Source organism: Jaculus jaculus, chromosome 7, assembly GCF_020740685.1.
Source record: "Jaculus jaculus isolate mJacJac1 chromosome 7, mJacJac1.mat.Y.cur, whole genome shotgun sequence".
NCBI lineage: Eukaryota > Metazoa > Chordata > Mammalia > Rodentia > Dipodidae > Jaculus > Jaculus jaculus.
The window spans coordinates 71,623,874-71,695,433 of record NC_059108.1 but is presented as its reverse complement, the minus strand read 5'-3'; the positions used below and the strand labels follow the sequence as shown (position 1 = coordinate 71,695,433).

Here is a 71,560-nt window from a genome sequence, read left to right as displayed (position 1 = left end):
TAACCCATTAATTTGAGATATCTCCTATTAATAAACTCTATGAAATACACTTTTTAGTTATTAGTCTATGGATACAGGCAAAATATGACAACCATTTTGTGGATAATCTTTATCAATACCTCTAACACACTTGGAAATGCTTTCATTAAGAGTAACTAAGGCAAATTTTTATTTTTGTCTTGAGGCAGGCTAGCCTAGAATTCAGGTCAGTTGCCTCCTCCTTTTAAGTAACAGGACATTATAATCTTTTTTAAATACCTGGAAAACTATGAGCCACCACCTCAGAGAGAATTTTGTTGGTTTCAATAATCCTCTATGTAAGTTGAAGTTGACCTAGAAAATAAACACAGTAATTATATTTATGATACCATGTAACAAAGTATGGCTTTGTTTATATAAAATTTCAGCTCACCACAAAAAACCAAATGAAAACCTTGAAATAAATCAAATGCCAACAAAAATTTTAGGAGAGACTTGTTGCACTACTTGGATTAATAAAGAAACCAAAAGATGTCTATAAACAACATCTTATTTGTTCAAAGTCCAAACAAAAGAGAAAAGGTCAGGCACAGTTTAAATGAAAATTATGTGCTTATTCCTGTCTATGCTTCCCAAGTAGCTAGGATAATAGGTCTGTGCCATCAGGCCTAGCTCATTTTACTGTTTATAATACCTGTGTGAATAAATGATTTACAGTTATATAAAGATATATTTGTCAGGCTGGAGAGATGACTAAGCAGTTAAGGTGTTTGCCTGAAAAGCCAAAGGACCCAGGTTCAATTCCCCAGGACCCACATTAGCCAGATGCACAAGGGGCACGTGCATCTGGAGTTTGTTTGCAATGGCTGGAAGCCCTGATGTGCCCATTTTCTCTCTCTTTCTCTCTCTTTCTCTCTCTCTCTCTCCCTCTTTCTCTGTCACATAAATAAATAAATAAAAATAAAATATTATTTTTAAAAGATATATTTGTCATAGAGCAATTTGACAGACAATATTGGCAGGTAGTTAGCACCATAAGGCATGTCTTTCCCCTTGTGTCTTAGTATGTTCTGAGAGACAGTGTGGTTGCTTCCCACACCCAGTTGACATAACCCCAGGCCTCAGCTCCATGGGGGGAGGAAAGCACGTGGTTGGGACCCAGGCCTGTTGAAAAGCCCTTTCCAGCCAAGCACCTAGGGGCTTAGCTGGGGCATTTTCAGTTTCCCCTTCATTAGGCAGCCAGAGACCCACAGAGTTTGGCATGGTGAGGTCTAGGCCTATGCTGCAGAATGAGTGGTGCCCAGAGCAGGAGTCAGAGCTCCATCCTCCCACCTCCCACAGGCAGACTTGTGCCTTGTGGCACAGTGGCTTGTAGTGGGGGGGGGGGGGGGGAACTAGAAGATATTCAGGCCAGGGGTCTTTGTTTTCTGGCCTCCATGTGGCCATGAGGCCCCTCCCCCTCACTCAGCAGAATCCATTTACAAACTCCTGAAGAGTTCAACCTTGGGGTCACTGCAAAAGTTGTCATCTTTAAAAAAGACCCCCTCCTGGTGCTATACCACTTTGGCCTCAGGTGATAGCACATTTCAGTAGAGCTCCAATCCCAACAGGGTGGAACAGGCCTGGCTGAGAAGCCATGGCTGGTGTTGGAGTCAGGGTCACATTACTGGTACAAATCACCCAACCAAGAGCAGCTTGTGGAGAAAAAGAGGTTTGTTTTGGCTTACAGGCTCGAGGGGAGCTCCACAATGACAGGGGAAAATGATGGTCTGAGCAGATGGTGGACATCAGCCCCTGGCCCACATAAGGTGGACCATAGCAACAGGAGAGTGTGCCAAACACTGGCTTGGGGAAACCAGCTATAACACCCATAATCCTGCCCTGAACAATACACTCCCTTCAGGAAGCAGTAATTCCCAAATCTCCATCAGCTGGGAACCTAGCATTCAGAAAACCTAAGTTTATGGGGGACACCTGAATCAAACCGCCACAGCAGGTATCTGAGCCTGCCTGGCTAGTGCTATTCATTCCCTTTAGTTTAACCAGAGATGGAAAAGAAAGCAAGAGAAACCAAGCCAGTTTTCTCAAAATTGGAGAGAAGCAGAAGAAATACCCCAAGTCATGCTCACAGCCAAAATGTGCTTCCTATCTTCCCCCATAATATAATAAGTTCCTTCTCAAGTTTGTCCCTTCACTGAAGTCACCAACTATAATGGGGTGCTAAGGGTCCAGGAAAGTCCTTGCACCCCAAACCTTGGGTTCATTTCTAATTTTAGTTAAAGAATTGAATAAAAAAGAAAACTGAGAAGGATAATTATTAAATTATTATATTTGAGTGAAGTAGAGCCAAAGAAAGGCACTACATGGCTAGAGATCCCACATGGAGGGCCTGGGGGAAAAGTGTGGAAAGAACGTTCAAGGAGCTCCTGCCATGTGGGGAGCTGGAAGGAATAAAGAACCCATGTGGAGAGTAATTGCCAGGTGGCCCTCCTGGCTGCAAGTTCCCAAGTGATCAGAGAGAGAGAGACTGCTCTCCCCTTGCAAAGGTATTAATAACCTTATGGTGGTGGGCTGTCTTTTGGCCCAGGTGAACCAGAGGATCAGCTAGTTGGTTAGGGCTAGGGGCTGTCTAAGGAAGAGATTAGCCTTGGCACCAATTTCCAGGGGCTGAACTTGACCAAGCACAATGTTTAAATCCTTAATTCCTATAAAAGACCTTCCTTCCAGGAGGGGTCCTGATTGTGGACAAACAGTTCTAAGGAACTAAACAAGAGATAAGAAATCAGATCAGCTTGGATTTCTAGCAAATACAAACTTTCCTGCTCTTTTTACCTTCAGGGGTCCAATCATCCTAACTCCATCCCCCCCAAGCAGACCTTTTTCTCTGGTTTCCTGATTGACTGTTCCCTGGGTCCCCAAATCCCTGTTCCCCTGAGCCAGAGGGTGCACAGGCCACTGTAGGAGATGGCCTCTTGCTCCTGGCTGCCAGATTGCTGGCTCCTACTTCCCCAACTCATGGCCCCTTTGTGTAGAAGAGGGCACAAGGAGTTCCCATTTAAATCAAGAACAAGAGGTGATGCCTACCCTCACCACTGCTCTTCAACATAATACTAGAAGTCCCAACCCAAGAAATAAGAGAAAGAAATAAAAAGGATACAAACGGGAAAGGAAGAAGTCAAATTAGCCCTATTTGCAGATGACATGATCCTATACATAAATGACCTGAAAGTCTCCATCTCAAAATGTCTAAAGGTGATTAATTCCTTACACAAAGTGGCAGGATACAAAATCAACACACAAAAATCAGTAGCCTTTCTATATGCAAAGAACAAATGTACAGAGAAAGATATCAGTGAGGCTTTTCCATTTTCAATAGCCACAAGAAAATAATATGCCTTGGAATAACACTAACCAAGGATATGAAAGACTTATATAATGAAAACATAAAACACTCAAGAAAGAAATTGAGGACTTGAGACAATGGAAAGACTTCCCATGCTCCTGGATAGGAAGGATTAACATTGTGGAAATAGATAGTCTATCAAAAGCAATATACAGATTTAATGCAATACCAATAAACATTCCAGCATCACTCTTCACAGAGGTAGAAAAAAAAAAGATCTCAAAATTCATATGGAATGGCAGCAGGCCTCAGATATCCAAGTATATCCTCAGCAATCTCTGGAGGTATCACCATACATGATCTAAAGCTATACTACAAGCCATAGTAACAAAAACAGCATGGTACTGGCATAAAAATAGAAAGATAGATCAATGGAACAGAACTGAAGACCCGAACCTTAGGTCAAGTAGCCACAGCTACTTGATCTTTGACAAAGGTGTCAATAATGTAGACTGGAAAAAAGACAGCATCTTCAACAAGTGGTGCTGGACAAATTGTATAACCACATGTAGAAAAATGAAACTAGACCCACTAATATCACCAAACACAAAAATCAACTTCAGATGGATTAAAGACCTCAATATAAGACCTGAAACTCCTCAAGTACTGGGGGGGAGGGGGGAATAAGAGGACTTTCTGAATAATATCACAGTAGCCCAGGGAATTAAACATTCTCTCAACCAATGTGGGCTCATGAAGGTAAAAAGCTTTTGTACAGACAAACATACCATAAGCAGAGCCAATAGATTACCCATAGAATAGGAGAAAATCACCTTTAGAAAATTTTGAAAGAGGCCTAATATCTAGAATCTACAAAAAAAAAAAAAACTCAATAAAATGAACAATTAAAAAAATCAAACAACCAACTCAAAAAATGAGGTACAGAACTGAATAGGGAGTTCTCAGAGGAAGAAACACAATTGGCTAACGCACACTTAAGAAAATGTTCAACATCCCTAACCATCAGGGAAATGCAAAATAAAACAATGAGGAGATTCCACCTTAATCCAGTAAGGATGGAAATCATTAAAAAATCAAATGAGATTTCTGGGTAAGATAGTGGCATGGGAGCCATGACAAACCATCCTAGGGAGAGATTTACTTAAAACCACAGCAAAATACACTCTTCTTCTGAAAAGTGAAGGAGTATAGTGTGGGAAGCCACGCTGGCTTCGTCAGGCTTTGCTACGTCAGCTGGTTTACTGCTTTTGTATCCTAATCATCTGCGCATGAGCATATGACGTTATCCTAACATGGCTTCTCACCTATCCCGATTGGGTGATGCAAAGTCGCCTGATGAGACTTAAGCCAATCAGACGACACTTCACATCCATATGATCACAAGTATATAAGCTTGGTGCTCCGTAGGGTTGGGGTCCTTCTCTCTTTCAGCTTGGAGCTCCCAATAAAGTGTGCTTGAGAAGAATCCTGTTGTTGTCGTTCTTCCTGCTGGCGGGACGGGCGCAACAAGTGGTGCCAAAACCGGGGACTTGTCAACAAACGGCCAGTTGAGAGGACCCCTGAGGATACTTCCGAGGGAGGATTCAGAACTCAACACACGGAGTGGCGGTACCGGTAAGTTCCCCTGGATGTGCTATATGCTAAGTTTTGGCTTGTAACTGATCTGTAAGTCTGATATACATAAGTTAGTTGATTGTCTCAAACGTATAGAAGGTTGCAGAATGGGACACCACCACTCCACCTTTTTGGAGCCGCTACAGGAAGTATTAAAACAACGCAAACTTAAGATTTCAGATAAAACTCTTAAAGGGTTTTTGGAAGAAGTGGATATGATAGCGCCTTGGTTTGAGCTGACTGGGGGTTTAAATTTGACCTGCTGGGATAAGTTAGGTAGGGACATTGACCGCGAGGCAGAAATGCGAAAGTTGCGCACAGGTACACAGCCCTGATGGTGTTTGGTGCGATCATGTTTGGAGGACAAACGTTGTGAAGAGGTGATCAGGGAAGGTCAACGCATATTAGCACATCATCAAGATAGCATGTCAGAGTCTGAAGAAAATAAAAGGGGAAAACAAAAAAAAGGTTAAAATAAAAAGAGAACCTAGGTTTCAGACAGAACAGAATAAAAGTGAAACGCAAAAGGGAGGGCCAAATTCAGGTCCGAAGCTATATCCAGATTTGACGGAACTTGCAAATTTACATATAGAAAGTTCTAGTGAATCTGAGGGAGAAGAATTAACTCCAGAGTAAGAACAGAATTTTTGAGGAAGTAGAGGCCGAGTGTGGTTGGGAATGTTCTAGACCCAGAAAAGATGGCGTCTTTGCTCCTCTGCCAGCTTATGCCTCTACGAGCAAGAGGTGTAAACAACAAGATGGCCTACTTCCGCCCGGGGCGTGTGCTTCATCCAGATGTAGTTTGATAAAACCAGATACTTGGAGAAAGCTGGCTAGTGCTTATCCAGTTTTTCAGAACCCTGACACCAATGTTAGATATCATGAAGCTATAGGATATAAGGAGCTCAAGGATCTCACTGAAGCTACTAGAACTTATGGGATAAATGCTTCTTTCATTATAGCATTGTTAGAACGTCTTGCCAGCAATTGTATGACTCCAGCAAATTGGTTTGGAGTATCGAAGGCTTGTTTAAGCCTAGGACAATATTTAGACTGGAAATCCATATATACTGATGCTGCTCAAAGTCAAGCCAGAACTAATGTGGCAAATGGTCAGCCTGTATGGACTTTTGATATGCTTATGGGACAAGGACAATGGGCTAATAATCAGATTGCCTATCCTCCTCAAGTTTATCAGCAAAGAAATGCCATTGCTCTCAGAGCCTGGAGGGCATTGCCAAATAGAGGGGAAGTATCAGGCAACCTTACTAAAATTATTCAGGGAGCTACTGAACCATTTTCAGACTTTGTAGCTCGCATGATGGAAGCAGCTGGTCGTATTTTTGGTGATGCTGACCAAGCCATGCCACTTGTGGAACAACTAATTTATGAGCAATGCACTAAAGATTGTAGACGGGCAATTACGCCCTGGAAGGGGAAAGGACTTCAGGCTTGGATGAAAGCCTGCAGAGAAGTTGGCCGTCCACTATCTAATGCAGGGCTTGCTGCAGCAGTCTTGGCTGCCACTAGGGGGCACAGAGGAACTTCTTCATGCTTTAAATGTGGGAAGACTGGACATTTTAGAAAACAATGCCCTCAAAATAATTCTAGAGTGCAGGGTCAGGTGCGCTTGCCTGGCCTATGTCCTAAGTGTAAAAAGGGAAAACATTGGGCGAATGAGTGTCACTCTGTCAAAGATATCAATGGACGACCAATTAATCAGTCAACAGCTAATACAAAAAACGGGGTCAGGGGCCCCCGACCTCAGGGCCCTCAAATATATGGGGCACTTCAGAATCCATCTCTCCATCCTCCAGCACAATCAGAAGAGCCACTCCAGGTTCCGCAAGATTGGACATCTGTGCCACCACCAGACTCATATTAACACCACAGATGGGAGTGCAACCTGTGGAGTCAGATTTTCAAGGTCCATTACCCCCTAATACTGTTGGTTTACTGCTTGGTAGATCTTCCTCAGCATTAAGAGGATTGACTATTACTCCAGGAGTCATAGATTCTGACTATACAGGCACAATAAAAGTGCTTTGTTCATCCCAGAAAGGAATTATTGCCATTTCACCTGGGTCAGGATAGCTCAGTTACTGGTTATTCCTAGCCTCCATAAGCAGTTCCCTTCTGGTGAGAAAATTAGAGGGAACAAAGGACTCAGCTCTACAGGAGTTGAGTTGACATACTTATCCATGGAATTAGATGAGAGACCAATTCTACAACTTATTATTGAGGGGATACATTTTCAGGGATTGCTGGACACGGGAGCTGACCACAGTATTATTGCAACTAAGTATTGGCCCAAGAACTGGCCTAAACAATCATCTTCACAAACCTTGCAAGGTTTGGGGTATGCTCAAACTCCAGCTATTAGTTCTTGGGAACTTACATGGTCTACCTCTGAGGGACAAAAAGGGAAAGTTATTTCTTATATAGTACATATTCCTATTAAATTATGGGGAAGGGATACTTTGGCACAAATGAATTTAAAATTAACTAATGAGTATTCTCCTCAGAGTCAATCTATTATGAAAATGATGGGTCATATACCAGGTAGAGGACTAGGTAAAAAATTACAGGGGCAGGTAGATCCTCTTGTGGCCTCAGGTAATTCAGGCACACGAGGGTTGGGTTTTTCCTGGGGGCCACTGAGGATGCGATTCCCATTCCTTGGAAAATGGCTGAACCAGTTTGGGTACCTCAGTGCCCCCTGTCCTTAGAAAAACTCCTAGTAGCAAAAGAACTAAGACAAGAGCAATTGTCATTAGGTCACTTAGAAGCCTCTCACTCTCCTTGGAATACTCCTATCTTTGTTATTAAAAAGAAGTCTGGAAAATGGCGGCTACTTCATGATCTCCGAGCTGTAATTGCACAAATGCAAATTATGGGTCCGATTCAGCGAGGTCTCCCTTTGTTATCTAGCTTACCAAATGGCTGGCCTCTTATTATTATTGACATAAAAGACTGTTTCTTCTCCATTCCTTTGGCTTTGGAAGATTGTAAGCAATTTGCCTTTACTCTATCAGCTATCAATCATGAGGAACCTGATCAACGGTTTCAATGGAGAGTTCTCCCACAAGGGATGGCCAACAGTCCTACTATCTTCCAACATTATGTAAGCCTAGCAATAGTACCTACTAGAAAGAGATTCCCAAAATTGAGGATTTGCCACTATATGGACGATATCCTTTTAGTGGCTCCCGTGGAGGATATTCTGTCAAAAGCTTTTCTATCTCTCAAGAAGGATCTTGAAGCTTATGGTTTACATATAGCTAGTGAAAAGGTACAGGAAGGACAGGTAGGTAATTTCCTCGGAGCAACAATTACTAAACATATTATTAGACCTCAAAAATTACAAATTAGAATAGATGCATTGAGGACGTTGAATGATTTTCAAAAGTTGTTAGGGGATATAAATTGGATCAGACCATATCTAAAGATTCCTACCCATGAGTTGAGACCCCTATTTCAAATATTGGAAGGTGATTCACATATCTCTTCATTTAGAACTTTAACTCCAGCTGCACAAGTAGCTATTTTTAAAGTAGAGCAAGCGTTACAGTCTGCACAGTTATGCAGAATAGTCCCATGACAACCTATTTTATTGTGCATTCTTGCTACGCCAGAATCTCCTACAGGAGTCTTATGGCAACAAGGTCCCTTGCTTTGGATACATTCTCATTCTTCTCCTAAAAAATGCATAGAGCATTATCCTACTATGGTAGCCACCCTTGCTCTTCAAGGTATAAAGTCATCTTTGATGCACTTTGGTGTGGCACCTGATTCTTTGATTACCCCTTATAACTCTGAACAGGTACATATTTTAGCTGCTACTACTGATGATTGGGCCATATTGATGTGTTCCTTCTCTGGAAGATTGGATAATCATCTACCCAGAGATCCTTTATTGCATTTTGTCTCGCTACACCCCATTGTGTTCCCTAAGATTACCTCGCAGTCACCTATTGCTGATGCTTTAGATATCTATACTGATGGCTCTAAGACAGGCCTTGAAGCCTATGTTATTCAGGGACAACAACCAGTTACTGTACAATTTGAACCAAATACTCCTCAAATAGTGGAATGCCAAATTGTATGTCATGTGTTTGCACTTTTCAGTGAATCTTTTAATCTCATTTCTGATTCTCAGTATGTAGTTAATGCTATTAAAAATCTAGAAGTAGCAGGTCTTATTAAGGATTCTAGTCCTGTTGCTGTATATTTATCTAAATTGCAACGTTTAATTTGGTCCCGAACCAATCCATTTTTTATTCAACATATTAGAGCTCATTCTATGCTTTCTGGTCCCATGGCTGTTGGCAATGATCTTGCTGATAAAGCCACGCAGGTTTTTTTTCTCCTGTCCTTGGATAACTTGTCTAAGGCTCGGGATTTTCACAAATTGTATCATGTGTCCTCTGCAGTGCTGCGTAAAAAATTTAATATATCTCGGGCCATGGCACGTGATATAATTGTCAACTGTCCTGCCTGTGCCCCTTTCTTGCACTCTTATTGGCATTAATCCCTGGGGACTGCATTTGGGAGAGATTTGGCAAATGGATGTTACTCATATTCCATCTTTTGGCAAGTTGCAATATGTACATGTGTCTATCGATACCTGTTCAGGAATTATTTATGCTTCTCCCCTTGTTGGTGAACGTTCTCAGCATGTTATTACTCACTGTTTAGAGGCCTGGGCAGCTTGGGGTAAGCCCCGGGAGTTGAAGACAGACAATGGACCTGCTTATACTGCAAAAGGTTTTCACCAGTTTTGTGATGCTATGGGCGTCACTCATACCACTGGCCTTCCTTATAACCCGCAAGGGCAAGGCATTGTTGCACGAGCCCATCGTTCTATTAAAGAATGCTTACAAAAACAAAAAGGGGGAATAGGCCAAGGCCACACCCCCAAGAATAAATTATCTCTAGTACTTTTTACTTTGAATTTTCTGACAATTGATGCTGCGGGTCTAACGGCAGCTGATCGCCATATGACCCAATCCCCTCCTTGTTATGAAGATGAAAAATGGAAGGATGTACTTGAAAATGTCTGGAAAGGCCCGGATCCAGTTATAGCCAGATCCAGGGGAGCTGTTTGTGTTTTTCCACAGGGCCAAGCTGATCCTATCTGGGTGCAAGAGCGGTTGATTCGAATTGTACGTCATGAGAAGACAAGGAATGACAACCTTCTTACTACTACTGATGATCCTGAGTCTGTTCCTGCCGATGATGATAAAGGGAATTAAGATGCAATTTTGGGCTGTGGCCAGAACATGGCCTGTCCCTATGCCAGTTCATTCCTATTCTAGTGTCTTACCTACTTTATTTTCTACATCCTGCCAAGGGGAAATGCCTTGCATCAGGGATCCTATGCAAACACCAAAAATTTATAATCAAACCTCTTTTCAACTGAATGGCACTTTGTGTTTTTTCCAGGGTAATAAGAATCAGGCTCCCCCGTGTATTGTATTACAGAAACAAAATCTTAGTGCTTGGCAGGACCCATTAGAAAAGTCTAAAGTTGATATGAGTATAATAATTGCAGCTTTAACTCAGATAACTAAGAGAAAACAAAATGGGTCAGGAGAGGGAGGTAATGTTACAAATATTAACATTACCACATTATTGATACAGAGTGAAGTGACCGTCCCCTCTAGACAGTCAAATCTTAAGATAAATGCTAGTAATATAAAAAGTGTCCCCTGGTGTGAACCTAATTATGCATTTCCTCCGACTTTCACTCCATGTCAGAGTCCAGATAAAATCCAGAAACAGATCTTGCAGGGATTTCAAATGACCCCCCCATTAAGGCGTTACCAATTTAAGAGTAAAGGAAATGATACACTTAGTAATAGTGCTGGATGGCCATGGTATCAATGGCTTCTGTCCAATGAGATAGGTGCAATGGCGGATGTGTCAGCTTTAGCAGGATTATTGGGTACTAAACATGCATTATGGAATATTTCAGCAGTTCGAATCAATATGAATGATAGAATTTATATTAAGGATATAACCAAAAATCACCAATGGATTAATAGTAGCTTTAATCCAGCCTCAATTTGTGTACAATCTCCATTCTTTTTTCTAACAGCGAATGTTAGCACTAACATCTCTTCGATAGATTGTAGGAATATCACATGTTGGCTTGCAGAGTGCTGGAATGCCAGTGTCAATCTGGCTTTAATAGTAAAATTACCTACTTTTGTCCCCATTCCAGTAGAGGCGGATCCAACTACCTTTCCTTTAGTAGGACTTATTCGTCATAAAAGAGATTTTGGTATTACTGCAGCAATCATTTCAGCCATAGTCATTTCAGCTGCAGCAGCAACTACTGCTGCTCTTGCCATGACATCTCAGGCTCAAACTGTGGAAGTTGTTAATAACATAGTGGAAAAGACTTCTGCAGCACTAAAAACACAAGAAGCAATCAATAAGCACCTTTTCGCTGGTATTCATCTAGTTAATCAAAGACTAGATCTGGTGCAAAATCAAGTAGAGGAATTATATAAAATAATACAATTTGGCTGTGTTTCCCAGTATCAACATTTGTGTATTGCTCCTTTGCAATTTAATTTTACTGCTTCTTTTAATCAGAGTCGCAAGCTAGCTGAATTTTTGGCAGGAAACTGGATGCTTGAAGGAGAGCAGTTATCTCGGAAGTTACTATTCCAGATTGTACAGCTGAATGGAACTCATCTGGAGCCAATCTCCTTGGGAAATTTTACTTCTTGGCTATCTTCTGCATTTTCCTTCTTTAAGGAATGGGTGGGGGTGGCTATGTTCGGAGAAGCCCTTCTGTGTGGTATGGTGTTCTGTCTCTGGCTTATCTGTCAAATCAGACGACAACATAAGCAGGATAACATAAAGATTGTTCAGGCACTTATGGCTTTGGATCAAGGAGCATCTCCACAAGTGTGGCTGGCAAGCCTGCGAGATGGTTAGTTCCACCCTACCATTTGTAAGGCCTTTGTACACCAAGTGACCTTGTTGTCATTGCACCTTGGAAGGCTTACATCCCTGCATGAGCAGCCTTTGCACCCCGAAGGGATTTTTCCCATTGCACTCAGGAAGGTGCTTAAGCAGGCTTTTGGTCTTGGGCTTTACCCTCGATCGGACTGGCCATCATGAGGGCTGGTCCTGGATCGGGTATCCTGAGGTTCAAAACAATTTTTATAAGGGGGAACTGTGGGAAGCCATGCTGGCTTCGTCAGGCTTTGCTACGTCAGCTGGTTTACTGCTTTTGTATCCTAATCATCTGCGCATGAGCATATGACGTTATCCTAACATGGCTGCTCACCTATCCCGATTGGGTGATGCAAAGTCGCCTGATGAGACTTAAGCCAATCAGACGACACTTCACATCCATATTATCACAAGTATATAAGCTTGGCGCTCCGTAGGGTCGGGGTCCTTCTCTCTTTCAGCTTAGAGCTCCCAATAAAGTGTGCTTGAGAAGAATCCTGTTGTTGTCGTTCTTCCTGCTGGCGGGAGGGGTGCAACAGTATAGGTTATTCTTAGACACAGCAGAGAAGCAGAAGAGACCAAGACCCACCAGAAAGGAGGAAAATGTCCAGAATCCCACTGAGGCACTTTGATCAATGCACCCACCCAGCACCACCCCACCAGGTGTGCCAAGCAGGCAACAGCAGCAGAAACCAAAGAAGGCGATTTTCCAACCTCATCAGCCTCAACGCAAACTCAAGAAATCTGAAGAAAAGAGAGCTGAAATCAACTAAGGAGCTATGAAGAAATACAAGGACGATGTGGGACTATGTGAGCAACTCCAGGCTTCTGCACTCTCCATCCCCTAATCATCAGACCCATGAACCTCCAGCATTCAGCCCCTGGTGACAGCACATCCAGCACAGCTGATCAGAGCTCCAGCTCCACAGACACCATGGTTGTATCAAGGTGGGCACTCAGCATTGGTGACATTGGAAGCCACCCCAAAAGATAATGAGGCCAACTAACAAAATATAAAATAAAATAGGTACATAGGCCTGCATTGGAAGAGCTAATCTCTCTTCCCATATCAGGGTAGGTTATGGATTACATATTCTTAGGTGACTTTACCATTTTCAAGTAAACTGTATTTGGGGGTTGAATATTGTTGCCTTTGATGCTTTCAGATTTACAGGACTTTGGTCTTTTGCTTCTGTCATTATTGGAGGCAGGGTCTGATTCACATCCAGGCTGACCTGGAACATAACTGAGAACAGATATCTCTACCTCCAAACTGACAATATTATGGGTACAGAACAACAAACACCATTAGGGACTTTGGCTTTATAAGACTATCTGTTTGCTTTAATCCCCTCAATTGAATACACTGTGCTTGGTTTTTATTGAATGTGTATATTGCGCAGTTGAAGTTTAGAATTTGCCAGTAAATTGTTCCACCAAGTCCACTAGAATACTTGCTTACTAGGCAAATTCAACACCTAGGATTCCTTCTGTGGTTGGATTGGAATACAAGAGCGGTACCTAGTACCTTAAATTCATATTCTGAAAGAATAGAAAGGTGGATCGCCACTTCTAAGAACACTGCAGATAAGTAGAAAACCCAAGCATCAAATCAATTCAGGATGCAAAAGTCACTACATTATAATACAAGAAACACAAAGAATCAATACAATACAATCCCACCAAAAATTATAAATCCATCAGAAATAATAACCAATGAGACTGTTTTAGATGAAATCCCTGACAAAGATTTCAAAAAAAAAAACATGATTTCATTTGTATTCTGAAATATCAAAAAAGAAATGAAAGGAATCAAAGAAGAAAACAAAGAAATTACGGAAGAAAACAAACTACTGAAAGAGAACACAGGAAACCAGCTTAATGAAATAAAGAGGTCATTACAAGACATGAGTAAGGAAATAGAAATACTGAAGAAAACCACACTGAAATTCAAGATCTGAAGAACAGTCAGTGAAATAAAAACTCTGTGGAAAGTCTCACCAGCAGAGTGGATGAAGGAGAGAACAGAATATCTAAACTAGAAGACCAGGTGGCAGACCTAATACAGTCCAACAAAGAGAAAGACAAGCTAATAGGAAGGTATGAATGGGAATTTCAAGATATGTGGGATGCTATGAAAAGATCAAACATAAGAATTCTCGGAATAGTAGAAGGAGAATTTCAACCCAGAGGCTTAGTAGGCATTTTCAACAAAATCATAGAAGAAATTGCTCCCCAAATTGAGAAAGAAATGCCAATACTCATACAAGAAGCTTTAGAACACCAAACAAGCAAAACCTGGAAAGAACCTCTCCTCGTCATATTATAATTAAACTACTAAACATACAAACCAAAGAAGATATATTGAAAGCAGTTAGAGAGAAAAAGCAATTCACCAACAAAAGCAGTCCCATCAGGATAACAGCAGATGACTCAACACAAACTTTAAAAGCCACAAGGGCTTGGGATGCTGTATTCCAAGTTTGGAAAGATAACAACTGTCAACCACAATTACTTTATCCTGCAAAGCTATCTATCAAAATTGATAGAAAACTAAGAACATTCCACAACAGAAATGAAAAGTGATGAGAAAAATGGTGAGAATAAATACAAAGCTTTCAATAATTACTCTTAATATCAATGGCCTCAATGCACCAACCGAAAGACACAGGTTGCAGACTGGATTAAAAAGCAGGATCCTGCCATTTGTTGCCTCAAAGAAACTCATCTCTCTGAGGAGGTAATATGATGGAGAATGAAATTTCAAAGGGGAAAGTGGGGAGGGGACAGAGGGTATTACCATGGGATATTTTTTATAATCATGTGTTGCAGTCCAGTTCACATTGCTGGTAGAAATCACCCAACCAAGAGCAGCTCCTGGGAAAAAGAGATTTATTTTGGCTTACAGGCTCCAGGGGAGCTCCCCAATGACAGGGGAAAATGATGGCATGAGCAGAGGGTGACATCACCCCCTGGCCAACATAAGGTGGACCACAGCAACAGGAGGGTGTGCCAAACACTGGCAAGGGGAAACTGGCTTTAATACCCATAAGCTGGCCCCCAACAATACCCTCCCTCCAGGAGGCATTTATTCCCAAATCTCCATCAACTGGGAACCTAGCATTAAGAACACCTAAGTTGGGCTGGAGAGATGGCTTAGCGGTTAAGTGCTTGCCTGTGAAGCCTAAGGACCCCAGTTCGAGGCTCGGTTCCCCAGGTCCCACGTTAGCCAGATGCACAAGGGGGCGCACGCATCTGGAGTTCGTTTGCAGAGGCTGGAAGCCCTGGCGCGCCCATTCTCTCTGTCTCCCTCTATCTGTCTTTCTCTCTGTGTCTGTCGCTCTCAAATAAATAAATAAATAATTAAAAAAAAAAAAAAAGAACACCTAAGTTTATGGAGGACAACTGAATCAAACCACCACATTCCGCCCCTGGCCCCCATAAACTGATATCCATACATGATGTAAAATACAATGCATTCAGTCTGACTTTAAAAGTCTCCATAGTTTTTATCAATTCCAATGATGTTCATACATCCCCATAGTCCAAGATCTTTTAACTGAGCCATAATACAAAAAAAAACCTCAAAAAACTCATAATGGCACAGAATAAATATTCATACTGCAATAGATGGCATTGGGCATAGCAAAGAAACATTCAACCAATACAAGATTTAAACAACCAGGGCAAACATCAAACTCTGTAGCTTCAAGCCCAACAACTCTAGCCAGTGACAAATCTTCAAGTCTGATAATTCTAACCAACAACAAGACTCTGGCATTCCAATTCCACCCCTCCAGCTAGGCTACTCACAGTCCTGGAAAACTTCATGGGGGCTGGCAGCTCCCCTTGGCAGCCATCTCATGGTCCCGGCATCTCCACTAGGTCTCCACTATAAGCCACGTTCATCCTCATGGCTCCATGGGGTCTCTATGCAGGCAACCAGCAAACCTGCTTCACAGTGCCCATGGCCATTTCCAAAACACAAGACCATGTTGCAAACTCAATGACCCTCTTTCCTGCATTTCTTATACTCCACGATACCAGGTAGGGTGCCAATTTGTTAATCCAGGGGGGAATAAAGCAGACTTTGAAGAACAGGACACTCCTTGAGCACTCAGGCCCCTTCAAAAGAGTCAACATTCTTTCTGTTCCTCAGCACAGGTCAGCTAGCCCAGTCTCAAAGGTTGTAATCTCTCAGTTGCAGCTGACCAGGCAACAGTTCACCCAAAGATTTTTCTTTATGTGCCATATCCTTCTGCACACACCAGTTCATTTCTACGCAAAGCAACCCTGCACAACTTCTCAGGACACCTGCATAAGAGCAAGCTTCTCACACAACCTGCTAGCCTAGTCCAGGCAAAGCTCTTTCTCACCCTCATAAGCCAAACCTAACAGTCCAAAGTTCTTACTACATTCAGGTCTTGTAGCTCTGACCATAATAGTCCATCAAGCTGTACTTACAGCACTGCAAGGCATCTCTTAGGCCAAGGTTTCAACTCTTTCCACTTTCCTCTTGAAAATCAGATCCAAAAGGCCAAAGCCACACAGTCAGGTGTCTAGCAGCAATCCCACTCCTCGGTACCACTTTACTGTTGCAGTACGGTTCACATTGCTGGTAGAAATCACCCAACCAAGAGCAGCTTCTGGGAAAAAGAGATTTATTTTGGCTTACAGGCTCAAGAGGAGCTCCACGATGGCAGGGGAAAACGATGGCATGAGCAAAGGGTGGACATCACCCCCTGGCCAACATAAGGTGGACCACAGCAACAGGAGGGTATGCCAAACACTGGCAAGGGGAAACTGGCTTTAATACCCATAAGCCAGCCCCCAAAAATACCCTCCCTCCAGGAGGCATTAATTCCCAAATCTCCATCAGCTGGGAACTTAGAATTCAGAACACCTAAGTTTATGGGGGACACCTGAATCAAACCACCACATCATGGAAAATGTTAATAAAAATTGTGAAAAGAAAAAAAAAAGAAACTCATCTCTCAACAAAAGATAGACACTGTCTTAGGGTGAAAGCATGGAAAATGGTATGTCAAGCAAATGGGCCTAGGAAACAAGCAGGTGTTGCTATCCTAGTATCTGATAGAATAGACTTCAAACAAGCATTAGTGAAGAAAGATAAAGAAGGTCATTTTATACTGATTAAAGGGACACTCCAACAGGAGGACATTACAATTCTAAATGTATATGCACCTATAATGGGGTTTCCAATTTTGTCAGACAAATACTATTGGATTTAAGGTCACAGATAAAACCATCATCCTGGCAAAAAGTAAACAGATATCTGGATTAAATGATATCATGGAACAAATGGACCTAACAGATATGTACATAACATTCCATCCAAATGCTGTAGAATATACATTTTTCTCAGTAGCACATGGAACATTCTCTCAAATAGGCCACATATTAGGACACAAAGCAAATCTCAACAAATACAGGAAAAATGAAATAATCCCTTATAATCTATCGAGCACAATGGGATTAAACTGCAAATCAGTGACAAGAAAAACTACAGAGCAAACAGAAATTCATGGAGACTAAACAGTACACTACTGAATGAGGAATGGGTCATTGAAGAAATCAACAAATTCATACAATCAAATAATGATGAAAATACAACATACCAAAACCTTTGGGACACAATGAAGGCAGTCCTCGGAGGGAAATTTATAGCTCTAAATTCCTATATTAAGAAATTAGCTGGACATGATGGTGCATGCCTTACTCCCAGCACTTGAGAGGCAGAAGTAGGAGGTAAATTCAAGGTCATCCTAAAACTACATAGTGAATTCCAGGTCAGCCTGGACTAAAGTGAAAACTACCTATAAAACTAAAAAAAAAAAAAAAAGGAAGAAAAGAAAAGAAATGAGAAAGCTCACAAGTAAACAACTTAATACTTCACCTTAAGGTCCTGGAATAAGAAGAACAAGGCAAACCAAAAATGTGTGGGCAAGAATAAATAATAAATATTAGGGCATAAATTAATGAAATGGAAGCCAAAAAACAACCCAAAGAACCAATGAAATACAGAATTGTCCTTTGAAAGGCTAAACAAGATTGATAAACCCTGAGTAAATATAACCAGAAAAAAGAGAGAAGAGACACAAATTAATAAAATTAGAGATGATGGGCTGGAGAGATGGCTTAGCGGTTAAGCGCTTGCCTGTGAAGCCTAAGGACCCCGGTTCGAGGCTCGCTTCCCCAGGTCCCACGTTAGCCAGATGCACAAGGGGGCGCACGCGTCTGGAGTTTGTTTGCAGAGGCTGGAAGCCCTGGCGCGCCCATTCTCTCTCTGTCTCCCTCTATCTGTCTTTCTCTCTGTGTCTCTCGCTCTCAAATAAATAAATAAATAATTTTAATAAAAAAAAAATAAAATTAGAGATGAAAAAGGCACCATTACAACAGATACCAAAGAAATTCAAAAAATCATAAGGACATGCTTTAAGAATAGATAAGCTTCTAAGTTTGAAAATCTGAAAGAAATGGATTATTTCCTCATATGACCTACCAAAATTAAATCAAGATGAGATAAACCATTTAAATACACCCATAACAAGTACAGAGATCCAAGAAGTTATAAAAAGACTCTCAACTAAAAAAAAATCCAGGCCCAGATGGATTCATGGTGAATTTTACCAGGCCTTCATGGAAGAACTAACACCACTGCTTCTCAAATTTTTCCATAAAATAGAAAAGTAAAGAATTTTTCCAAGCTCCTTCTATGAAGCCAGCATCACCCAGACAAAGACAAAACAAAAAGAAAAGTACAGTGGCTGGTGAGATGGCTCAGTAGATAAGGTACTTCCTGCAAAGCCTAAGGACTCAAGTTTGATTCCCCACTACCCATGTAAGCCCCATGCACAGATGCACACAGGCACATGTGTCTAGAGTTTGTTAAAAGCAAAAAAAAGTACAGACCAGTCTCCCTCATTAACATAGATGCAAAAATTCTGAACAAAATATTGGCAAAGAGAATACAAGAATATATCAGAAAGATTATTCACCCTAATAAAGTTGGCTTTAACCCAGGGATGCAGGGACACTTCAACATACACAAACCGATAAATATAATAATATAAATGGTCTGAAGAACAAAAATCACATAATCATCTCAATAGATGCAGAAAAGGCATTTGACAAAACCCAATGGCCCTTCATGGTAAAAGTATTACAGAAACTGGGAATAGAAGGAACATATCTCAACATCTAAAAGCTATTTATGACAAACATACAGTAAACATAATACTAAATGGGGAAAATCTTGTAGCTTTTCCACTAAATTCAGGAACAAGACAAGGGTGTCCACTATCCCCACTTTTATTTAATATAGTACTGAAAGTCATAGCTATAGCAATAAGGCAAGAGACACTCATGAAAGGGATACATATAAAAAAAGAAGAGGGGCTGGAGAGATGGCTTAACGGTTAAGTGCTTGCCTGTGAAGCCTAAGGACCCCGGTTCGAGGCTTGGTTCCCCAGGTCCCACGTTAGCCAGATGCACAAGGGGGCACACGCATCTGGTTCATTTGCAGAGGCTGGAAGCCCTGGCGTGCGCATTCTCTCTCTCTCCCTCTATCTGTCTTTCTCTCTGTGTCTGTCACTCTCAAATAAATAAATTTTTTAAAAAAATTTTTAAAGGAAGAGATCAGATTATCATTATTTGCAGTTGATATGATTTTATACATAAAGGACCCTAAATACTCTACCAACAAACTGTTAACAGTGATAAACTCTTTTAGCAACATAGCAGGATACAAAATAAACACACAGAAATAAGTAGCTTTCCTATATACTAACAACAAACATGCTGAGAATGAAATCAGGGAATCTCTCCCATTCACAATTCCATCAAAAAGTAATAATAAGCCGGGCGTGGTGGCGCACGCCTTTAATCCCAGCACTTGGGAGGCAGAGGTAGGAGGATCTCCAAGAGTTCAAGGCCATCCTGAGACTACATAGTGAATTCCAGGTCAGCCTGAGCCAGAGTGAGACCCTACCTCGAAAAACCAAAAAAAAAAAAAAAAAAAAGTAATAATAATAATAAAGTACCTTGGAATAAACTTAACCAAGGAGGTGAAAGGTCTCTACAATGAGAACTTTAAAACACTCATGCAAGAAATTGCAGAAGACACAAGAAAATAAGAAGATATCCCATATTCTTGGATTGGAATAATCAGTATTGTGAATATGTCAATCTTACCAAAAGCAATCTACACATTTAATGCAATCCTCATTAAAATTCCAATGGCATTCTTCACAGAAATAGAAAAACCAATCCTAAAATTCATTTGGAAGCACAAAAATCTTGAATAACCATAACAACTATGAGTAACAAAAATAAGGCAGTGATATCACCATACCTAATTTTAAGCTATATTGCAAAGCCATAGTAACAAAAATATTATGGTATTGCCACAAAGATAGACATGTAGATTAATGGAATAGAATAGGGGACCCATATGTTAATCCAGGCAGCTACAGACATCTGATTTTTGACAAAAATGCCAAAAAAATTCATTGGAGAAAAGACAGTCTCTTCAACAAGTGGTACTGGGAAAATTGGATATCTATATATAGAAGGATAAAAATAGATTCTTGTCTTCTCCATGCATAAGAATCTAACCCAAGTGGATAAGAGACCTTAATATCAGACATAAAACTCTGAAATTGCTACAGGAAAAGGTAGTGGAAACCCTTCAACATACTGACATAGATAATGACTTTCTAAATATAACCCCAACCGTTCAGAAAATAAAACTAATCAACCACTGGGATCTCATGAAATTACAAGTCTTTTGTATAGCAAAGAACACTGTGAATAGAGCAAAGAGACAATCTACAGAATAGGAGAAAATCTTTGCCTACACATCTGACAAATGATTAATACCTAGGATATACAAATAACTCAAAAAAGTAAATAATAAGAAACCTAACAACCCAATTAAATAATGGGCTATAGAACTGAATAGAGAGTTGTCACTAGAAGAAATACAGATGGCATATAAGCATTTAAAAAGGTGTTCTACATCCTTAGCCATGAGGGAAATGTAAATTAAAACTACTTTGAGATTCCATCTCTCTCCTATCAGAATGGCTACCTTCAAAAAAAAAAATGACAATAAATGTTGACAAGGATGCAGAACAAGGGGAACCCTTATACACTGTTGGGGGCAATGTAATCTGTTACAGCCATTGTGGAAAACAGTGTGGAGGTGCTTGGGACGGCTACAAATAGATTTACCATATGATCCAGCTATACTACTTCTAGGTATATATCCTAATGACTCTTCTCACTACCTTAGAGGTGCTAGGCTCTGCCGGCAGGCAGGTAGTGCTGAAGGAAGGACAAAGCCTGCTGGTTCCTCCCAAGGGGTTAAGGAGGAAGATGAACATATGATGACTCAGACCTCTCCTAGCCACCAGAGAAAAACCACACTGAGTTGGGAGTCTTGTCAAAGCAGGAACTCACAGGAACTCTCTTTGTTGCTATGAGCAGTTGCCTATATAATGTTGGGGATGAAGGTGGGGATTTTAGGACGGGGGTGGGGGGGGAGAGGTAAGGGCCAATAGTAAACTGCAACTATTGAAATGGTAATTTCAACTCCTGCTCAGAAGTAGCAGGCCAGAAGCCATTAGGAGTCTTGCTGAGTCCTAGCTGGCCAGAGACAGGTCACCAAACTTTAGCTAGGCTCAGGAAGTTCTACTAGGCCTCACACCTGGACCTTTCAGGGCCCAAAATCTTCCCCTTTTGTTTTTGTAAGAGCATTACTTACCATGGCCCCTGTCTTAGGTTGTCCCCCTCTGGGGATCTTACCCATCATTGGGTACCATGTATTTAGCTCACTGAGAACCCACTCCATTGCCTATCTTAGGTTGTCTTAGTCAGTCTGAGATCTTACCTGTCATCAGTCACATGGAGGGCAGAGGAGGTGGCAGTGGGTTATCTGAGGAACTTAATTCCTGAGTTGCCAGCCTGTGATAATGTATCTCGACCTGATGAAGTTTTATTGCCTCTAGCTGCTAGTGAATAAATTGTGTAATTTTGTTAATTACACAAGGCCTGACAGTGAGGAGAAGGAGGAGGGGAAGGAGAAGGAGGGGGAGGGGCCCAAGTAGAGGTAGAAGGTAGGGTAAGAAGTCATGTAAGCCCGTCTGCAGTGGGTTGTCCTGGAGGTCCCATTGCCTCCTCTCCAAGTCTTCCTGGAGCCTCTTAATCTTGTCCTAGACGATTCCCAATTTATTGGCATAAAAGCAGCATTTTTCCTGTAAAAACAAACATATGCCTCCCTTTTCAGCCATTAGTAGGTCTAGTCCTCTCCTGTTTTGTAGAACTACCTCAGCCAGGGAATCTAGCTGTTTTTGGAGATAGGTCTCCCTCTACTATAATCAAAAGAAGTCATAGGGAGGGCCTCATTTCCAGGGATGATATCTACATCTGGGATTGAGGTGGCTAGGGCACAAAGGCCCATCCAATTGGTGGGCAGAAAGTCATAGGCCATCCTGCCTCCACAAACATAAACCATTCCAGAAGATGGGCAGCATTGAGCACTGGGCTCAGTTGTGTTAAAAGTACATAAGGAAGGATGAATGTATCCCACATCTACACTGGAATTATTAGGGGAAGGTGGGGCCCAAATGCCCAGAAGAAACATTGGGGAAAGCTGGACAGAGATGAGGAAGGTGGCTTAGCAATTTTTTAAGGTCATATGGGCAACTGTACTGTAATCAGCCAGGGAGGCCCAGATTGGAGGCAAAGCCTCCAATACACGCCTGGTACTGAAAACCTAATCAAAAGCCTATGGCTGGGGAGGTCATGAGCCCTAGGGATATAAAGCCTGCTCTTGTCTGGATAAATGCATATATTATTCTCACCAAATTGCCTTGAAAGCACCACACTTAATGTCCATATTCATATATTAATTCTACTCTCACTTCTGGTTAGAGAAGCTTCTCTTTTCAGATGGTGATGACCACTGGGATGACCCAAAAGGCAACATAGTGCCTAGATGAAGGTATGGAGGAGTGTCCCACTCTGAGAAATCAAGCTGGTGCTAAGCAGAATACCTTCTCCCTGTAGCCCAGCCAACTGAAAGCTGAAAAAAGCTGCACTGTATGCAGTCCTGTGGGAGACAGCAGTGAAAACCATGGACAATGGAAGCCTCAAGTTTGGCCAGATGGGCCAAATGACTGAACAAGTGCAATAGTGGCATGTCTGCTCCGGGGGAAACCAACTGCTCTCTAATTGGACTGAAGGCCCACTCTATGGGAGGGAATACATGCCTGGTATGAAAGCCTACAGCAGGGGAGGTCATGAGCCTTATGGATATAAAGCCTGCTCTTGTCTGGATAAATGCATATATTATTCTCAACAAATTGCCCTGAAAGCACTACACTTAATGTTCATATTCATATATAAATGCTGCTCTCACTTCTGGTTAGAGTAACTTTTCTCAGATGGCAATGACCACTGGGATGACCCAAAAGGCAACAGAGTGCTGAGAAGAAGAGATGGAGGAGTGTCCAGCACTGAAACATCTCACACCCTCCAAGGCTCAGTGTCCATTGCAGAAGAAGTGGCAGAAAGAATGAAAGAGCCAAAGGAAGGGTACCATTCCTTACATACAACTGTCCACACAGAAATTGGCCTTGATAGCCATGGCCTTACAGTGCCTAGTAATACCTACAGAAGACCCTCATAATAAGAGAAAAGTTATCAAAGGAAGAAAGAAAGAAAGAAAGAAAGAAAGAAAGAAAGAAAGAAAGAAAGAAAGAAAGAAAGGGAGAGAGGGAGGGAAGGAGGGAGGGAGGGAGGGAAGGAGGGAGGGAGGGAGGGAGGGAGGAAAGGTGGGAGGGAGGGAAGGAAGGGAAGGGGGGAAGGAGGGAGGGAGGAAAGGAGGGAGGGAGGGAGGGAGGGAGGAGAGGGAGGGAGGGAGGGAAGAAGGGAGGGAGGGAAGAAGGGAGAAAGAAGTACTGGGCTGGAGAGATGGCTCAGTACAAAGCCTAACAACCCAGGTTCATTTCCCCAGTACCCACACAAAGCCAGACGCACAAAGTGATGCATGCATATGGAGTACATTTGGCTATAGGCCCTGCAAACCCATTCTCTCTCTCTTTCTCTCCCTCTCTCTCTCTCTCACCTCTCATCCCTCTGTCTCTCTGTGCTTGCAAATGAAAAAATAAAATTTATTAAATTAAAAAATACAAATGGCCAATAAACATCTTAAAACATGTTCTACATCCTTATCCATCAGGGAAATGCATATTAAAACACTTTGAAATTCTATTTCACTCCTGTCAGAATGGATACCATCAAGAAATCAAATGATGGGACTGAAAAGTTAGAGGTGCTTGTGTGCAAAATCTGACAGCATGGGTTTGATTCCTCAGTACCCACGTAGAGTCAAATGTACAAAGCGGCACATGTGTATGGAGTTGACACATCCATTCTCACTCTCTCTTTCTCTTTCTCTCTCTCTTTCTCCCTTCCGTCTCCCCTTCCTTGCAAATAAAAAAATAAAAACATTATTTTGAAGAAATCACATGACAATAAATTCTGGCATGGGTGTGGGGAAAGAAGAAGCTTTCTCCATTGTTGGATGGGAATGTAAACTGGTCCAGCCATTGTGTAAATCAGTGTGGAGATTCCTGGGACAGCTAAAGGTAGATGTATGTTATGACCCAGCTATAGCACTCCTAGGCATATATCCTAAGGACTAGTCTCACTACCTTAGAGATACTTGCTCATCCATGTTTATTGTGGCTCTATTCACAATAGCTAGGTCTTGGAACCAGCCTAGATGCCCATCAACTGATGAATGGGTACTGAAGATGTGGTACATTTACACAATGGAATTTTATTCCACTGTAAAGAAAAATGAAATTTTTGGGAAAATGAATGGATCTGGAAAGATCATATTTTCCTGGGCAGTTGAGCAGAGAAGAACCTTGATTTGAGATCAGAAAAAAATCTAACTTAAACCATTAAACCTTGATGAGTCAGATAAATAAAACTAAAACAATAACAAATACTTTACAGGGTTGCTAGAAAAGTAATGAGATAGGTAAGAAGTATGGCAATAAACTATACGCACAAACTCTAAGGAAATGCTAATTCCATCCCATTTGCTCCCATGAGGATGTACATTAAGTCCTATTGTAAGTCTGTTATTTTCTCCTATCTGCTATCCTTTTTTAAAAAATTTATTTGAGAGAGAGAGAGAGAATAGGATCACCAGGGCCTCTAGCCACTGCAAACAAACTCCAGACTCATGTGTCACCTTGTACAACTGACTTACATGAGTCGAACCTGGGTCCTTTGGCTTTTCAGGTAAGCACCTTAACCACAAAGCCATCTCTCCAGCCCTCTGCTCTCCTTTTATCTCTTATTTACTCTGCCAGAAAATGTTGTTTCAAAGAAAGACAGCAATGCAGATTAATATTTTGCAAGTTGTAGGTAATCATGAGTTGTGTTGGTCAAGTTTTACCATACAGAGAAATTAAATGCAATGTAATAGCATGTGTAATGTGTAAAGCTGGGCATGGTGTCATATTCCTTTAATCCCAGCACTCAGGAAGCACAGAGAACATTACACATGATTAGGAAAGTGTGTGTGTGTGTGTGTGTGTGTGTGTGTGTGTGTGATGTTCATGGACATTCTCAAACATGAGTATATGCATTATTGAGTCTTTCTGCAAAATTCATTTCCTTCTATGAGACACAGTAATAACCTATATGCTTTCAATTCAGACCTGCATGCTTCTGGAGGCTCAATGTAATGATCTATGTTTCTTACCGTCCTTTAACAAGCTGTGCTAGCTGGAAAAGATAAGATTTCTCCCTGTTCTGTCCCCACACCTCTACTCCAGATAAGGTTCATGGTTGTGGACTCATCTGGACAGTCAGGATCTAAGAGCTCAGTCTTGACTTCAACTCTAGCAAAACAGTATAATTCTGGAGGAACTTCCATTCATAGACTTAGAGTGAGAGAAAAAGCCATGACCCCACAGTTCCTGTGGTAACCAGCCCTGCCCCTCCCTTGCCTGCTGAGAGCAATATATCCCAAGACCAGAAGATAAAACTGGCACCTGCCATGGGCAGCCTCTCCGAGAAGATGCATCTTCCTTCTGTCCCTCTGCTACTGTTCCTCCTATGCTCCAGAGCCAAAGCTGGTGAGTACTGGGCTCCTTCCCTCTGTATTCTGCAGGATCAGCTCCAAAACCAAGGAGATTTAACCTGACCTGTAGCTGACTTTTGAACCAGCTCCATGATGTCTCTTAAAGAGTCCCCAAAGAGAAGCCAGGACATGGTGGCACACACCGGTCAGCCCAGCACTCAGGAGGCAGAGGTAGAAGGATAGCTGTGAGTTTGAGGCCACCCTGAGACTACATAGTGAGTTCCAGGTTAGCCTGGGCTAGAGTGAAACCCTACCTCAAAAAACCAAAAAATTAAAAAACAAAAGAGTTCCCAAAGAGGTCTCCACTTGGAAAATTTCCACTCCTGATAGAAAGCCATGGTAGTTCCCAGGAGTAAGGAATCTTTCATTGACTGGGAGAAACTCTAGATCAAGTCAGGGGAAGAGGAAAACAAGTGCATTCTCTTTATCTTCTCTGCTTAGAATCAAAGTTTTCCTTGTGAATTAGTCATTCTGTGGCTGGGAGGAGGTCAAAATAGGAACCTAGACAGGACAGCCTAACCCATAAAAACACCGAGGAGGGATAGGCCAATGTCAGAGCACAAGTTCATGAAATTACAGGTGAAAATGCCCATGTCTAAGGCAGAACTGGCTCCTGTTCCTGAAGAAGGGAATGAGAGGTTGGGATAAAGGGGATAAAGGGGGGGATTATGGGTGAGAAAAGCAGGTGAAAGATAACAGAAAGCTGGGCATGGTGTCATATTCCTTTAATCCCAGCACTCAGGAAGCACAGGTAGGAGAATCATTGTGAGTTCAAGGCCATCCTGAGACTACATAGTGAATTCCAGGTCATTCTGGGCTAGAGTGAGACCCTACCCCCAGGGGACGGGGGGTGGGGTGAGAGGATAACTGAGAATAAGATTCAAGGAACGCTTCTTGCAACCTAACCCCACTATGCATTCATTGGAAAGAGCCCTGGGGTTTTCTCTTTCAGGGAATATCATCGGGGGCACAGAGTGCAAGCCACACTCCCATCCCTACATGGCCTATCTGGAAATTGTCACTTCCCAGGGTCACCTGGCAGCTTGTGGTGGCTTCCTGATTAGACGAGACTTTGTCCTGACAGCAGCTCACTGCGCAGGAAGGTGAGACAACAAGGCTCTATTTATCTCCAAACGGGAGGCAAACAATCTGGGGAGCAATATTGGACACACTCAGGTGGGGCCTGAAGAGGAATTCTCATCCTGGGCCGAATAACAAGGAGGAATGATTAATCAATCTCAGTAAATAGATGGCCTGAGCCTCAGTCACTGTGAGCACACACGAAGCTAGCTCCTTTCAAGCCCACTCCAACACCGAAGGCATGCATGGCTCACCTTTCACCCAGTTTTCTGGGCTGCTTCCACTATGCCCTTTTCAAGAAATCTAGTCTTTAGTTTCCAGAACCCATCCTTTTTTTTTCTTTTTTTTTTTTTGGAAGGGGTGGAGAGAGAGAGAGAATGGGTATGCCAGGGCCTTGAGCCATGCAAACAAACTCCAGACACATACACTGCCTTGTGCATCTGGCTTATGTGAGTGCTGAGGAATAGAACCTGGGTCCTTAGGCTTCACTGGCAAACACCTTAACCACTAAGCCCAGAGCCCAACTTTTTTTAAGGGAAGCAAAGAACAAGGTCTGCAGGGCAACACCACTCTGCTTTCTTCTGCTGTCTCTTGCATCTCCAGAAGACTGGTGACCTGAATTAGGAAGTGCTAACCCTAGCCAATGGGTCTTCCATGGCCTCCTTATTCCACAACAGTTCCTAGGAGTCCTTCACTGAAAATAGTGTGTGTTCCAGAGAATGACATTTCTTTAGCCTTTTCTTTCATTCCTGGTCCAGGATCCTTTAGGCCCCAACATGAGTATATCCAAGTTGCTCTCCTCATAAAAACCTAAACCCAGAAAGTAAAGCTAAGTACAGTCTAGCATCCCAGTGAGGAATTCCAGTCTCTTGTCTCAAAATAGGTACATTCAGCTGTCACTGCTTCTGCTCGTCCTTCCTCCTTTTGCACAATAGGCAGATAACCGTCATCCTAGGAGCCCATAACAGAACAGAGAAAGAAGACACTTGGCAGAAGCTGGAGGTTGAAAAACAATTCCCTCATCCAAAATATGATGACAACTTGATTCTCCATGATATAATGTTACTGAAGGTAACATCTTTCTTCGTTTTCCTCCTTCTTGGATTTTTCTTCAGGTTCTACTTCCCTGGCCTGCCTTTGGATGGTACTCCTTCTTCACTCCCACTATTGGACTTAGCTCTAAAGTGAGGCACTTTGACCAGTCCCTTCCTGATTGCCTCCAACTACTTCCTAACCCATTGCCCATATTAACAACCCCTCATTATTCTCACAGTTGAAAAGAAAAGCCAACCTGACCCTGGCTGTGGGTGCCCTCCCACTTCCATCCCAATTCAACTTCATTCCATCTGGGAGGATGTGCAGGGCAACTGGATGGGGAAGAACAAATGTGGATGAGCCTGGCTCCAACACACTGCAGGAGGTGAAGATGAGACTTTTGGAGCCCCAGGCCTGCAAACATTTCTCAAATTTTGACCACAATCTTCAGCTATGTGTGGGCAATCCCAGGAAGGCACAGAATGTATATAAGGTGATGCTCTAAATAGGTTATCCAAAACCCTACTCGGGAAACCACAGTTCTAGAAGAAAATAGGGGCAGAAGATTGTCAGTAGTGACAATATGTGGGATTACAAGGGTGAGAAAACTGAGTGTCCATCCTCCTATGGCCTGGTCTCTCCCATGGTCTCTGACCACCCATCCTAGTCTGCTACACAGGGTTTATGGGGTGATATTAATAAGGTGGGAGTGGCTGGGCTGCCCCAAGAAAAGAACATGTGACATTAGACCTAAATGTACTACACCCTTCAGACCTGAATTTGACTCCAATATGGAGCCCATAAACAGAGAGAAAGCATTTGTTGGCTCAATTCCTCCTCATTCATCCATTCTCTCTACCCAACAGGGAGACTCTGGAGGCCCCCTTCTATGTGCTGGGATAGCCCAGGGCATTGCATCCTACGTACATCGGACTGCAAAGCCTCCTGCTGTTTTCACCAGAATCTCCCATTACCGGCCCTGGATCAATAAGGTCTTAAAGAAGAATTAATCTTGGAGCCTGGGCCACACTGAAGGAAATCTAGAACTGGATATGAACAGTTTCTCTGTGTCATGTGTTCTTGGCCCCTATCTGGTTCATGCTAAAGTCGTGTTAGGTCCCTGAGTCTACACAAGTTTCCTACAGGTCAGACTCAATAAACCTCAATAAAGACCCAGATTCCAGACTGCAATGTGTGTCTCCTCTCTGCTGCTCATTTCTCCCTGTGCATAGCAACATAATTCACAGCCTACACAATTTGAGATTTGGAAGGGGTATGAGTGTGTCTGCTTCTGTGTCCATGTATCTGTGCATGTACTTACATGTGTGCAAGGAAAAGAAATGGACTAGACACAAAGACAGAGAAAGGGGTTCTGCACTGTAAAACAGATAGGAAATAGTGAAGAAACAAACAAGAGCTATGTGTGGTAGTGCACACCTGTAATCCCAGCACTTGAGAGGCAGTGGAAGGAGGATGGCTGTGAGTTTGAGGCCAGCATGGAACTAGAGTGAGACCCTACCTCGAAAAAACAAAACAAAAAACTAAATACAAAATAAAGAGAGAGAGAGAGAGTTTCCTGATAAAGCAGGATCCATAAGAAATTTATTCTATATTCTCCTTTATTTTAACCATTACATCTACACCAACTTTGGCCCAACTTTATAATATTCACAATCACTGAGAACATCTTGAATTGCACACAAGATGTGAGATCTTTAAATCACTCCTGGCCCCACCCCACCAGAAGCCAGTGGCAACACCCTCCTCCCCAACACCAATCAAAATATCTCCAGATTGAGATCAATGTCCCTAGTTAAGGATCACTGGCTCATATATATAACATAAAAAAGGAAGTTAGTATCACACAGGGTCTGCTTATAGTCCACCCATCTGTAAAACTTTAATGAACTGCAGAAGAGATTGTCTTTCATTTACTGCTACCAAACAAATCCCAGGAGCAATGAGTGGAGAGATAGCATCACAAGGTCTGCTTCAACAACACCTATCTATAAAGAGCTCTCTCCAAACCAGCAAGAAGCCCAAAGCCTACAGCTGCTCAGAAAACATTTGCCAGTGGAAGGAATGGCTATAAGGGACAAATAGCAGTATAGGTTCACATCAACTAGAACCTAAGGCTGGCAATACCCATGACTTCTGAAGGTGTGTTAATCTCTTGGCGGAGGGTGGGGGGGTTAAAGGTAGGGTCCTGCTATAGTTCAGGTTGACCTGGAATTCACTGTGTAGGCTCAGGGAAGCCTCAAACTCACAGCAATCCTTCTACCTCTGCTTCCCGAGTGCTGGGATTAAATGTGTGCCCCACCATGCCTGGCAGATTTTTCATCTTAACATTTTAATTATCAAAAAACTAGAATCCTAGAAATGGAACAGGATTTAAGTATTAAACTCATGTGGTTGAAATTTTTCAATTAACAGTTTATTTTCCAGAAATATTTAGTGATGTGCAAAAACTCAGTACAATACTTTTTAAAAAGCAATTAAAATATCTCTATAAAATATCTCTATAGTAGAATATCAATGTTAGTTGCATTTTTGTATACATTCTAAAAACACTGATAGTAATTATATCAACATAATTATGGAAGTTGTCTCTGGAGAATAGACAGAAATAGAAGGAAGGAAGGAAGGAAGGAAGGAAGGAAGGAAGGAAGGAAGGAAGGAAGAAAGAAGAAGAAGAAGAAGAAGAAGAAGAAAGAAAGAAAGAAAGAAAGAAAGAAAGAAAGAAAGAAAGAAAGAGAGACAGAGAGATTATAACTCTTCAGCACCTTCATGGTAGGCCATGAGAACTGGAGTGGAAAGAACAAATAATTTCCAAATAATCTATATTAGAACTCTAGCTTATCAAGTCCTCACTTGATTTTTAAGTCTCAAGCTGATCAGAAGTATGCTAAAGCCAAACTGACTGGGCTACTCACACCAAGTGTCCTTCCCAAGTCCCTGCAGCCAAATGTCCAAGCTCAGAGGGAAGATGGGCTGAGCCCATAGCCTACCTGCACTCCCGTCTCCTGCAGTGCTCCCCTGTTTTGCATCCTTGGTGGGCTGGACTGAAGGCTGCCTCTGCTCCTCCTGATCTCAGACCCGCAACACTCTGTGCTGCCTATAGCTGCCCTTGTATGCACCACTTGGACAGTGCCCCTGTCTCCCCCATACCAGCCAACTCCCTGATCTATCCTTGACTGTGGAACACAGTGACCCCCACTATCTTTCCAATGCCCTGCCCCACTCCCAGTGACTACTTAGAGGCATTCCATAGGTCCCAGTAGGGGAACACAGGAAAATCAGGCAATCATGTGCCAGGGGGAAACAGTGAGCCCTCCATAACCTGCCCATCTGGGCTCAGTAAGAGAGCAAGGGCACATGCTACCACCCTGGAGCCACAGACAAAACATAGCTGAGACCAGGTCAAATGGATTCCAGACCTCCCCCACCTTTGGTATTAAGCACCAGCCCAGAGCAGCTGGTGCACTTATGCCCTTAACAACCTGTGCATCCCAAAATACTAAGCCATAATTAGTCTGTTATATTCAAACATAAAAGGGAACATTCACTGAAGACACTACAAGGGAAAACTTTTGGTTCCTCCATAATTAAATAAGATTCCCACATCCCACACTGTGATGGACAGACCACAACACAAAAGAAATAACATGAAACATCAAAAGAGAACTCCAACAAGGTTGTCTAATCCTACAACGGAAGTATCCCATGAGATCATAGAGGAGACAATAGGAATGCAACCCCAAAATGAAGACAAAAGATATGTGACCCTGGCCAAGAAAATGGCAGAACTGGCTGCAAATCAGCAAAAAAACCATAATCACACAAACAAAATCCATGTAGCTGTCTTTACCAGGCTTGACCTAATAGACAAAACCCAAAGTGACCTCAAAAGAGAGTTAAGTGAACTAAAGGTGAGCAAAAAAAAAAAAAAAATAGAGGATCTCAATAACCAGCTGTTTAAGCTTAATGAGGACATAAGTAAATGCGAGAATGAATTCCAAAAAGCATTAAGAAAATCAAAATATGACCTGAAATTGGAACTTGATAAAGGGATGTATACTATACCAAAAAAAAAAAAAAAATCAAACAACCCATGTAAAAAGTTGGGCATATCGAGCCCTAGAGCAGAGACTGGCTAAGCAACTACATGAAGAAACTCACTTAGGAAACAACAAGCTAGCCGAGCTAATAAGGAAAGAGATTTTCTTCCCAGGTATGGACTCAATCATCAAGGACATCACCACCTGCTGTCAGGCCTGCCAACAGATAAATACCTCCTCTGGTAAGGTACCACACATGGAGGTAATACAGCCAGGTAGATAATGGGAAATAGATTTCACAGAAGTAAAGCCAGATCAGTATGGATATAAACACTTACTTCTGTCAAAACCTTTTCAGGGTGGGTAGAAGCTTTCCCTACCAAGTCTGAGACAGCCCAAATAGTGACTAAGAAATTGTTACAGGAGATAATTCTGCACTATGGGTTATGCCTCAGGATAAGATCAGATAATGGGCCTGACTTTGTCTCAAAAATCACTAGGGAATTGACCAAGACATTGGGGGTTAATTGGAAAATACATTGCACCTATCATCCCCAAAGTTCAGAACAGGTAGAAAAGATGAATTGGACCTTGAAGGAGACTTTAACGAAATTAACCCTAGAGACCAGTGAAGGATGGGTGGGACTCCTTCCCTTTGCCCTGTTAAGGGAAAGGTGTACCTCTTATGTAAAAGAAATTTAAAATTATGTATGGAACCCCTCCCCCCATCCTGCCCCAGATGGATTTTGAACAGATAAGTGACTTTACTAATGAAAGGCTTCTTTCTATCCAAGTCTTACAAAGAGTCCAGGAATCCATTGTTCCAGCAATCAAGGCTGCTTTTCAGACACACCCTGATTGCCCCCATCCCTTTCAGCTCAGTGACAGTTAAGATCAAGAGACACTGTATTGGGACATTGGAAGGGCCCCCACCAGGTCATCTTAACCACTCCAACAGCCATGAAAATGGAGGAGACAAAATAGAAGAGGATTAGACTTACTTTTTTTATGAAACAAGGGGACCTATGTATGGCTTTAGGTAAAACTTGTTGCTTTTATGCCAGTAAGTCAGGAATAATCTGAAATACACTGGATTTAGTTAGAGAAAATCTCAAGAAAGAGAGCTTCAGATGGGCCTCTAGTAATTGGTTTCAGTCTATGTCTAGTTGGTCTCCATGGCTAACTCCCCTTGTCTCTTCTATTGCTGGCCCCTGATACTACTGCTCTTAGGCCTTACCATAGGACCATGCATTATTAATGCTCTAAGTAGATATAAAAGAATAGACTAAATTCTGTTAAACTCATGGTATTGTGGACACAATACATCCCCTTAGGTGAAAGCACCCTAGACACTGTTCTTCAGAAGTCAAGGATTTGATTTAGTGTCATATCACAGGGGAAAATGAAAAATGGAATGTGAAAGGAATGGGATGATCCCTCTGTGCAATGCAGGTGTTTACTGTTACCTAAGGAATGGGACAATCCCTCTGTGGAATGTACCATGACCTTGCCTAAGTTCTGCCTATGTGATCCATGTAACCTTGAGACTCCTTGTAATAGCCCCCCTTTGTTTAACAGTGTGTAGTTTTGCGGTTTAATTCCCAATCCTGTTTTTACTATAAACATATGTGGTTATTTCCAATAAAAGCTGACACATCCTAACAGAACAGTTAAAGGCTGCATCCTGAGATCCTGAACTCAGATGCAGACCTGGTGCACCAGCTTTCTTCTTACCCAGTAAAACTTTTCCTCACAAAAAAAGGAGGGGAGAGAACTGAATAGGAAATTCTCAGACAAAGAAATAGAAGTGGCTGACACACACTTAAGAAAATGTTCAATATCCCTACCCATCAGGGAAATGCAAATCAAAACAACTATGAGATTCCACCTAACTCCAGTAAAGATGGCAATCATTAAAAAAATCAAACAAACCGGACATGGTGGCACATGCCTTTAATCTCAGCACTCGGGAGGAAGAGGTAGGAGGATTGCCGTGAGTTTGAGGCCACCCTGAAACCCTACCTCAAAAAAAAAAACATCAAACAACAAGCTGTGCATGGTGGCACACACCTTTAATCCCAGTACTTGAAAGGCAGAAGGAGGAAGATTGCTGTGAGTTCAAGGCCAGCCTGAGACTACATAGTAAATTCCAGGTCAGCCTAGGCTGACCCTACCTCAAAAAAAAAAATATCAAATGATAACAAATTTTGGCAAGGATGTGTATAAAGAGGAACCCTGGGCTGGAGAGATGGCTTAGCGGTTAAGCGCTTGCCTGTGAAGCCTAAGGACCCTGGTTCGAGGCTCGGTTCCCCAGGTCCCACGTTAGCCAGATGCACAAGGGGGCGCACGCATCTGGAGTTCATTTGCAGAGGCTGGAAGCCCTGGCGCGCCCATTCTCTCTCTCTCCTTCTATGTGTCTTTCTCTCTGTGTCTGTCACTCTCAAATAAATAAATTTAAAAAAATTAAAAAAAAAAAAGAGGAACCCTCACTCACTGTTGGTGGGAATGTAAACTTGTACAACCACTATGGAAATCAATATGAAGATTCCTGAAAAGGATGAACATAGAGCTGCCAACCTGACAAGAAGTACACACCAGTGCAATGGTGGCACATAGCCTTGGTGGGTAACTGTTGCAGTCAGGTTTTCATTGCTGGCAGAAATAACCCAACCAAGAGCAACTTTGGGAGAAAAGGGGTTTATTTTGGCTTATAGACTCAGGGGAGCTCCATGATGGCAGGGGGAAACAATGGCATGAGCAGAGGGTGGACATCATCCCTTGGCCAACATAAGGTGGACAATAGCAACAGGAGAGTGTGCCAAACACTGGCAAACCATAAGCCCGCCCCCAACAATATGCTGCCCCCAAGAGGCGTCAATTCCCTTATCTCCATCAACTGGGAACCCAGCATTCAGAACACTTAAGTTTATGGGGGACACCTGAATCAACCCATGACAGTAACCAATAGCTTTCTGATTGGCTAAGAAACCCACTCAGTGTAAAGGAACCCATATCTGGACTTGGGAACCAGGTCAGAATGTCACTGGGAGATGTTGCAGCAGGTAAAAGCACTTTCTTGCAAGGACTGCAGGCCCAGGTTCAATTTCCCAGTACCCATGTAAAGCCAGATGCAGAAAGTGGTACTAGCACCTGGAATTCATTTGCAGTGGCAAGAGGACCTGGTGAATCCATACTCACTCTTTCCTTCTCTCTCTCTCTCTCTCTAATTCCCAAATAATAAAGATATTAACAAAAAATTAATAAACTAAAAATGTTTCTGATACAATATAAGATGTCCCCTCTCCTTTCTTTCTTTTTGTGTTCCTGTTTAGGCACCAAGTGTCACATGAACCTTTTTCCCTGAAGAAACATGAGGACACATCTTCTCCTCTATAGGGCTTAGATGACAGACCAAAGAATTATTACACAAAAACCAGTTTTGGTAAACCAATTAGTTTAGTCGAATTGCTCACAGAGCAGGGTGAAGGGTTGCTTATAGAATCATGGGTGACTCAAATGCTCACCCTAGCATATGTGTCTGCTCCTGGAAGCTGCGTCTCTGGAGCTCACTGTACCGCAGGCAACTCAGGCCAGAGTCATCAGGACACTACCCAACTTGCAGGCTGCTGGTTAGGGCAGATTAGAGTCTTCTCCAAGCAGTTGTTTAACCTTTATAGAACTTGGGAAAGGGTCTTTCTTTGAAGTTTTAGTTCTCCCAGACTTGTTAACCTCTTGATGCCCTCTTCCCTTCAGCAGGCAATATTTCAATTTGGAGATGTTTGATATGTAAATATCACTGAGTCAGAAAACTGTTCCCTATTATAAGACAGGATGAAGGCCAGTCTTCTAAAACTCTTCTCCCACACGGAGTCCTTATTCCTCCTCTTGTCCTCATATAACATAATCTTGAGGCAAAGGAAAAGAGGAAATATACTATGCCTTCAACAATATGATAATAGGTGCACTCATTTGTGAGATATTTCAAAGTTATCACATTAATTTGTTGTTTTAGAGAGAGAGAGAGAGAGAGAGAATTTGCATGCCAGGGCCTCAGCTGCTACAATCGAACTCCAGACATTTGTGCCACCTAGTGTGCATGTGTGACTTTGAACTTGCCTCACCTTTGTGTGTCTGGCTTATGTAGGATCTGGAGAGTTGAACATGGGTCCTTAGGCTTCACAGGCAAGTGACTAAGCGCTAAGCCATCCCTTCCTCCCACATTAATTTTTATAATTGATAAGTTTAAACATAGAACCCAAAAGAACAAGAGGCTTTTTCTAAAATATATTCCTAGGGGCCCAGAAAATTAACTGGAATAAATTAACTGCAATAAAACCAATATATCAAAAAGACCTTCCCAGAAGATTGCAGAGCCAGTTCCCCAGGACAAAGATACAGGAGAAACATGTGGTCCTCCAGCCCAGTACCTGCAGAACCTCTCAGGAGAAGAGCAGTAAGGATGTCTGGAAGCTAGATACTACTGAGCCCTGCCATCCAGGGCCTAAAGCCAAACTTATCCCATGGAAGTGACTCCATCAAACATGCTCCATGTGGGCCTGTAATCAGAAAAGATAAAAGCAGCCAACAGCAAGATTGGATTCTGAGTTGGTGGAGGATGTTATGTTCCTTGCTCCTGCCTGGCTAGTCCTGAAAGCCAAAAGCGGGTGTTGGTATACGCCTCATGCCTCAACACAAGAGGTGTCACTCAACCCCTGGGAAAGGAATATCCATGCCTGCCTACCATAGGCTCTGGCCAAGATGAATACTAAGGGAAAGAAAAAGAAGTTGGCACTGCCCAAAATCAATATAGCACAGCACCTGAAGCTAAAAGGGGTGGGTGTGTGTGCTGTATGAAGATTCTAGGCATGCTCAGTTTTTCTTGAAAAAAAAAAAATAACTAGCCTTTTCTCTTCTCCTTATAAAATATCCCATGATATTCTAAACCATTGTAGGTCACCCTTCTGGGCACTAGATCTCTCAGCTTGCCCAGCTAGAGAGACATGGAGAAAAAAAAAATAGAAGAAGCTTACAGATCCCCTTACAGATTACATATCTGTGGCTAGAGCGTTGTTTCTGAGTCAGTGGTTTTGAGTAAATGACAAGAGATTTCTATCCTTACTCAATCTTTGAGTGCTTTCAACTTCCTTGGACAGTTGAAGTGGTTTTTGTCTTTATTTTTGCTACACAGATTAAGGACTATCAAATGCAACATAACAGTTGACAGCAATACGTTGAATTTATTTCCTCCAATAATTGCACTCCTGGGCAGCTAAGATCTATGCTGGTTTTCCTGAAGAAAATCTGCTGTGGTTTTTATATAGCACTTGATCTTATCTTTGCTGGGTCTGCTGACTCTTAAAAGAGCTTCCTGACTAACTGTTGGTTTTCCATTACCAAGCCCACCTCTGGACTGAGAAAAAATTATTTCGACTTTTTCTTCAAGCCTCTGTTCTCAAAGGGCTCTTCTGTCAGTTTCAGCAGTTACAGATGGTACAATCATACAGGGGGAAAGCCAAGTAAGGGACTACTTGCAAAGCAGGCAGAGTTCTGCAAACTAATGTGAGGTAGTGAGATGTTCCAGAGCTAGCAGAGAGGTAAGTTAGCATGGCCTCCTCAGCATAAAGGGGCCTAGGGAAGGAGAGGCTATTGGAACCTAGAAAGAGAGAAGTTCTGCCTTTACTATTGCAACCTACAGCAGCCAAATCAGGAGCCATGAGCTGTGACAGACAAAGGGCCCACAATGGAATAAATTCCACCTCACTCTCCTCCCACACAACCCCTGCCAGGGATCCCATTAGCCAATTCCAGCTATAAGCCAGAAGGCAGGGAAGCCTTCAAAACAGTGCACTTTCCATAGAATCTTTTAGTATATTCTCTCCTGTGGCTTTGAGTGAAAGTCCCAAAATAACCACACTATTCCTTTGTCCTCAATTGACTCTTCTTTTTCAAGGACACAATACAGAGAAATGCATTATTGAGAAGACTTAGCTATTCTCAAGGCCACACTAAAGTAGTTTTGGTGGAATCCAGGAGGCATGACTTAATGACTTACTTCCACTTTTCTAAATTTTTTGACAATTTCCATAATTACAGACAATAAACCATGATAATTCCTTCCACCACCCCTGCACTTTCTTCTTCACACCTCCACTTTCCATCATACCCCCCTTCTTTTTTGTATAAATCTTTTTATTTATTTGAGAGTGACAGACAGAGAGAGTACGAGGCAGACAGAGAGAGACAGAGAATGGGCGCGCCAGGGCCTCCAGCCACTGCAGACGAACTCCAGACGCATGCACCCCCTTGTGCATCTGGCTAACCTGGGACCTGGGGAACCGAGCCTCGAACCAGGGTCCTTAGGCTTCTCAGGCAAGGGCTTAACTGCTAAGCCATCTCTCCAGCCCATACCCCCCTTCTAAATTAATATCTCTTTTATTTTGATGTCATCATCATTTCCTCCTACTATGGCTTTGTGTAGATAGTGCCAGGCACTGTGAAGTCATGGATATCCAGGCCATTTTGTGTCTGGAAGAGTACACTGTAAGAGATTCTACCCTTCCTTTAGCTCTTACATTCTTTCTGCCACCTCTTCAGCACTGAACCCTGAGCCTGGGAAGGTGTGATAGAGATGTTTCAGTGCTGAGCACTCCTCTGTCACTTCTTCTCAGCAGTATGGTACCTTTTGAGGTCACCACCATCTAAAAAGAGAGGTTTCTATAACCAAAATGAGAGTAGCATTAATATATGAGTATGAACATTAAGAGAAGTGCTTACCAGACAGTTGAGTGAGCATAATATATACATTAGCCAGACACCAACAGGTGTTACACCCCTAAGGCTCATGACCTACCCCATCATAGGCTTTCAGTACCATGTATGTATTCCCTCCTGTGGAATGGGTCTCCAGTCCAATTAGAGAGTGGTTGGTTTCCCCCATAACATACATGCCACTATTGTTCTGGCTCATTTATGTTGTGTTGTGTTGTGTTGTGTTGTGTTGTGTTGTGTTGTGTTGTGTTGTGTTGTGTTGTGTTGTATTGGCTCATTTTGCCTGCATGGCCCAACTTAAGGCTTGCAGTGTCCACTCTCCACTGATGACTTCTCTCTCTCCCATGGAGTTGCATGCAGCATAGCTTTTCCCAGCTTTCTATCAGCTGATCTACAGGGAGGAGGTTTTCAGCTCAGCTCCAGCAAGATTGCTCAGCGACCTTGCAGCCCAATCAAGTGGGATCTTTAGAAATAGTGTCTTACCATCTATTCATGGTGGGAAACCAAGAGCCATGGCAATGGCCTATAATGTTTGGGGGACATCATCAACATCTCTGGCCAGCAACTCACTGGAAGGTATCCCAACCCTGGTACTGAAATTTTTCTGGTACTGGCTATGGCTTCTGGGTGCACCATTGTCCAAAAACATGTTTTAAGTCAAATCCCTCTATAGAGAGACTTCTAGTTCCTAGGTGACAAAGTCCACCAAGAAAATCATAAATATTGCATGAACCAGAGAGACATCTGCTGGTCATTCTGTTAGCAATTAACTTCTTCTGGCTCTTTAGGAGCTGTGAGGTAACCTCAATTCCTCCATCCCATCATAGGCAGGGATCCTCACCCATGTTGGAATACAAGGACTAGCAAGCGAAAACTCTCATGAGGAAACTACAACCACTGTTGTCTGGTTAAATGAATATATTATGCCCACAAACCTGCCCTCTAAAGACTTAGGGTTATGCCTGTATATTAATGTTGTTATCACTTTTGGCTAGAGAAGTTTCTCTTTCTAGATAGCGGTTTCCACTGGGGTGGCTCAAAACTCACTAAAATGATGAAAAGTAACAGTGGAGTGTTTAGCATTGAGATATTTCTCTCATAACCTCCAAAACGCAAGGACTATTATGGGAGAGGTGGTAGAAAGAATGTAAGAGCCAAAGGAAGGAGAGGAGTGCTTACAATGCTGTCTTCCAGACACAAAGCGGTCACAGGGGCTGACACTAGCTATAGTAGAAAGAAAAACAATGATGACATCAAAATAGAAGAGATAATAGTTGGAAAGAAGAAATTGAGTGGAGTGGGTATTTGGAAGGGGAAAATGGGGATGGTAGGAGGGGATTATGATCATGATATGTTGTTTATGTTTATGGAAGCTGTTGATAAAAAGTTTTTAAGCTCAACTAATGTACGTAGGAGAGTAAGGCATTTGATATCACTTCTGCATTGTGTATCTCCCTCTGTGTTCATCATTCTATAAATACTTTCTCTAGTCTCTCCCTGCTGTAGTTCCACCTGAGAAAACTGATGGCCTTCAGTCCTCCTATGGTACTTGTTCTGATCTTCACCTGAGAGAATTGATGACTTGAGTCCCCCACTGTACTTATCTGATCTTCAGGAGATGTGCTTCCACCCTTTGCCAATGAGACTTCAAAATCTTGCGCCTAAGCTCTGAGCCAGTTCCAATACTAGAGAACCCAAAATATAATCGTGGACTTCTGCTATATTGGACTTTGAAGAAGCCAAGTGAGAAATGGACTTAGCCTAACTCCATCCCATGGTGTGTCGATGAGGCCCTTGAATCCATATGCTGGTCAGTCACTGGCTTGATCTTGCAAACATGTTTGGGGTGTATGTACTTCAAAGATAAGAGAACTCTTATAATTCCCTTATTTATAAAATATAAAACACTGTGGTACAAAAGACTGAATGGAAACCTGTATAAGTGTGCCCCCACAACTCCCAGCCAAGACAGTAACTTAGAAATAACACGACATAAGTAAAATGGCATATCAGTAGCACTCTCAAAGACCTAAATAATGAAGAAGATGGCCCCCTGGAAAACAAAATATACCATCACAGATGACAATGGGCTGCCATCAACTTCACCAGCTGGCAGCCTCCAGTACAGTACACTTTGCATGCTGTATCGTTACTTGAAGAGATCAACACAACCTTGAGCATTTGGTGTATGAATTTTCATCATGAAAATCTCTTTCTGTTCTCATTAGGGGATGAATCAGAGTATTCACCTGGAACAGAAAGATATTCTTTTCTTTTTGCCTTTTCTTTTTTTTTTTTTTTTCTTTTTTCCTTTTTTTTCTTTTTCAGGGTACAGTCTTGCTCTAGCCCAGGCTGACTTAGAATTCACTATGTAGTCTCAGGATGCCCTCAAACTCATGGTGATCCTCCTTATCTCTGCCTCCTGAGTGCTGGGACTAAAGCCACCTGCCAGCATGTCCAGCTCAGAAAGATAATCTTATCTCAACTTTGTTATTCCCTATTCTAATCCAAAACAGTCTAATAGGACCTTTATGAGTGAACATTTCACAAAGCCTCAGACTGGTCTGCTGTAGTGATGGTGAACAGCAGCGGTACTTTGTAGACCTCTTTTGGATTTTGCAGATAGCATATAGCATACTTGAGAATACTGCCCTAGACCATTTATTGAATGTTTCAGAAAGGTAGTCAGATTTTTTAGAGGATCTCCCGAGACAAGAGCAAGTCCTACGACAGGTTCAGACTGCTATATGAACATCCCTGACACTTGGTCTGATGACCCAGCAGATACCATAATAGATAAAGGTACGTATGATGTGAAGTGACTAATATTCCCTGATAGGTGAATTATGATCCAGATCTCAGGCTGGACAGATGGCTCTATGGTTCAAGGCACTATGCACACCATGGATCTCTAACATTCTGTAGTGTGGCCATGCCATACACCGCAGAAAACTACTCCCCATAGGAACATGGCTCCTACCATGTTACCAGGCTGCTAGTTCACAATGTCTGACCTCAGGACATAAGTTATTATATGATCAAAGCTATCTATTATAAGTTAAATAATATCAGCATGACCAAATCACATGAAGGCACTCCTACTAATCTACCAGAAGAGTTTCATTATTCTGTTCCCCACAACTTTTGTTGTCACTTAATTAAAGGTCCTAGTCAGCTTTCACTAAGGCAAGAGTTTCATTACATCTAAAATTATGGCTATTAGTAGTCATGTGATTTTTTGATCTGAAGACAACAGGGACATTACCATGTGACCCTGATTATCGTGAAAAGATAGAGCTATTGCCACATAACAATGCAATCACAATAGAAGTGTGACTCCTTCTTGGTGGTTCTATAACTACAATATGTAATTGCAACAATCTTGCCCCAATAAAGACACAGTAACATCAGAGACAAAGGTCTGCAGTATTCTGTCAGATAAACAATTTAAACTAAGGTCTTGTCAAGAAAGTAGAGGTAGAATTGGTGCCAGAGAGGGAGATAATGACTATTAATAATAACTTTAGAACTAACTGCAACAATATGAATTATAGCTTTCCTTGTAAAGGTATTTTAGATGCTTTTAACAATTCAATTATATTTTGAAACAAATTACTCTTTATAATATGGGTGGACTTTATCCAATCCATTGAAAACCTTAAAAACAAGGACCAGGTCCCCTGAAGTAGATAAACTTCTCAAGAGTGCAACAAGAAATTTGCTTGAGGGCTGGAGAGATGGCTTAGCGGTTAAGCGCTTGCCTGTGAAGCCTAAGGACCCCGGTTCGAGGCTCGGTTCCCCAGGTCCCACGTTAGCCAGATGCACAAGGGGGCACACGTGTCTGGAGTTCGTTTGCAGAGGCAGGAAGCCCTGGCGCGCCCATTCTCTCTCTCCCTCTATCTGTCTTTCTCTCTGTGTCTGTCACTCTCAAATAAATAAATAAATAAATAAATAAATTTAAAAAAAAAAAAGAAATTTGCTTGAATTTCCAGCTTGAAACTCTATGGAATTTGGACTCATAACTGCAGCATCAACTCTTACCTCAATATCCACTCTGCTGGCTTGCTATCCCTATGGATTTTGAACCTTCTGGCTCTCAGAATATTGTAAGATTTTGAACCTGCTGGCTTCCACAACATTGTAAGAACTCAACCCCTCTTTCTCTCACTCTCACTCTCCCTCTCCTATTTTCTTTCCTTTTATGTATCTTATTACATGTATAAATATATGCATACATAGATATAACATATAGGATATAATCTACCCCACTCATTCTGTCTCTGGAGAATCCTAATTGACCTCCTTTATAAGACTTTTTATTATAAAGTGAAATAACCATTACCTTAAAGAACCAGTGTCAAGATGATTATAATGATTTGATTTAGGTGTCTCCCATAAGCTTAGGTGTTCTGAATGCTAGGTTCCCAGCTGATGGAGATTTGGGAATTAATGCCTCTTGGCAATGTATTGTTGCGAGGAGGGCTTATGGGTATTATAGCCAGTTTCCTCATGCCAGTGTTTGGCATACTCTCCTGTTGCTATTGTCAACCTTATGTTGGCCAAGGGGTGCTGTCCACCCTCTGCTCATGCCATCATTTCTCCCTGCCATCATGGAGCTTCCCCTTGAGTCTATAAGCCAAAATAAACCTTTTGTCCCACAAGCTTCTCTTAGTCTGGTTGATTTCTGCCAGCAATGCGAACCTCACTGCAACAGTAAAGTGGCACCTAGAGTGGGGTTGCTGCTAGACACCTGACTGTGTGGCTTTGGCCTTTTGGAGCTGATTTTCAAGAGGAAAGTGGAAGGATTTGAAACCTCAGCCTAAGAGATGCCTTGCAGTACTATAAGTACAGCTTGATGGACTATTCTGGTCAGAATTAAAAGACACGAATATAGTAAGAACTATGGACTGTGAGGCTAGGCTTAGGAAAGAGCTTTGTTTGGACTGGGGTAGAAACAGTTTTTGTGAGAGGCTTGCTATTATGTCCATGTCCTGAAAACTTGTACTGGGTTACTTTGTGTAGAAACAGACTGGTGTGTGCAGAGGGATATGGAACAGAAAGAAATCTTTGGGCCAAAACTTCTGGCTCTTCAGCTGCAATTGTACAAGAGATTACAACTATTACAATTTGGCCAGCTGAACCACATTGAGACAACAGAAAGAATGCAGTGTTTTGAAAGGGCCTGAATGCTCAAGAAGTGTCCTATTCTTCAAAGTCAGCTTTATTCCTTCCTGTAATAACAAATTGGCACCCCACCTCATATTGTGGAGTATAAGAAATACAGAAAAGAGGGTCATTGAAATTGAAACACAGTCTTGTGTTTTGGAAATGGCCAGGAGCAGTGTATAGCAGGTTTGCTGGATTGCCTACATAGAAACCCAATGGAGCCATGAGGATGAACTGTGGGTTGCCGTGGAGACCCAGTGGAGATGCCAAGACCACGAGATGGCTGCTGAGGAAAGCTGCCACCCTGGATGAAGTATTCCAGGACTGTGAGTAGTCTAGCTGGAGGGGAAGAATTGGAACTCCAGAGTTTTGTTGCTTCTTAGGATTATTGTACTTGGAGATACAAAGTTAGATGTTTGCCCGGGTTGTTTTAAATCTTGTATTGGGGCTGGAGAGATGGCTTAGCGGTTAAGCGCTTGCCTGTGAAGCCTAAGGACCCCGGTTCGAGGCTCAGTTCCCCATCCCACATTAGCCAGATGCACAAGGGGGCACACGTGTCTGGAGTTCGTTTGCAGAGGCTGGAAGCCCTGGCGCACCCATTCTCTCTCTCTCCCTCTACCTGTCTTTCTCTCTGTGTCTGTCGCTCTCAAATAAATAAATTTTAAAAAAAATTAAATCTTGTATTGGTTGAATATTTCTTTGCTATGACCAATGCCATCTTTTGCAGTGTGAATATTTATGCTGTGGCCTTATGAGTTTGGGGGGAATTTCTTGTATTATGGCTCAGTTAAAAGAAAATATTGGGGCCAGAGGGATGGCTTAGCAGTTAAGGCATTTGCCTGCAAAGCCAAGTGACCCACGTTCAATTGTGCATTAGCCAGATGCACAAGGGGGCACACATATCTGGAGTTCTTTTGCAGTGGCTGGAGGCCCTGGCATGCCCATTCTTCCTCCCTCTCTTTCTCTCTCTCTCTCTCTCTCTCTCTCTCTCTCTCTCTCTCTCTCCTTCTCTGTTAAATAAATAAATGAATAAATAAATTTGAAAAAAGTTTATAAAAAACAAATCTTGGATTTTTGGGATATTTGAACATCATTAGGGTTGATAAAAATATGAGGATTTTAAAAGGTGGACTGAATGCTTTGCATTTTACATCATGGGTGGTTATCAGTTTATGGGGGCCAGGACAGAATGTGGTGGCTTGATTCAGGTGTCTCCCATAAACTTAGCTGTTCTGAATGCTAGGTTCCCAACTGATGGAAATTTGGGAATTAACACCTCTTGGAGGCAGTGTGTTGTTGGGGATGTTCTTATGGGTGTTATAGCCAGTTTCCCCATGCCAGTGTTTGTCACACTCTCCTATTTCTATTGTCCACCCTCTGCTCATGCCATAGTTTTCTCCTGCCATCATGGAGCATCCCCTCGAGTCTGTAAGCCAAAATAAACCTTTTTCCCACAAGCTGCTCTTGGTCAGGTGATTTCTGCCAGCAATGTGAACCTGACTACAAAAATGATGAAAGCAGTGTGGAGCGTTCATGGTCAGACCACTTCAAAAGAAGGACACTGATTATACAAAAATGATGAAAGCAGTGTGGAGCGTTCGTGGTCAGACCACTTCGAAAGCAGGACACTGATGAGTGCTGGTGGCGTCCTGCCAATGTTGCTCTGCTGCAAGCAGTAGTGCCAAAAAGCAAAGCAAGCCTGTCAGGAATTTTTTCCTATTACACCCACTACTCTCTCCTTCAAGTCTTTATTCTAAGAGCATGTTCAGCTAGCACACACAGCAGACAAGAAAGGTTGCAAAGGGAAGACCTTGAAAGCAACCTCAACCCAAAACATTTGAAAATTGGTAGGAAAATCACTTTCAACGTCCTCCTAGTGGGAGAATGCTTAGCCATGTCCTGACCTTCTTCCAAAAATCCCAAGTGAGTTAATTGCCCACATAGGCAATTTCCTCATCGACACACTCTGTTTTCTTCTCATCTTTTCTTCTCTATTTCATTTTTCCACTTTCCCATTAATGCTCCTAGGAATCATATTACAGATAAACAACTTGCAGTTAAGTCTTTGTACCAGGCAAGCCTCTAGGAAAGCCCAATCTAAGATACTCCTTGGTATCAAGTTATTAAAACTACTGTAAGCATAGTGTGGTATTGGTGCAAAAGCAGTCAGTTAGAACAATGGGTCAGGATAGAGTTCAGAAACAGAGACATTTATACATAAACACTTAGTTTGCAGCAAGAGAGAAACTGCACGGGAGTGGGAAAGGACAATAATTCAATAAATATTGCTGGGCCATGTCAGCATACCTGAGGAAAATTAAATCTGACCTTCTACTCATTTAAAAAAATATCTTTTAGGTCATGCACATATGGAAGGCAAAATGAAATTTTCAGACAATAGATCAAGAAAATACCTTTGTTACTTTCAAGTTTAGGAAGATTTCTTCAAGGCATGTGAACAATACTTAATTTTTTTTTATTTATTTTTTTGTTTGTTTGTTTGTTTTTGTTTTTCGAGGTAAGGTCTCACTCTGGTCCAGGCTGACCTGGAATTAACTCTGTCATCTCAGGGTGACCTTGAACTCATGGCAATCCTCCTACCTCTGCCTCCCGAGTGCTGGGATTAAAGGCGTGCGCCACCACACCCGGCTCAACAATACTTAATTTAAGGCAAGTTTCTCAACTTTACACTTTTGACATTTTGAGCTAGATAAAATTTTTTATATGGGACTCTCCTATGCAGAGGTGATTAAGAAGTATCTCTACTGCTAAATGGCAGCAGACATCTCTTACCACCTAAATGTGACAAATATGTATGTTACCAAGACATCATCAAATGTCCTCTTAGGGAATAGTTGAAAGATTTAATAAGGGATGAAATAGAGTGCCCAGTTAAATTTGAACTTTAGATCAGCAACAAGAAAAACTGCATATAAATGCATGTTCACGTGTTTATATTTAGAAAAAGAGGAATAGTAAGAAATCCTTTTTTCACTGGGCCTGATGACAGAGGCCTACAATCCCAGCTACTTGAGAGGCCATAGCAGAAAGACTGCAATTTCAAGGCTTACCTGGACAACTGTGTGTGATCCTGCCTCAAAATGTAAAATGCTGGGCTGGAGAGATGGCTTAGCAGTTAAGTGCTTGCCTGTGAAGCCTAAGGACCCCAGTTCGAGGCTCGATTCCCCAGGACCCACATTAGCCAGATGCACAAGGGGACACATGCATCTGGAGTTCGTTTGCAGTGGCTGGAGGCCCTGGTGTGCCCATTCTCTCTCACTCTCTCTCTCTCTGCCTCTTTCTCTGTCTGTCACTTTCAAATAAATAAATAAACATAAAAAAATGTAAAAGGCTTAATTTAAAAAAGAGGAATGGATAATGAAGGTGTGGTACATTTATACAACGGAGCTCTATTCAGCAGTAAAGAAAAATGAAATTATGAAATTTGCAGGGAAATGGATGGGCCTGGAAAGGATTATAATTAGTGACATAACCCAGGCCCAGAAAGCCAAGGACTGCACGTTCTATCTTATATATGGATCGTAGCTACAAATGTTTGGACTTGAATGTGAGTTGGAATAAAATTCGGTAGCAAAGGCCAGTAAGCTAGAAAGAGGATATAAGGGAGGGAGGATTAAAAGGATGATATTGTAAATATGTTAGTGGAAAAACTGATTAGTCGGGGTGAAAAGGCCTAAGTGAGGTCAAGGGAAGTGCCTGAGTAAAAGAAGGGTGGGGGAGGGTTAATCAAAATCTAAGAGGGTATGAGTAAGTCATACAAACAGTTGCTTTTTTAGACAATAGTGCATTGAGAAGCCATATGTTGTCATTAGAATATTTTCAGTGCCAGAGATGGGATATCTTCCAGTGAGTTGTTGGCCAGACAAGTTCCTGATGCCCCCAAAACATTACAGGCCATTGCTGAAGCTCTTGGTTTCCAACCAGGAATAGATGGCAAGACCCTGTTGTTGAAGACTCCACATTCTTGGGCTGCAAGGTCACTGAAAAATCTTGCTGGAGCTGAGCTGAGCTGAAAACCTCCTCCCTGTAGATCAGCTGACAGAAAGCTGGAAAAAGTTATGCTGCATGCACCTCCATGGGAGAGAAAGAAGTCATCACTGGAGATATACAACAGTGGACACTACAAGCCTTAATTTAAGCCAGCCAGGCCAAATGATCCAGTGGGTGGAATAGTAGCATGTCTGTTATTGGGGAAACCAACCACTCTCTAATTGGACTGGAGACCTGCTCCATGGGATGTAATACATGCCTGATACTAAAAGACTATGATGGAAGAAGTCATGAGCCCTAGGGGTATTATGCCTGCTGGTGTCTAGCTAAATGCGTATACTATGCTCACCAAACTGCCTGGTAAGCACTTTTCTTAATGTTCATACCCATACATTAATGCTACTCTCACTTTTGGTTAGAGAACCTTCTCTTTGCAGATTGTGGTGACCTCTGGTATGACTCAAAAGGCACCATAGTGCTGAGAAGTGACAGAGGAGTGCTCAGCACTGAAACATCTCTATCACACCTTCCCAGGCTCAGTGTACATTGCTGAAAAGGAGGCAGGAAGAATTTAAGAGCCCAAAGAAGGGCAGGACTCCTTATAATGCACTCTTCCAGACACAAAATGGCCCGAGAGACTGATTGATAGGGGAAGGAGATATGATGGAAAGTGGAATTGTGAAGGGGAAAGTGGTAGGGGAGGGAATTATCAGGGTTTATTGTCTATAATTATGGAAGTTGTCAATAATTAGAAAATTATTTTGTAAGTAAAGAGGGCTGTGGATATAAGTCATATGCAAGGACCTAGGTTCAATACATAAGATAAAAATTTTCATTGTAAGCAGAGCATGGTGGTGCATGCCTTTAATCCCAGCACCTGGGAGGCAGAGGTAGTGTAAAACCCCATGGAAAAATCCCAAAGCTAAAACAGCCCCAGTTGCAAAAACTCTGTCTCAGTTTCCCGGAACCCAGGAGGTCACCACCCTGCCTGTGGTTGCTTCAGACTTAGCCAAGCAACACAGGTGGATTCCACCAATCAGAAAGTCCCTTAAGCAAGACCCCCTCCCTAACCCCTTGAGCAAGACCCCCTTCCCTAGCTTTGTGGTTGAACTCCACCAATCAGAATCCTCCAGTCCCTTAAGCAAACTCCCTTAAGCAAACCTTGCTCAACTACCTAGTTCCCAAATCCCTTCTCCGTTCCTGGAACCCAACTATGCCCCCGATAACCCTGAAATAGCCTAACATTGACCAATGATAAGATTGTAACCATGCATCTGCTTCTGTACACCAGCTTCTGCCCTCCCTAACCCTATAAAAAGAACCCTCTACCTTGCCCAGTGCGCTCAGTCTCTCGAACAACTAGAGTGCCCGCAGGCGCCTATGTGAACAATAAAGCTGCCTTTTGCCTTTGCATCCAGTGGCTGGGTCTTGGTTCTTGGGCACGGGTCTCCGGCCTCGGAAGATACCCTCCGGGAATCTTTCAGTAGGAGGATCCCTGTGAGTTTGAGGCCAGCCTGAGACTACATAGAGAATTCCAGATCAGCCTGTGCTAGAGTGAGACCCTACCTCAAGAAAACAAACAAAAATAATAATAATGGAAAACCACAAAGTAGGAAATGTTTGTGTTATATATATCCAGCTCTCACCTCAAAGGGAATAAAAGAATATTTACTCTGAGCTCATATTAGTGACTGTGACCCAAGAACACAGATTCAGGTAGTCCTAAAGTTCCACCATGGCAGTGGTTGCATTTTGAGCTTTTATAGTCCCAGAACAAGAGATAGTCATAAATCAAAGCATTTACCAACACATTGATGGGGACATCAAGCAGCAGTTTCAGCAAGGTGAGAAAAACTCTGCTATAGGTTTCAGATGTTTTCTTTTTTTATTTTTTTCTTTTTTGGCTTTTTGAGGTAGGGTCTCACTCTAGCCCAAGCTGATCTGGAATTCATTATGTAGTCTCAGGGTGGCCTTGAACTCACAGCGATCCTCCTACCTCTGCCTCCCGAGTGCTGGGATTAAAGGCGTGCGCCACCACACGGGGCTAGGTTTCAAATGCTTTCAGATGGCTTTTTTTTTTTTTTTTGGTGGATGAAAAGCTAGTGGCTTCCTACAGATACATTCTGAAGGCTTTAACTGATAGTCAAAAAGATGTCAGATATCAAAGGTCGAAGGTGGGCAATGAATGGCTTGTCATGGAACTAAAGATGGCCCAAAATAATGTCTCTGGATCTGCAACATTCCAACTCTCATCAACTTCTAATCAGTGAACCAATCAGCTTTGTAGAATCTTTAACAGAAGGTGTGGCTTTTTTCTTGGAACTTCAGTTCACATATGCTAACAAAGGACTCACTCACCAGAATGGCTCAAATTGGAAATACTAATAATATCAAGTACTAACAAAAAAGTAGGAACTCTTATCCACTACTAAAAAAGTGTTAATTAGTGCGCGGGCGCGCGCCCGGGAGGGTGCGGGTGGGGAAGGATTGCACCCGAGGTGCGCCCGCCTCTGCCCCTGGCACCGCCCCTGCCAGCGCGCCCATGCGGCCGGCCGCCCAGCCATGATCAAGGGGATCCTCATCTTCAACAACCACAGGAAGCCATGGCTGTCCAAGTTCTACCAGCCTTACAGTGTAGATAAGCAGCAGCAAATCATCAGGGAGACTTTGCATTTGGTGTTTAAGAGAGATGAGAATGTTTGTAATTTCCTAGAAGGAGGATCATTAATTGGAGGATTTGACAACAAACTGATTTATAGACATTATGCAACACTGTATTTTGTCTTCTGTGTGGATTCCTCAGGAAGTGAACTTGGCATTTTAGATCTAATTCAAGGGTTTGTGGAAACATTAGACAAATGTTTTGAAAATGTCTGTGAACTGGATTTAATATTCCATGTAGACAAGGTTCACAATATTCTTGCAGAAATGGTGATGGGAGGAATGGTCTTGGAGTCCAACATGAACGAGACAGTTACACAGACTGATGCACAGAAGAAGCTGGAGAAATCTGAGGCTGGCTTAGCAGGAGCTCCAGCCCGTGCCGTATCAGCTGTAAAGAATATGAATCTTCCTGAGATCCCAAGAAATATTAGCATTGGTGACATCAGTATAAAAGTGCCAAACCTGCCCTCTTTTAAATAAAATATTTAAAAGGCCACTCCCAGGTAAAATCCAGGGGCGGGGAGTCATCTAAGTTTACCCTACAGTTGTTTACCAAAAATAGAAGAGAGTCTTAACTTTGCTCTTGGATTTAAGTCAAAGTACCGCATAGAAGTTGTATAAAATCAGTATGGAAGTTCAATGTTACTTTTCTTGCTCAGAGGTTTTAAAGAAATTGAGTAGTTCCAGTGTGATTCCCTCCCCTTTTCTAAACTGCATTACTGTGCCCACATAAAGGCATGCCTCTATGTATTGGCTGTCACAGTATTTCGAAAAGTGAGATATTTATTTAATTATGTACAACCCAAAATGTCAGTGTTTTGAATGGATCACAAGTGCAGCATTCTTAAATTCTTTCTGCTGTTTGTAGCAATTGTTATTTTAAAAACCATGAAAACATTAAATAAACTCCAAGGTAACTGGACTCTTAAAAAAAAGTGTTGGGCTGGAGAGATGGCTTAGCGGTTAAGCGCTTGCCTGTGAAGCTAAGGACCCCGGTTCGAGGCTCGGTTCCCCAGGTCCCACGTTAGCCAGATGCACAAGGGGGCGCATGCGTCTGGAGTTCGTTTGCAGAGGCTGGAGGCCCTGGCGCGCCCATTCTCTCTCTCTCCCTCTATCTGTCTTTCTCTCTGTGTCTGTCATTCTCAAATAAATAAATAAATAATTTAAAAAAAAAGTGTTAATTAAACATTTTGACAATATCAGCTGAGACACTCAAGATGCACATACCCTGTGACATCAATTCCACACTTAGGAATACACCCAGAATAAATTTCTACATTATGAAGTATGAATAAGAACGTTCATAACATGGGCTGGAAAGATAATTCAGCAGTTAAGGCACTTGCTTGCAAAGCCTAACAGCCCTGGTAAAGTTCCCCAGTACCCATATAAAGCCAGATGCACAAAGTGGCACATACATCTACAGTTCGTTTACAGTGGATGGAGGCCTGGTGCATCAATTCTCATAAATTCATTCTCTCTCTTTCTCTTTTTCTCTGCCTACAAATAAATAAATATATTTGAAAATAAAGACTGTTTATTTCATGATGTGTGGAAGCAACCAAAAATGCAACAATAGTACAATAAATAAATAAAATTGTAATGAGGTCATATAACAGGATACTACCAAGCAATAAAAATTAGCCACTGTTAAGCTGGGTATGGTGGTGCACACCTTTAATCCCAGCACTTGGGAGGCAGACATAGGAGGATCACCATGAGCTTGAGGCCACCCTGAAACTACATAGTGAATTCCTTGTCAGCCTGGGCTAGAGTGAGACTCTACCTTGAAAAATAAATTAGCCACTGTTATCCAAAGCCTAGGGTTGGGCTGGAGAGATTGCTCAGTGCTTAAGGTGCTTGCCAGGGAAGCCTAAGGACCCAGGTTTGATTCCCCAGTACCCATGTAAGTCATATGCACAAGGTGGCACATGCATTTGGAGTTCATATGTAGTGGCTACAGTCCTGGTGTGTCCATTCTCTCTCTTCTCCCTCTCTCTCTCTCTCTCTCCTTACAGATATATATATATATATATATATGTTGTTTTCTTGTTTTTTGTTTTTCGAGGTAGGGTCTCACTCTAGCTGAGGCTGACCTGGAATTCACTATGGAGTCTCAGGGTGGCCTCAAACTCACAGTGATCCTCCTACCTCTGCCTCTGAGTGCTGGGATTAAAGGCATGTGCCAATAAGTCCTGCTCATCAATAAAATATTTTTTTAAAAAAAGAGAGAGAAGATGACCTTGGGCTGGAGAGATAGCTTAGTGGTTAGGGCACTTGCCTGCTAAACCTAAGGACTCAAGTTTGACTCTCCAGGTCCCATGTAAACCAGACACACAAAGTGATGCAAGCTTCAAGGTCACACATGCGCATAAGGGGACACATGCATCTGGAATTCACTTGCAGTGGCCGGAGGCCCTGGTAATTCTCCCCCTGCCCCACCCAGACACATAAAAGAAAAGAAGACCTTGCCAGGAGTGGTGGTGCATACCTTTAATCCCAGTACTCAGGGGCCAGAGGTAAGTAGATCAACATGAGTTTGATGTCACCCTGAGATTACATAGTGAATTCTAGGTCAGCCTGTACTACAGTGAGACACTTCCTTGATTTAAAAAAGAAGAAAAAGAAGACGACCTTTGGGGCTGGAAAGATTGCTCAATGGTTAAGGCACTTAAGCCTGACGACCCAAGTTCAATTCCCCAGTACCTGCATAAAGCCAAATGCACAAAGTGCATGTGTGCATGTGTCTGAAGTTCATGTTCAGTAGCTAGATGCCCTGGTGCACCATTCTGTCTCTTCTCTCTCCCTCCCTCTCTCTTCCCCAGTCTCTCTCTCCTAGGCCCGATGCTACATGCCTTTAATCCCAGCACTTCGGTGACCAAGATAGGAGGATCTTTGTGAGTTCAAAGCCAGCCTGAGACCACATAATGAACTCCAGGTCACCTTGGGCTGGAACAAGGCCCTACCTTGGGCAGAAAAAATGGGGAAAATCTTTTGTACCAGTCTACTTACATAAACTTTCAGGAACAGAAAAAAGTAAAAAATTATGCTAAGAATTTTAAAGTCTATTGCATTTGGTGAGGATGGAAGTGCTAGAAATTGGAAGGAGAAACATGGTTGGTAGAGGGAAGGTCCAGATTGCTGATGATGACTTACTTTCTGGTTGGTGAACACTGTTCACCTTTTGGTGAGTCCAAATCCAATAAATACAACCAGCAAGTTTATTACTTATGACAAGCAAGGAGAGCACTGGAGTTAATTTGCTAAGCAGTGTTCACCCCCAAAAGAAAGAAAGCAAAGCACTTTTATTGGGGAAACTTATACATCTTCCATAGGAAGACTCATCATCACACAGAGAGCCTACATTCTTGAGCATGCTCAGTTCAAGATCATAATCACATGGTCAAAAAGTCAGATATGAATGCATCTGGGCAGAGAAGTTTTTTAAATGTTTTATTTATTTATTTATTTATTTATTTATTTATTTATTTATTTGAAAGCAAGAGAGAGAGAGGCAGATGGAACAAGAGAATGGATGCACCAGGACCTCCAGCCACTGTAAACCAACCCCAGACACATGCTCCACCTTGCGCATCTGGCTTATGGGGTCTTTGGACTCTGCAGGCAAGCACCTTAACCACTAAACCATCTCTCCAGCTGGGCAGATAGTTTAGTAAACTAGTTTTATAATGAGCAAGTTTATTGCAGGTCACCAAAAAGAATGACTGAGAGTGGCTCAGTGATTTGGACTGGCTCCTTTGAAGTTTCTCCAAAGAGCCTTAGCTAAAACAAAAATAAAAAATACCTATGACAGGAAAGATGGTTTAGCTGTTAAGCGCTTGTCTGTGAAGCCTAACGACCCCCGTTTGAGGCTCTATTCCCCAGGACCCACGTTAGCCAGGTGCACAAGGGGGCGCAGGCATCTGGAGTTCGTTTGCAGTACCTAGAAGCCCTGAGGGGCCCATACTTTCTCTCTCTCTCTCTCCCTCTCCCTCACTATTATTTATTAGAATAAGTTTATAGCAAATAAGTCTTACCCAATAGGAAAACATATAAGAGTATAACATTTAAGAAATTAATTGTTGTAAACAGGTGTCCTATGTAACAAAACAAAGAACGAGTTTTGATTTTTTTATGTTACATTCAGATAGAGCCTACAAAAACAAACAAAACTAGTTAAAATATCTTGACCTTGTTAACATTGATATTGATATGGGAAACTAAAGCTTACAGAACTGGCACCAGACATGGAGTGGAGAATCAATCTATTTTTACATCAGTGTGAGCCCAGGGGAATCTCTTCCAAAGCCTGAGAAAATGGTTAATTAATAGAAAGATATCTGTAGCTGTGTTGTGGAGTTAAGAAAAAACATAAGATAATTTTAGTACTGGTCAGAAAATGTAATACAAACTATGGCCTTGAAACAGTACAAAAACTACAGTGTCAGTACAAAAGACCATGTAGCATGGAACATAATTAGCATGAAAATTTATAGTTCAAGACATAACTTTGTGCCAGAGGCCTTTGATTTTTCTTTTATCATAATATGAGGTATGACATTATAAATAAATTTATCACCTTATTATAGAGAATTTTTTGACTATGTAAACAATTAAGGCAAGAGAAATACAGAGAAACAGCTTTTCAGAAGGTAGGCACATCTTGTTTTTTAAATGTGTAATAGTTATAAGTATAGATAGAACATATCAAGTAAGATAGGATAAAGTTTTGGCATTTGTATTTGGTAACATATTTGATTAGTTTAGATACCTGTGTGGATACCAATTACCCCACAAACTGGAAGCAGAACAGCAGCATTGAAGATCATTTTTCTAGAGCAGGGAACATGTCTTAAGTATCAATATATCTATAAGCAATGAACTTAAGATACAAGAAATGACCTATGGAGCCAGCTGTCTAGCTAGACTAGAAAAATCAGTGAACCCTGGGTTCAAATGAACCTGCCTTAGTAAATAAAGCAAACAACAATTGAGCAAGACATTCAAAGTCAACCTCTATTGCCAAACACAAGGACCCACATCCACAAACATACAATAAATTAAAACAAATAAATAACAAAAATGTCAGATGCAAAATTGGTGCAAGCATCTGTCATTTGTTTGCAGTGGCAAAAATTCCTGTCACAACAATATGTGTGTGTGCATGCACACACACACACACAAACACAAACACATGCACAAATTATTTTTAAAAGGGTCTAGAGAAATGGCTCAATAGATTTTTTTTTTTAAAGCTAACTTGCTACACAAGCCTGAGAACTCAAGTTTTGAACACCAGCAGCCAGTACCCACATAAAAAGCCAGATGCTGTGGCAAATGTTTGTAATCCCTATCACACCTAAGGACAAGAAGGGAAGCAAAGACAGGCTCATATGCTGAAAGCCTAGGGGCTAGATACAGTGAAAAATGTGATACTCTACCTCAAAGGGTATGGAAGGCATGGACAAGCACCCACAAGTTATCCTCTAACCGCCATGTTTGTTCACAATGTCATACATGAACTCATATACACAGGTAACAAACAGACCCAAAAATTAATTGTTTAATTTATTTTATTAATTTTGTTTGTTTTTATGAGGGAGGGTATACATAAGGCACATGTTTAACACAGAGGAGAGAGAAGGAAAGCCAAGAGAAAGCATCGCAACCGCAACACTATATTCTGAGTAAACACCTGTGAAGGGGGTCTCTGGTATGGGATTCAGAGACCACTTTCTGCTCACAAAGTGGAGTACTTATCAGGCCTTTAGGAAGAAGGAAGAGAGGTGGATACTCCTGATTCCATTGGGAGGAAGGAAGTGGAGGTGGCTGTTCCTGATCTCATTAGGAGGAAGTAGAGGTAGCTGTTCCTGATCTCATTAGCAGGCAGGAAGTGGAGGTGTCTGTTCCTGGGCCATTAGGAGGAAGGAGTTGCAGGTGGCTGTTCCTGATCCCTTTAGGAGGAAGGAAGTTGAGGTGGCCACTCCTGATCTGATTAGAGGAAGAAAGTGGAGGTGGTTGCTCTTGATCTCGTTAGGAGGAAGTAAGGGAGGTAGTGGTTCCTGATCCCATTAGAAGGAAGGAAGTGAAGGTGGCTGCTTCTGACCCACTAGGAGAAAGGAAGTGGAGGTGTCTGTTCCCAATCCCATTAGAGAGAAGGAAGTGGAGTTCTCTGCTCCTGATCCATTGTGAGGAAAGAAGTTGAAGTGGGTGTTCCCGATCTCATCAGGACAAAAGAAGTGGACGTGGCTGCTCCTGATTCCATTAGGAGGAAGGAAGTGGAAGTGGATGTTCCTGTTTCCATTAGGTAGAGAGAAGTACAGTTGGCTGTTCCTGATCCTTTAGGAGGAAAGAAGTGGTGTTGTCTACTCCCAATCCATTAGAAGGAAGTGGAGGTGGCTGATCTTGATCTCAATAGGAGGAAGGAAATAGAGATGGCTGCTCTTGATCTCATTAAAGGAAGGAAGTGGGGGTGGCTGTTCCTGATCCTTTAGGAGGAAGGAAGGGGAGCTGTCTGCTCATGATCCATTAGGAGGAAGGAAGTGGGGGTGGCTGTTCCTGATCCACTAAGAGGAAGGAGGTGGAGATGGCTGTTCCTGATCCCATTAGAAAAAAAGGAAGTGGAAGTGACTGCTCCTGATATCACAAGTAGGAAGGAAGTGGAGGTGTCTGCTTCTGATCTCATTAGAAAAAAGGAAGTGGTGGAGACTGCTCCTGAACTCATTAGGAGGAAGGAAGTGGAGGTGGCTGCTCCTAATCCTATTAGCAGGAAGGAAGTAGAGGTGGTTGTTCCTTGTGGGTTCCTGGGCCCTCAGGCTGGCCACAGTCCCCCAAGGAGTCCAGGCAACCATGGAGATCAAGTTTGTGCACGTGTGATGAGAGAAAGAATTACTCTCGGGAAACAGTTTTGGTGAACAGCTCGGTTTATTGTCAGGGAAATGGGTTTATAAGAAGTTGAGGGTGAGGGCTGGAGAGATGGCTTAGCGGTTAAGCGCCTGCCTGTGAAGCCTAAGGACCCCGGTTCGAGGCTTGGTTCCCCAGGTCCCACGTTAGCCAGATGCACAAGGGGGCGCACGCGTCTGGAGTTCGTTTGCAGAGGCTGAAGCCCTGGCGCGCCCATTCTCTCTCTCTCCCTCTCTCTGTCCTTCTCTCTGTGTCTGTCACTCTCAAATAAATAAATAAAAATTAAAAAAAAAAAAAAAGAAGTTGAGGGTGGGAAGAGGGTCCTAAGGTGACTGGATGTACAAGGTTGCTTGCTTATGTCTAATTAGCATATGGGGACATACATTCCAGCTTAGTTTGATCCATGAAGAAGATGAGAGACCTTTATCTTCCACCCTAGGAAGCCTCACTGCCAACTGATGGATGAAATAAGAAAGCGTTAGCTAAGTGGGTAGAAGGTAGAAGAAGGCAAAGGAAGATCCAGCTTTGGTTAGGATTGCTTGAACCCCATGGGGTCATATAAAATATAATTTATCCTATGTCTGCACTTGTTCTCTGCAAAAAAAAAAATTAAATAAATAAACGTGGGATATTCACACAGCTAGAAGAGGCAATGCTGACAGATTGCAATAAATCCTCATTCCACTGTACCCCAATGTAAATTGAAGGGAATATCCAAGATCACTCCCCAAGTCCTGTCTTCCTAGCCTACCCCAAATAAATGGCCTGATCACCAGATCAGGAGCTGTGCTCAGTCCCTTTGCTTTTTCAGAATGCAGCTTCAAGGAAGGAAGACCCATAAGGAACCTTTGTTCCCACATCGGAAAGAAGTTGCATTACACCTTTGCCTAGATATGTAGATGGAAATTTCTCGTGTCTCTCCATCTGACCCAGTTCAAATATGTAAACAGCCAAAGTGCCAAGTGGGTTGTCAGAGATACAAATAGTTTAACTGAAAATAGCTCAGTTGTTAAAGGAAAGGCTGAGGAAGAAGCAAAAAGTTAATCCACCCACCCCCAGAACACAGATGAAAAGAGTTAGGAAGAGAAGCTAAGCACACTCAAGCAAAGGCCTGCACCTACCAACTTTCCTGAGAATACAGGGCTGTCTTACTGGAGCACAGCACTGTCCATATGTACGTTGGCAAAAATTCTGGAAGGACTGCCCACATCACTTCCATGATGATATCTGATGATGCTCTACCCTCATGAATTTAGGGCTAATGGGCATTTGATTTAATATAACCCTCCCCATACCACTCACAGTTCACTGAAAAGCGAGATGGAGCCAGAAGAAAAAGAAAACAGTTATCAATGACCAGGACTAGGCTATGTTGTGGAGGAGTCCCTTAACATGCAGAGCCCAGACTAGTTTTCCATTATAGAGAATAGAGAGTGGTCAGCAACAAACACATGGCCAGGCCTAACCATCCAAAACCCTTCATACTTGGCCACAATGACCAGTTCATAAAGGACATGTGCTTCTAAGTAATCCAAGGACAGTCTATTCTGAGATTTTTGCAGGCCGTAAGGGAAATAGTCACTTTGCAGGAAATAGAAGCCAAAAATTCATCCTTCTAAGCTGGGTGTGATGGTTCATGCCTTTAATCCCAGTATTCAGAGGCAGAGGTAGGAGGATTGTGGTGAGTTTGAAGCCACCCTGAGACTACGTAGTAAATTCCAGGTCAGCCTGGGCTAAAGCGAGACCCTACCTTTAATTAAACAATCATTCTTCTCTAAAACGAGGGAGTCCTTATGAAGTGAAAACCAAAGTTCAGAAAAGAAGAGCTGGGAATAAGGTGTGGATTGCTTTTTTAACTGTGTGTATGTGTGTGTGATGCGTATGCGTGTATGCATGTTCATGTAGGGGAAAACATGTGCCCATGTGTATAGAGGCCAGAGGACAATAGCAGGTGTTAATCTCAGGAGTACCACCTTTTGAGTTTTGAGGCAGTGTCTCTCTAACCAGAGCTCACCAACTAGGCTAGACTGTCTAGCTGGCAAGCTCTAGAGATCCTGCTGTCTCTACCTCCTCAGCACTGGGATTACAGGGCATGCCACCTAGTAGTTTTACATGGGTATGTAGATCTAACTCAGGTCCCCATACTTGCAAGACATTTTACCCACTGAGATATCATCTCCCCAGCCCCAGGAGGTAGATTACTAATGACATTATTTGTCACAGTCAGGCACAGTCCACATGTTTTGCAGTGTTATCCAGTGTATTCCTCTTTCTAGTTACTTTCTTTTCTTCCATGGAGTATGGAGTGCAAGGGAACAAATATAACAAGTCTCAGCTTTCATCCTCAAAATCAACTTTTTTTGTTTGTTTGTGAGATAGGGTCTTGCTCTAGCTCAGGCTGACCTGGAATTCACTACGTAGTCTCAGGGTGGTCTCGAATTCACAGCAATCCTCCTACCTCTGCCTCCTGAGTACTAATATTTAAAGCATGTGCCACCACACCCAGCTTTCCATTATTTTTAAGTGTGAATTTTAAGTGTGGTCACATGCAAGAGTAAAGTTTTCTTTTGTTTGTTTTTGTCTGGTTTGAGGGATTTTGTGTATTTGGAGCTTGGGTTTTTATTTTGTTTTGTTTTGGTTTTTGGTTTTTCATTTTTTTGAGGTAGGGTCTCACTCTAGCCTAGGCTGACCTGGAATTCACTATGTAGTCTCAGGGTGGCCTTGAACTCATGGCAATCTTACTACCTCTGCCTCCCAAGTGCTGGGATTAAGGGCATGTGCCACCATACCCAGCTTGGGGTTTTTAAAAAATATTTATTTATTTATTTGCTTATTTATTTGAGAGAGAGAGAGAGAGAGAGAGAAAGAGGCAGATAGAGAAAGAGAAAGATTGGGTGCACCAAGGCCTCTAGACCACAGCAAACGAACTCCAGATGCATGCACCACCTTGTGAATGAGGCTTACATGGGTACTGGGGAATCGAACCTGGGTCCTTTGGTTTTACAAGTATGTGCCTTAACTGCTAAACCATCTCTCCAGCCCATTTATTTGGATTTTGTTTAAGGGGTCTTTCATCTAGCCCAGGCAGGCCTCAAACTCACTATGTAGCAGTGCTGGCCTTGAACTCCTGCTCCTCCTGTCTCTACCTCCCTAGTGCTATGATCACAAACAGGCATGTGCCACACATGCTCAACTCAAAAGCAAGGTGGTTGGTTGGTTGGTTGGTTGGTTGATTGGTTGGTTGGTTTGGGGCTGAGTATTTATTTGTTTGCTTGTTTTCTGAGGCATGGTCTCACTCTTTTCCTGGCTCACATGGAACTTACTCTGTAGTTCAGTTGGCCTCAACCTCATGGCAATCCTCCTACCCAAGCCTTGCAAGCAAGTGCTATGATTAAAGACATGAGCCACCATGCCCAGCTAAGAGGAAGGTTTTGTTTTGTTTTCCTGTTTTTGTTTTGTTTTGTTTTGTTTCTGAGGTAGGGTCTCACTCTAACTCAGGCTGACCTAGAACTTATTCTGTAGTCCCATGGTGGCCTCGAACTCACAGCAAGCCTCCTACCTCTGCCTCCCAAGTGCTGGGACTAAAGTGTGCATCACCACACTAGCTACAAGGGTTTAAAAAAATTAAAATTTTAAAAAAATTTAAAAAACAAGAAAATAAGAACCAGGCATGGAGGCACATGCCTTTAATCCTAGCACTTGGGAAAACCAAAAAAAAAAAAAAAAATAGGGAGAGAGAGAGAAGGAAGGGAATAAGAAAATATTCAGAATATTAGTCAGAGAAAAAGATCTGAACATATAAAGAGGTTTTATTAAGATTGGCTGCAGTGATGCCCATCTTTACAAACTGTCAGAAAGCCCCAGCACAAAAGCACAGCTTCATCCCTGTCTTTAAGCTGGGGCTTGTTCACTCTGGAAAATCAGAAGCTACTGTTACACGTTCCAGTAACTCTGTAAATATTTTCTTGTACCAGAATTGTTATTATGCAGCCTTCATTTGGGCTGGTTTCATCATTTTGCACTGTGAAATAGCTTTATGGTGCATTACTACAGCCAGAAGAATACACACACAAACATTTATTTATATATATGTATAAAAGTATATTGGATAGTTGTATACAAATAAGCAAGGTATTTGTTGCAACTTACATAGTATATCCCCAAATAACTGAAGAAAATCTCTGACATTAGTACACAGCTAAATTGTTCTTTTGGTTTTGTCACTAACAGAAGTGCCTCATCATAAAAGTAATTTGATTTTTAGTGTGCCATATTGTTAAAATTAGATAACATACATTGAATAAATGTATACATTTTTATCAGTAACAAATTTCATTACAGTGACCAGTTTTAACACAGGTGGATACAGTACTTCCATTCTTTAGTCATTCCAGATGGATCTGAGTTTTATATTCAAACTTTTAATACAGTTTTTGAGTTTTGTGCGACTTGAATTTTTAATCTTTCTGTAAAATACGTAACTTAAATGAAGATGTTGTATGTGTATCTTTTCTTCAGATACCAGATTTGATATATATGTTGTAACATAAGTGTGTAGACAGTGGATCCTGGATGGAACTGGCTTATTGAGAAGAACAGAATTCTGCATGAGGACTTAAATCCAAATCTGTGTCATGCCTGTGTGCATACCCAATTAAACACTGGAAATAAAAAAATTGTTTTGGTGAAAAAAAAAGAAAAGATTGGCTGCAGTGATATGGGTTGGGAAGTCCAGCTTGCTGTCTGCAAGCTAGAAAGGCTAAGAAGCCAGTAACTGCAATCAACAAGGCTGGGTGTCCAGCAGTCTCAATCTGGCACTGATACCATGAAAAATTCCTGGAGAGCTGCTAGTCTTCAGACTGTTGGAATGCTTAAAAAGCTGGGTTCTTATGTCAGTGAAAGATGGTAGCCACGGGGTAGATGCACACACCATCAGCAAGGAGCAACATCAGCCAACCAAAGTACTGCTTTTCCTGGAACCTCTTCTTTGTTGTTGTTTTTGCTTTGTTTTTTCAAGGTAGGGTCTTGCTCTAGTTCAGGCTGACCTGGAATTCACTATGTAGTCTCAGGGTGGCCTCAAATTCATAGCAATCCTACCTCTGCCTCCAGAATGGTGGGATTAAAGGTATACACCACCACAGTGGGCCTTGAGCCTCTTTATATCTAGGCTATTTCCAGAAGGGCTCCCCTCCCTTCATCCTTCCTAGAAATGCTCTCACAGAGGCTGGGAAGATGGGTCAGCAGTTAAGGCACTTGCCTGCAAAATCTAGTAGCCTGGGGTTGATTCCCCCCATGTAAAGCCAGATGCACAAAGTGGTGCATGCATCTGGAGTTCATTTGCAGGGACTGGAGACCCTGGTACACCACAGATCTGCCGAAGAGGCATGTCTCTTACTTGATTCCTGATCCAATCAACTTGACAATGAAGATCAACAATCACAGATAGCATTGAGTATAAAATAGATTCTGTAAACAGAGAGGAGGAAAGAAACAAGATATGACATCAAAGCAGTGGCCAATTACACATTATTTCCTATGCTTGGGGCTGAAGCTAGAATTACAGAGGTAAAAAAGAGATTATAAATTTTTTGAGGAGCTCATCTGGGGAGATAGGAGAGAGGTCACTGGGTGTGGTGGTGCACACCTTTTTAAAAATATTTTTATTTATTTATTTAACAGAGAGAAAGAGGGACAGAGAGAGAGAGAATGGGCATGCCAGGGCTCCAGTCACTGCAAACGAACTCCAGACATGTGTACCCCCTTGTGCATCTTGCTTACGTGGGTCCTGGCAAGTCAAACCTGGGTCCTTTGGCTTTGCAGACAAATACCTTAACTGCTAAGCCATCCCTCCAGCTCCCCATACCCCTTTTTAATGAGAGAGTAAGAATGAGAGAGCAAGGGAGAATTGGTGCACAAGGGTCTTAGCCACTGCAAATGAGGTCCAGACACATGCACCACCTTGTGTGCATGTATCACCTTGTGCATCTGGCTTATGTGGATTCTGGGAGTCGAACTTGGGTGGTTATGCTTCACAGGAAAGTGTCTTAACAGCCAAGCCATCTCTCCAGCCCAGTGCATGCCTTTAATCCCAGCACTTGGCTAGGCTGAGGTAGTACACTTGCTGTGAGTTTTAAACCAGCCTGAGACTACATAGTAAATTCCAGGCCAGCCTGGATTGTGTCAAATTCCCAGGCATAGCTGAAAGACTGCAAGCTTCATAGAGAACATTTCCATTCAGCAGAGAGTGTGTAGTAGTTTTAAAATATGACTATAGGCCTCTGCCACCTGGAAGGATAATGTGGCCAATGCAACTTCTGTATTGTTACTCAATATTGCATTCTGCAAATGTTCTGTTTTGTAGTAAGGTAGGTTAAGGCACATAGTGGAAAACAAAATTGGTAAATTGCTCAGTTCGTTTCATTGAGACTTGGAGATGATAAATTTTACAGAATGCCTAGCTACTTTATTGAGAAAATTTATTTTTCTTGTTGTGGATTGCATTTATATTATTAGTTTTGCTTTTCACCAGACCAGGCTATTTTAATCATGATACCGAATATGTCTACTCTTAAGAAATTCTGGGGCTGGAGAAATGGCTTAGCGGTTAAACACTTGCCTGTGAAGCCTAAGGAGCACTGTTCAAGGCTCGATTCCCCAGGACCCATATTAGCCAGATGCACAAGGGGGGTGCACGTGTCTGGAGATCGTTTGTAGTGACTGGAAGCCCTGGTGCGCCCATTCTCTCTCTCTCTCTCTCTCTCTCTTACTCTCAAATAAATAAAAATGAACAAAAAATTTTAAAAAAGAAATTCTGTAATTTATTTCAGGTATTTAAAATTTTTTAAACAAGCCAAAAATGTGTCACACACTTTTAATCCCAGTGCTTGGGAGTCTGAGGTAGGAAGACCAGCATGAATTCGAGGGCAGCCTAGAGCTACAGAGTAAGTTCCAGGTCAGGCTGGGATAGAGTGAGACCTTATCACGATAAGCAATAACCCCCCCCCCCACCAAAAAAAGTTTAAAACAAACCTATGAAGTTCTTAAGTACCAATATAAATGAGATGACTTACCAGTAGAACAGGGAAAATGTTCAAATATAACATGAGTGAGACCTGTGGTCAAGTGTGACATGATTCAAGTGTGATCAGCTAGCTACCATTCTCTGAAAAAGACAATATTCTTAGAATGAAAAAGCAAAATTGAACAATTGTAGGATAGTGATCCTATATTCTTTCATTCCTATTTATGCCATGTCTTCTAAATAGACCATTATTGTGACTATCCCAATGAAGTGTGTTTTTTCTCTTTAATACAGCACTTTAAAATCTAGTTTATATTCTGTCAACTTGAACTAGAATCTCTTGTATAACTTTGTAAGTGACAGACAGATCTCTAACCTATTTAATTAGTGTCCTATGGTCCCAGTAGCTGCACTTTGATATTGAAGGAAGAATTTTAGAAATTTTAATGTAGGTAAGAAATATATTAGGAATGTAATTTGCAAGGTGGTTCTAAGTTTGTGGTTAACATTTCTTAGGATTCAAGGAAAATTCACTTGCTATTAGAACTAAAATCTCAGCAAAATTTTGTTATATACTCTTTTGGGGTATCAAATTCCCTATTAAAGTACACAGGAAAAACTTTTTCTTAAAAATTAGGGCTGAGGAAATAGATGGCTGTGTAGTTAAGAGTACATGCCACCTATACCTGAGGATCTAGAAAGGCCTGAGACAACATGAATTCATCTCCTCAGAATCCACATAAGCTCAATATGGCCATGTACCTCTGTAACCCTAATCTGCAACAGGGTGTTAACTGGGCTCACTGACCAGAATCCACAGCTTCAGGTTGAGGGAGGGATCCTGGCTCATACATACATTCAGAGAATAGAATTTGAGGTAGTGTCACTATATATCCCAAACTGCCACCACAGACAGCCAAGTTGGCAGTTTTTGAGACTGTTTTAAGATACTAGTAAAGACTTTCACTGAAATCTCTAGGAAAACTTATTTGTGTTTCCAAAGAACTGTAGTATTTGGATATATTCCTTTTAATATTCAGCATGTCCTTAGCTGGTTAAAACATGTATTTTCCTTTGCATAGGATTCTGTTGTAATTACTTTTGCTATAAACCGTAGGTAGGGCTTTACATTGGGTCAAGGATTTTTTCAGTGTCTTATTAAGTTTTTTGGTCTCTTGAGATTTATTTTTCTAAATAACTTGGCAATGCTTTTAAATGGAAGTGTATTTAGTTTTATCCAGCATACCTAGTAATTTTTAACTTAGAGAATTTAAAACATAGTATACTTTTTATATTAAATAGAAAGTTATATGTATACATCATATGTTAGTACCAGCAGTGTCTCTGGACATTTCCTTCCACTCTGTGGCTCTTACAATCTTTCTACCCCTCTTCTGCATAATTTCCTGAGCCATGGTGGGTGTGTTTTAAGTCCATTTTAGGGATGCGCTTTCAACAGTTTCTAGATTTCTGTTTTGGAGTATTTTGAGTATTCTCAGTGTCTTATCTCCATGACCCTGGCACTGGCTGACAGGTTCCTTATTGAAAGACCTGTCTTGCTCATCTCTCCAATTCCTCTTGGTTTCACTGGGACCCCGGGTGGTGTGTAAGGGGTGGTTAATTTCCTAATTCTAGCTGCCTTCTGAAAAAGAAAAACAGATTCTCCAAAGGAGACTGAGGTTGGCCTAGGTAGAACATCATATACTGCATAGTGGTGATCATTACACATTTTTCAAAGATCGTTAAGCCTGTAATTTGTGGAATCGTTTGGGGAGAAGAAAAACTCAAAGGGATCTATTAGAAGATTATTACAGGAATTTAGACAAGAAAGAATAACTGGAATTAGGGTTGTAGTTGCCACAACCAGACAGAAAGAGATCAAGGAAATATTTAGTATGCAAAATCAACAGAGTTTCGGGCAACCAAGAAGAGATGTATAGAGTCAGTTTAGAGAAAAGGTCTATATTATTACATAGACCTGGGCGTCCACTGTGAAAACCTGGTGAGTGAATTCACAACATAGATCGTTGGTGGAAAGTGCAGAGCAGGAAGAAAGTCTTAGGATTCAACAGGAAGAACATCAACATTTTAAGAATTTAAACGAGGTAGGACAAGCAACAGAGGCCAAGATGAGTTTCAAAAGTCCCAGAAGACCATGTGATTTTCGGCGAAACCAAGAATCCAGCATTTCCATAAGGAGAAAGGAGCCAGTGCATGTCCCGTGATCAAAACTACCTGAAGCTACGCACTGGAGTTGGTGACATGGGCAAGTTTGCATTTTTGGTGAAAGGGGAAATGAGTAATGAAGGCAGAAACTAGAGGGGTTGAATTAGGAAGTGGAAAATGAAAATCGCATTTGGAGAAGTTTGGCTATGGAAGCAGAGAGAGAACATTAGCAGGATATAGGGAAAGGTTTTTTTCGTGATGAAGAGACGTTTTCAATGTTTATATGCTCACAGGAAGAGGCAGAACAGTGAAAAATGAGGATCCAGAGTACTACTGATCCTCCAAACCGAAGGGACATCTCGAGGTCTGCGACTTGAGCAGCTTTAGGGTCCGCTGGTTTCTAAGGGAACACTTGTTTCCCCATTTCCTTCCTGTCTTTCCGGCCCTCCATACGCGCTACGGGTAAACTTTACTATCCATAGCTACTTCTTCCGGGTCGCGGGGTAGGAGCATGCTCAGTTCAGGTCTCCCCGGCCAGATTTGTGCGCATGTGCGCAAGGTCTTAGTCGCTTGCGCAGGCGTATTAGGTCTCTGTCGTTATGCGGGTGCTTGTGGGTGAGGACGGGCGGGAGAGTGAGGAGCGGCCTTAGCTCAAGATTGGGGGCTGGGAGGCCTTGCTGAGAGTTCACGATCGCCCATATAGACAACCTTGGCTTCTGGCTTAAAAGGCGATCTCTGTATTCCTTCTGGCCTTTGTCACCTGTGCGTCACGGGAGGCTAGAAGTCTGGAATCCAGGGACTGCACCGAGGGGGGGCCACCTGCAGAGCGGCTGGCTGCTCCGTCCTCCACGAGGTTAACCCTTTGTACTCTCCCATCAGGTGGCGGGACGGGATTCATTGGGACCGCCCTGTCCCAGCTGCTGAAAGCCAAGGGCCACAAAGTGACGCTGGTCTCCAGACAGCCTGGGCCAGGTCGAATCACGTGGGTATGTCCAGCCTCTCAGCAGGGTGGGGAAGCAATTCGCCTGGGACAGGGCCATTGGGAACTTTGTGCTCACTTACCCTCACAGAATGAGCTCACTAGGTCGGGGCTTCCCATCTGCGATGTTGTCATCAACCTGGCTGGAGAGAACATCCTCAACCCTTTGCGAAGGTCAGCAGGCCCCCAAGACAGAGACCTTCCACAGCAGGGGCTGAAAGAGGGTCGATTCCAGTGAGAACTATGAGCTGTGCATACTGGAGCTGCATCCCATGGTCCTGTATCCTTGGGGGCCTAGTGTAGTAAATCCCAGTGTTGTGGCCAAGGAGGCTTGGTCCATGTTGGTTATAAACAGGAAACAGCTATCTTTCCTGGGCATCCTGAGGGGTGCATGAAGATTAACGTCAACTAGCTGAATGGGTAGGGAAGCAGGTGGGTGTAGAGGGTGGGGCAGGATAGGTAGCTGGGATATGGTCTAATTGCAAGTATATTTTTGTTTTCCTGCAGGTGGAATGAAGCCTTCAGGGAAAAAGTGCTCAGCAGCCGCTTGGAGACCACCCAGATGCTGGCACAAGCTATCACCAAAGCCACACAACCCCCCCAGGCCTGGATAATAGTCACAGGTGTAGGTATGCCCCCAAATTACCAACCATGGGACTACGTTGAGCAGGAGGTGGTGGAATGGAATGGGTAGCTCAGGCTAGCTAGCTGGATCACCAGCACTGGTCCTTTCCAGAGACAGGAACTTCTAGGCCATCAAGCCATGCAGGTTTCTCCTGACCTCTGTATTTGTGCTGGTTAGGTAGTTATGTGGTGCTTGTGGGTGAGGAAGGGCACAGAGAGCTGGGTGCAGACTTAGCTAGACAGAGAGGACTGAGCCTTCAGCAGTGCCCCTCAGAAAGGAGGAATACTTTCTACTCCTAGATCAGGAAAACACCTACCTGCTCCCAAGTCCCTTGCTTTTTGTACCACAGTTCAAGAGTTCCTAATTATTCTACCACCTTTGGGACCAAATAATTAGAATTACAATGTGCACACCAGCCACTATTTCTAAGTGTTTCATACCCAGTACATCATTTAATCCTCACAACCTGACAAGGCAGGTACTACTACTCCCAGTTAAAGATGCAAGAATTCCACATAGACGTTTAAGGAACTGTGGCACAGACTGGCACCAAATTTGTTTCTAACCACTATACTCAGTGAAGCCTTTGGAGGTGAGTAGCCCTACAGCTACAGCCCTACAGACTTCCAGGCCCGACTAGAGTAAGTCCAAGAAAAGCTCAAGGGAGAAATATCCATGGCTCTTTCTTCCCCTGGGGTAACCCAAAGAGTAACTAAAGAGAGTGAGGCCAAGGAGCACAAAGACAGCCAGAGCCAAGGAGTGCTACTCCACCGGCAGCTTACTACCGGCCCAGCCTGACTGCGGAGTACGATGAGGACAGCCCGGGAGGGGATTTTGACTTTTTCTCCAACCTAGTAACCAAATGGGAAGCGGCAGCCAGGATTCCTGGAGATTCTACCCGCCAAGTGGTGGTGCGTTCTGGTGAGCATCAGAGGCCTGGGGAAAGCAGGGTGGACTGGGGGAGGGTTGAGTTTACACTGAGGATGCCATCACTCTGACCAACCTGTAGAGAGGACAAAGGCCACACCTTCGATTCCAGCACTCCGAGGCAGAGGTAAGAGGATTGCCTTGAGTTTGAGGCCAGCCTGGGGCAACAGAATTCCATATCAGGCTGGGTTAGAATAAGACCCTACCTCAGGGAAAAAGAAAAAGAAAAACATAAAGAACACAACAGCCCTCAATTCTGTCAGAGCTGAGTATACAAGGAGAGAAAATGAGGAAGGGTAAAGAGAAATGCAGAATACTTGTACTGTTTCAAGGCTGAGCTACCTCCCTATACTACCTTTCTTTCCTGCTTTAGGTGTTGTACTGGGCCGTGGTGGTGGTGCCATCAGCCACATGCTTCTGCCCTTCCGCATGGGTCTGGGAGGCCCCATTGGCTCAGGTCACCAATTCTTCCCCTGGATACACATCAGCGACCTGGCAGGCATTCTCACCCATGCCCTTGAAGAAAACTGTGTCCAAGGAGTCCTGAATGGAGTGGCTCCAGCCTCCACTACTACCAATGCTGAGTTTGCCCAGGCCTTGGGTGCTGCCCTGGGTCGCCCCGCCTTCATCCCTCTCCCCAGCACTGTGGTGCAAGCTGTCTTTGGGCGAGAGCGTGCCATCATGCTACTAGAGGGCCAGAAGGTTGTCCCACGGCGGACACTGGCCACTGGCTACCAGTATTCCTTCCCAGAACTGGGGGCTGCCTTGAAAGACATCCTAGCCTAGGTGGGGAGGCCTGTAACAGGAGCTAAGACCTGTACCCATAGGGAGGCTTCCTGGTTACATACTATGAGTAAGCTTAAGTGGTCCTGTACTTGAGATCAGAAGTCCTTCCTCTTCCTTCTCCATTGTTCCCTTGCTCCAGCTTATCTATCTTAAGGTTGTAATCTCTTCAAATTATGACCTTCAACTCCTTGTAAAAGAATTTCTGAGTTTTGTTTCTTTGTGTGTCACATTGTTGTCCCAGTTCTCTGTAAAAAAATGTTCTACAGTTTTGGCAATAAAGAGAAATGATATTATTAACTTCACCCCATCTTTTTGGCATAGGTTCCCCTGGAATTTATTTCAAGATATCTCTTCTTACATGGAGTTTTGGTTTAGTTTGTTTTGTGTGAGGCAGTCTCACTCTAGCCAAGGCTGACTTGGAACTCATTCTGTACCTCAGGCTGGCCTCAAACTCATAGAGATCCTCTAACCTCAACCTCCCATGTGCTGGGATTATAGGCATGAGCCACCACATCTGCTTCTACATAGGGTTTTGAGAGTTGTAATGTGCAGCATCTCTCCTCACCTTTCCCCTTCTTGGTCCTTCTTGCCTGCCAAAAGAGCTGGTGATAAACAGGAGGCATGAGGTTACGAGAGATCACAAGCCAAATGAGGACCTGTTTCCAGCAAACTCTGTCACCCTGAGCACCTGTTCACAGGATGCCAGCAGAAACAAGGCCCCTGTTTAAATCAGCCTTCAGTGTGTCACCAAATGGCAGTGAATTCATGAAAGCAATCACACAGACCCCAGCTTTTCAAACTGCAGTAGGATGATGCCAGCACCACTGTCTGTAAGAAGCTTGAAGTTTGCCTCGGCATTTCAACAGGCCAGGACCCTCAGCATTTAAGAACAGATGATACTTCTGGCCTTCTGTCCATCCACCCACCATCCCGGAAAATGAGAAAGCCAGGAGCCAATCAAGTACTATAAGCTCAACCAACCTATCATCAATAAAATGAGTCCCAAGTGTTCCTCCAGGAGTCCTTCCATCTACCTAAAGGCATGGTATCTGCCACAACTTGACCAGAAGCAGTTCCCCTAGCCCTCAATTCAGACCACACTATTACACTTACCTTTCTTTCCTAGGCACTAGGGGGACTCAGGGTCTCTTCCTTGAGTCTGAGTCAATCTGGTCTAACAATATAAATAACTAAATGAAGCAGCAGAAAAGATACAGGGACCCAGTAACTCATTCCAGATCATTCAGCAAAGAC

General features: G+C 42.5%; 3 protein-coding genes across 10 annotated transcripts; all 3 read left to right on the top strand.

Annotated features, from left to right (window-relative positions):
* The first annotated feature begins 26,054 nt into the window (after window positions 1-26,054).
* LOC101596534 (chymase) lies at window positions 26,055-29,423 on the top strand. The gene is made up of 5 exons (XM_004661844.3): window positions 26,055-26,112; window positions 27,070-27,220; window positions 28,133-28,268; window positions 28,471-28,725; window positions 29,099-29,423. Exons 1-5 carry the CDS (start codon window positions 26,055-26,057, stop codon window positions 29,240-29,242), a joined length of 744 nt encoding a protein of 247 aa, XP_004661901.2. The 3' UTR covers window positions 29,243-29,423.
* Window positions 29,424-50,797: 21,374 nt separating this feature from the next.
* Window positions 50,798-51,379, top strand: LOC101596232 (AP-3 complex subunit sigma-1-like). 5 transcript variants are annotated; one of them, XM_045155324.1, is made up of 2 exons: window positions 50,798-50,867; window positions 51,072-51,379. In XM_045155324.1, exons 1-2 carry the CDS (start codon window positions 50,798-50,800, stop codon window positions 51,377-51,379), a joined length of 378 nt encoding a protein of 125 aa, XP_045011259.1. The 5 variants fall into 5 exon arrangements, with proteins under 5 accessions (XP_045011259.1, XP_045011257.1, XP_045011255.1 ...); XM_045155322.1 differs by having other exon boundaries at window positions 50,798-51,076; window positions 51,251-51,379; XM_045155320.1 differs by having other exon boundaries at window positions 50,798-51,076; window positions 51,143-51,379.
* Window positions 51,380-67,577: 16,198 nt separating this feature from the next.
* Window positions 67,578-70,608, top strand: Sdr39u1 (short chain dehydrogenase/reductase family 39U member 1). Of its 4 annotated transcripts, none has more exons than XM_045154430.1 (7): window positions 67,578-67,604; window positions 67,869-67,975; window positions 68,060-68,142; window positions 68,476-68,597; window positions 69,449-69,514; window positions 69,603-69,647; window positions 69,894-70,608. In XM_045154430.1, exons 1-7 carry the CDS (start codon window positions 67,589-67,591, stop codon window positions 70,304-70,306), a joined length of 852 nt encoding a protein of 283 aa, XP_045010365.1. In that variant the 5' UTR covers window positions 67,578-67,588; the 3' UTR covers window positions 70,307-70,608. The 4 variants fall into 4 exon arrangements, with proteins under 4 accessions (XP_045010365.1, XP_045010364.1, XP_045010366.1 ...); XM_045154429.1 differs by having other exon boundaries at window positions 69,371-69,514; XM_045154431.1 differs by lacking the exon at window positions 69,603-69,647.
* Window positions 70,609-71,560: the final 952 nt, after the last annotated feature.

Bases quoted from the DNA above. Each gene is read 5' to 3' on its own strand.
- LOC101596534 (XM_004661844.3), top strand. From the start codon at position 26,055: ATGCATCTTCCTTCTGTCCCTCTGCTACTGTTCCTCCTATGCTCCAGA. The intron at 26,113-27,069 runs GTGAGTACTGGG...TTTCTCTTTCAG, and splicing joins ATGCTCCAGAGCCAAAGCTG to GGAATATCATCGGGGGCACA. The intron at 28,726-29,098 runs GTGATGCTCTAA...TCTACCCAACAG, and splicing joins AGGCACAGAATGTATATAAG to GGAGACTCTGGAGGCCCCCT.
- LOC101596232 (XM_045155319.1), top strand. From the start codon at position 50,798: ATGATCAAGGGGATCCTCATCTTCAACAACCACAGGAAGCCATGGCTG.
- Sdr39u1 (XM_045154429.1), top strand. The intron at 68,598-69,370 runs GTATGCCCCCAA...CTCCACCGGCAG, and splicing joins GATAATAGTCACAGGTGTAG to CTTACTACCGGCCCAGCCTG. The intron at 69,648-69,893 runs GTAAGAGGATTG...TTCCTGCTTTAG, and splicing joins TCCAGCACTCCGAGGCAGAG to GTGTTGTACTGGGCCGTGGT.